We start from the raw sequence: 72089 nt of genomic DNA on the forward strand, positions 1-72089 counted from the left end.
GTATATATTTCCTATACAATGAGGCATAGAGACTACACCAAAATGTCAAACGATGAAGGAAGTTTCATTACTTTCAATATAATTATCATCGATATAATTATCTTATATAATATATATAATATTATGATAATTATATATTTCGATATAATTATCATCATATATTTAATAATAGTAATGAAAATTAATATATTTACTTTTAAACATGTAAACTCTCAGCAAAATAACAAAAATAGCCAGATTTGAAAGTTTTCTTCCCTTGCTTAACTGTTGTGAAGCAATCCCTTGGCATTCGAATGACGTATATCCGGAATAGTTCCTAAAGCAGCCGTATGATAAAACTATATTTAACCTTGGGGATGATCCGGATATGGAAGGTCTAACCCCTAACCATTCGATCGTCCCATTGTGATTCTGACCGAACACTTGATTGACACAAAATGCCTCCAGAGCAGAAGTTACAGAGAAAAACAGCCATAACTTTTTAAAATTTATCATTTCATATTTACAATATTCATTATTTAGAATAACATAGTTTATATCGTAATAAAATGAATAGATTGACTCTGATATAATAAACCTAAAAAATATTATGAAAATCAGTCACTTAATTTATAATTTATAAAATTGATATGAATATTGACAGATAGAAATTATGTTGCTACGAGTAACGAGACCAAATTTTTCCTTATTTAGTTACTCAGGTAACAAAGTAAGAAATATTAAAGAAATAATTTATGTTATATTCTTATATCAAAATAAGCTAAAAATACCATTTTTTATGAAAGTTATTTAAATTGCCGGTAGTTAAAAACTTATCTGATTTGAGTAACAAAATTTATTAACACTAGCAGAACAAAAATGCTTTGTAAAATAATATTTTATTATATATATAGCCCATTGAACGCGTGTCCGTCCGCGTAACGGTATGCCAAAAACGGGCATTAGAGGGGCCCCTATCGTGTCATATTTCAAACATTTTAATTAACAATATAAATTATTATTATTCATTTGGCCAATAAATTATTATTTGGTCAATATAACAATCTATCTATATAACCCATTGAATGAGTCCGTCCGTCAACGTGCCTCATAGGAATTTGTAATGCTTCTAGAACGCTCACTAGGGGGCGTCCCGGGCTACTAGTACTTTATATTCGAATAGTCGAAAGGAGCTGAAAAGTTAATCCTATATATAACACTTTGATCTAAAATGAGACTTGTGTAATGAAACTTTTCTTTTAATGTATTTCATACTAATATTTGTATCGTGAATATAATTAAATAATTATTGTGTGTATAGCCTAATAGAAATTGTATAAAGTTCAACGAAGCAATTTCTAAAATTACAACAGAGACAACTCGCACGCTCCATTACCTCGTGTTTCTTGCAAGTGTTCTTATCACTGTGTCGCAATCAGAAACAAAGACGATCGCTTGTTATCTCGTAAAACACAGGACTAACCTAGACCAAAACGTTGATAACAATAGTTAAAATGTTTCTAGATGGAAATATGATATTTATACTTTTACGAAAATTGTGATATATATTTTTTTCGTTTTATCAAACCACATTATCTACAATTCACTAGTCGATCGCAATCGATTTGTTGGCCCTTCCTGATTTTTAACGTGAATGGCGAACCTTTTTGAGTCCGCATGCCACATATTGATATTATACGTCATACATCGATAGTACACACATATATTTATAGAATCTTTATAACGATTATGCGCACCGAAGTTTTAAACTTCAAATAATTATTGTTAAAGAAATGAAACAATATATTTTAATTAAAATAAATTTTAAAAGTTGATTGAGAAAAAGATCGTATAAAACTAAACGAAACGAAATCGTATAAAACGTTGCATGCCAGACAATTTTTTTGGACGTGCCATAGATTTTCCATCTACAATCTATAATAAAAATTACATCCCATTTACATTTTACAAATTTTAATATTATTTGCCTTATTAGTAACAACTGAGAGAGCCGAAATGAACCTGGACAAATGCAAGCTGTATCAAAGTAAACTGCTGTCCTGAAACAAAAAATTTTTCCGCCTGAAATATCTAACTTTTCAAAGCAATTCATGCATGGTAATTAAATTATATACAGTATTAATAACTTTTATCGGGTTGTAATAATTTTATTTTTATGCACTATACATACATTAATCTGTTTTTAAAGAGACGTAGCAAAAGTCGTCGGTTTTTTAAAAAAAGAAATGCGAAGCGAAAGTTTTCTGGTTTTTATGAGGAGACGTGTAAATTCGGAATCGGTGGATTTCTTGGATAGACATTATGCCTGTAACTTTACAGAAGAATGAATTGCATACAGCCTGGAACCTTGTAGCAGTAGTGATATTTATGCCGATATCATTACAACTCTGTTGTCAGATTCTCAGCTAACAGATAAGCAAGTGGGATGTGAAAATGCCAGGCTTTAACAGCAAAAATTGTACATTGTTTACATCACTCACAGACAGACTATTTTACAAGATAGAAAAACAAAATGTTCCCTTCAAACCATAACACTGAATCGGTAAGAAAGTTGTCCCACTTACATTTTATTTATAACCATAATAAAATTTTGGATGATTTTATACGAATATTGTTAATAAATTGGAAATCGAAGTATATACTATATTTATTAATTTTTAACTTTCATTGTTTAACACTGAAATAGTTTTATTTAAAAAAATCATTTTCAACTTTTGCTTTCTTTTGATTGTTTATCCATTTCTATCAGTAAGATATCATTTTCTCTTTAATGATAATTTTCTTCCTTTTGTTTCTGTTATCAATACAGTTTCCAGCAATAGAAACTGATGACTTATTTATGGAGTTGTAAAAGACTTGTAAAATTTTAAAAATACTGTATATTCAGCTTATGAAAGCTTCGAGTTATATTGTAAAGTATTATTAAATATTAAAATTTTATTCTTATCGATTCATTATAATTATTACAATTAATATATATTATTGACATTGTTTATAAAATCGTACTGCCGTTTTCGTTATCAGCTTAGAGGTATGAAGGAGTACATGTCAAGAGTTGATATTTGGCACAGAGTATTAGGTGCCCAAATCATTTGCGCATAAAAAAATCCAGACTTGTAGGTAGTCAGGGGACCGAGAACCGAGTCAAAATAAAATACAAAATGGCGACCCTCTTCTACAAACAGGCAAAACAAGCACCTCACCCCACCGAAGTCAGGTGGGGAGAGTACCACCCACAGTCATTCTAAGAAGTGAACTCTGACCTTCGGACTGAACACGTAGTATCTTCTATGTTAAATAAAATTTGTAATCTAATTTTGTAAATTTGGGAGTGCTTCAAATATGACGTTAAAACGGTTTTATGTCGTTACAAGTGGGTTTTTTTTAACATTATCTAGTATAGTAAAATCGTGGGACCGATAAAAATTTGACGTGTAGGGTAGAGGGCGCCACCGCGTGACCTTCGCCCTTTAACCTCACTTTACTCCAAAATTCTAACGAGGAGCGACGTCTTTTTACTTCATTTAGTTAACCTTTCGATTCGACAGCCGTGTCGATCTTGGATTTATATTATATCTCGACACTTTAGACTTTGGATTAAAGAAAAGAGGGCTATCCGTACTTAGCATCGGACTTAGCCCTATTGGAAGCGGAAATAAGGGAATAAAAAAAGAGAAGTTAGGCAGAAGAAACAAAGAAAGATAGGAAAGTGTGAAAATAGCAACCATGAGGTCCCCAAGGGACCCCACGGGCGTCTGCATCGCCATTTATTCAATTAAAACAAGATACAATAGAATACAAATATGCACAGAATTAACAGTATATACAAAACGGGAGTACTTTTCCCGAAAAGAGATTGGTTCAATTTGAACACAATACGATATTATAAGAATACAGAGTAATATAAGTACATCGATCTAGTCGGTAATCAGTTTTGTTGTTATTTAGAATAATGCCAGTTGCATTTTACAATAATATTAAGATTTACAGTATTGAGATGGCTAGAGTATAGTGCTCGTCGTACTGTGATAATGAAGGCAGTTAAAAGGCATCGGTTATTCCACTGTGTCTAGTAGACATTTGGAAGGTAACACATGATATAAAGAATAAACTGGATGTTATATACATGCAGTGGCGTAGCGTAGTGGGGGCGGCAGGGGCAACCCGCCCCGGGCGGCACTTATAGGGGGCGGAAAAATTTCACAATAAATAATAATATCTTGTAAAAATACCTAAATAAGAGGGCGGCGAAATTTTCCTCCGCCCCGGGCGGCTGACACCCACGCTACGCCACTGTATACATGGTATTTACAACTTTTAAAGTACTCGACTTGACTAGTGGTATCTAGTGGTATTTGCACCATACATAAAAATTTTAGTTTCAAAGTGGCCAGTAAAAGACATTGCTGTTTGCACTTTACAATAATTAAGATTAAATTTATAAATTACAGAGTCAAAATGACTATAGTGCTAGTTGCATATAGAGAAGTGGTAACATATTTTGACAGAGAGTTCATCGATGATTTAACAGCATCCCACATTGGTAAATCATTCTGTGTCAACTGTTTGAGCTTTCAAAGTCGAAAAGTCACTCCGAAAAGCAGTGCAGGCAGTGACAAATTTCGAGAAAAGATTGAAGCTTTCTTTATGTGCACAAAGATAGTCCAGGTTCGGCGGCCAAGTCTGACCACGAAAGGTGCAGTATTCTTTCAGGTCCTTCCTAACGGGTTCGTACGTCAGGCAGTCGAATATGATGTGGAATGTGTCTCCGTAAGATGAGTCGTCGCAACTGCAATGTGCGTTACTTCTCTTTCCTATCCTATGTAGGTATGATGGTAGGTTACCGTGGCCTGTAAAGCACTGTGTTAAGGAAAATGTTGGGTTTAGGTAGTTATACTTCTGTCTCGACGCTATTGTAAATATCGCGTAGCCGATACAAATTAAGTAAATTATCAGTTTCTTAGTTAATTTTTACCGGCAGAACAAAAGACGCAGAACACGTGGTCGAGGTCAACGTGGACATCACGGACAAGGTAGTACGTGCCACGTACAGATTTTAGCCACGCCACTAAAGACGTTATATTAGGGTTGTCGTTACATCTAATGACGTTATAATCGGGTTAAACTGTATATTGTTTGTGAAAAATAAAAAAATAATTTCGGACGATACAATAGCCACGATTATTTTTTTCAAAAACGGGAAATTTTCGTTACGCATCGACAAAAATTCAACGCTGGCCGTCACGCAACGAAAGAAATTTCGACATTGGATAGGGTATACCTGGATATGTTAATTTCACCGAAAATTCATCGTGGCCGGCGAAGTTTGAACGATCGCGCTCAAAACCAGCGATACCATAGAAGATTGAGACCCGCTTGAGCGTCAAAGTGATCCCGCTTCGTAGTGAGTCTCCGAGACATAGTCTTGTCCCAAATACGGCTTTGTCGTCTTACTTGTTTTGTATAACTTTGAGGTACTTTTAATAAATTTATGGAAAAATACATTTTACAAAAGCTTCTAAATTTCTATTAATAAAATCATTCATTAACAAACTTTTTTAATACAAAAAAACAAAAAATAATAATTTTAATGCTTTTAAATAACTTTTTATTTAAAAACATAATAATAATTAATCGTCATATTAAATAACTTTTTGTCACTTGTTCGGAAGTGTGGCCTTACATTTTCTAAAAAAAGACTCAACAGTTTCTTTTTCTAAATTTAATTATATTCAGAAAGATCTTGATTTATATTGGAATTAAGTTTTGCATTAATTTTATATGCGTTTTATATATACTCGGCTTTTCCTCTAAATCCTAACTGCAGTGATTCTAGCGAGTAAAAGTGGATCTAGACAGAAAATTCTGTATTATACCGTTCATATTACAGTATCTAATAACCACAGATTACAGCTAATGACCTTGGTTATGTAGGTTGGGTCCTGCTCCTTCCAATGGGGCGCAACACTTCACGCTCCCCTGCACAAATGTGAGATTTGCCTGTCCAAAAACCATAAGAATAAATGAGTAAAATCTCAATAAATAAATAAAATCAGATTTTTCTCTATTCATAACAAACTAATTTGTATTACTTTCATGTCATATTTTCTACACAAAAAACTAAATTTTGGAAACCTTTTCTGAAGAATAAGAACTTACGGCTCGCTAGATCCATTTATCTGGGCCTGAGTATTATTAAAATACTGTACATAGTTTGAAATGTTTAGATTTATATTACGTTAAACCATTCACTGTAAAGACTTAATGATATCATTAAGTCTTTACAGTAAATGGTAACGTACTGTACAGTACCAACGAACCAACGTAAAACAGTCTATTCGAGTAATTTTCTGATGATAGATTAACATAAAGTTACGAATAAAACTCTCATTGACATTTTTTTTTTTTTTTAATTTTAAGAAATACCTTTAATCTAATTCTCAATCTTTGTGAAATGCCTTTCCCCAAATTCGTAAATAACATTTTCTTGTTTATAAAAATAAAAAATTTAGTATTAATATATACCGCAATTTTTCTCATTCATATACTGATTCATATGCTGATATACTGAATGTGACTATATATGAAGAAATATCCTTGAGTTTTAATTTTCTGTCATATATACAACTGATAAATGTAAAGGTATTTTAATGTTAAAGGTCATCATTAGAAAGATTTATTTATTGAGTGAATAATAAGGAAACTGCTGTTATTGATATATCAATACATTGCTATTTGGTCAACACATATGTATATATCATTGTATAAATTCTAAAAGACCGACTAGCAAGCTATAAAACAATAATAATGAATAATAAATAAAAAATATAACCTATTAATTAACTATAATATCTCTATGTTTATTAAAATATAATGATGCTGAATCTAGAACTTTGTCCGAAGGAAGTCATGTGGTTCGAGCTAGATAAAAATGGCTAAGACTATAATAATAACTTAATTTCTATAAACAACCGAATTTATTTATTATTTACTTCGAGGAATTATGTATATTTTAAGGAAAAATACCGCGACCAATAATAAATTAAACATTTATGACTAAAGGCTGAACTCAATTATGAAAGTTTAAATATAGTTTGAAAATTAAAAGCAGTTGTTTCTTTCGCCATTGTTTAGATCATGTTTTCAGATATCGATTGCTATTATAAGAGTTGAAGTAAAGTTTTAATAATTATATTTATCATTCAGAGTTTCAATTTACATATATTATCAGTTTTAATATAATAGAATAAATGTATTGTAATTATTATTTATTCTAGAATAAATTTACAATTATATACAGTATATTCATAGGGAGACAAACGGAGAACTTGCCGATTAGAAAATGCCACAAATTATAATAATCTTACACCCTCGACTTTGAGACTCTTTACTGTCTTTTTGTATTGATGCAATACTGTATTTTATAATCTTGTGAAAAACCCCAAAAACTAAATATTTAAATAAAAATTTATTGATGTAATTATTCGCCTTTAAGTTTTGTTCTTTCCTGGAAAGTTTTCTGCATATACACACTTATAGGTGAATTCATATAGCATAATAATATGATAATAGGCTTATCTTCTAAGTAACGACGAATATATTTAACTATATATATCAAAATTGTTTAATCATTCAAATATACAACGATACAAATATTATTATTTTTCAAGTATTTAAAAGCATTTTATACAAAGAACATTTAAAAAAAATTCTTGTAAACATGTATGATCAATCATATTTTAAACTAAAAAATATTACAATTTATCTATTACGTATTTTTGCTTATAGTACAAGGTTTTTCGCCTTATGTAGAGGGAAAAAATAATGAAAATAGTCAAAATACATTAAATGAACAAACAATATATAAAATTCAAATAATTAAGCAAATACAATATACAGAATTCCAATTTATATAAAAAGATACTTCAATTGCCGGATATCGTTCGACTTTTATTTTATTCCATTACGTTTTAAAGAAAGATTCACGACAATTAGGAAAACTTTCTCAAATTCTAAATAAGTAAAAAGCCCAATATAGAGACGAAAGTAAAGTCTTATGATTGCTTGCTTATATGCAAGGAGGATCGCATCAATGTTTACATAAGATAATTTTAAGATTTTTTGAACATATTTAAAGATAAAGCTTTTAAAACAAATGTTTAAATTATACCTTCGTTAAGAGATTGTTAATAAAAAAAAATCTTAATTTAAATTTGGTAATAATTTCAGCTTTTTAATTTATAATATTCTATTTTTATTTCTCGCATTCTTTGTTGTTTAATCTTATTAAATAGCTATAGAATGCATTGTATTCAGTTTATCCTCATATTGTAATAAGCATAGAAAACAGTAAATACTATATACAATATGGTATTTATAAGAAAATAAAGTAACTACGTAATTCATGCAATTCCCATTGATTAAATTCAGCTAATGGAAACCTTACGATCTCTAGATGAGGAGGAAAATGTGATTATATTTCGAGTTCATCGAATTATTAACGATTTTAATGATTTTCGATCGATTAGGTAACTAATAGTAGCCTATTACTAGAAACTTTTGAATTGTACAATTTGTATATTAATTTAGTCGTCCCAATGTGTGTATTTTATTTTAAAAAATGTAAAGCTTCAAATACATTTACTACGTGTATAACCAAATTTACATTCCATCACGTGACTATTAGTGTTATCATGAGTTTCGTTTGACGATATTGAATATGTTAAATTTGAATTCATTACACGTTTTACTTTGTACATTTAAAATTATTTTGTTTACTGAAGTTTGAGTAACTATTGACAAAAACATTGGCGATCGCACGTAGTCTACATTGTTGCTGTAATGTAGCGATATTTATGGTTTAGTATTTTGCTAAATATGTTTTAAATTCAAGGTTAGTAATGTTATCACTTTCTTTACCTTTAACAAGTGATTATCATGTTCTACGAACGACCAAACAGGTATCGCTATCTTTCTTCTACATTAAGTTATTTCAGGTCGATAACTTTAGATAAGCCATTAGTAGAATTAATCGTAATAACTGCTTTAAAATTACATTGAATTTAGTCAATAATATTGTTCGTAAAAATGAAAAATCTAGCAATAAATTGCACAATTTCCCTGGCTTCACCAAGAAAGTTTGCAACAAACTATTTTGTCGGATTCCATTCTCTAAAAGTTGTTGCTCCAGGCTCTACTCCTTTGTAGAAAAATTTCTTAGGGAGAAATCTAAAGTTACTAGATGCATATTTTTATTTACTTGATTTTTTTTTAATATTTATTTTGACTCGTAATTAGAAAATAAATTTCTGAGAAATGCCCTAATTATATGTATCGCTTCAATTTTTTTACACGTATTCTTTGGAACGTGTCTATCACATAAAAACAGAATTGGGTGTTTTAACTTTCCTTTCGCTAAATTTAAGGGAAAGTTAGCACAACGCGTTTAATTGCTTCGATAGGAAAAAGAAAAGATGAAAAAAAAAAGAATATGTAATATTTGAATACTCTCTATGCTATTATAAAATCAATATATTTAAACCCATAAATTTTATAACAAAAATGATTCAAACTATTGTACTGTATGGTTTAGATTATTAGTCCCTAACAAAAATCCAAACTTTGTAATATGATAAATGGTGAATTACACTCGCGCATTATAGCTTCATGGAGCCCAAGCGAATTTGAATTAGGAGGACCCATGTACGGTACAACGTTAACTTCAGACATTTTTCTTTGGTAGAATGTTTTAGGGAAAATATTTTCTTATAAAAAATTGGTTTTGGGCCCCTGCTGGTGCGGGTCCCAAATTAATTTTTATAATAACGCACCAATGAATATGAAAGTATATATGGTAATCATGGTGATAAATAGCGAATAAGAAATAACAGTATCGCGTAGACAATCACAATACCATTATTGATCATGTATTATTTCTTAACATCTATTGCAAATAATTTAAAAGATATTCACGTAATTCTATATAAATAAATATTAATAATAAATTCTATAATTATCTGAGAAATATATTTGAAATTAATTAAATATCACGAATCAACTAGATCATAACGAAATATTTCGTTTAAACAGATACTAAATAACAAGTAAATGGAAAGTTTTAAAAGCTTTCTAGAATCACTTACAAGTGTTTCTCCACCTTGACCTTTGACCCCTATAATATTAGCTCGACGAAAAGTTTAAAATTAAACATTAAATCTTCCACCGTTTATATATATATATTATAAAATGGATTTTTAATTATAATAATTATACTATATTTCTTATGAACTACATACATACATACTTATACATTCATTTTTAAAAATAAAACATGTAATAAATTAATTTTTACTTTACAAATGAAAAAAAAAAAATGTACTATGAACTTAATTTAAAATACTGTATGTTGTCTAAAAAAAAAATTAGATTCAAAATTTCCTTATGAAACTTACTTTTATATTTTATTTAAACATATTTTAATATTTTACATACATTTCTCTAATAATTTCCTTGTTATAGTTTAACCATATTTACTATAATTTTAATATTTTATTCTGACTGTGGCCCCTAAAGCAGGGATGGGCAACTTTAATCTATGTAAGGGCTACGTTTTAAATCTTTGAACTGGCGCGGGCCGCATAAAAGAGAAAAATGAAAACAAAAAAAAAAAAAAATGATGGTAAACCACAATTATTTATTCATAGGCTATATGATTATAAATTAACATATTAGTCACTGCTAATTTTAAATTAGTTTTTATGTGAATCTGTTAGCCGATTTCTTGTTGTGCTTTTTACCAAATTCATTGCGGAAAAAATTGTTCAATACATAAGTTGTACAAAATAACGATAGAATTTTTGTTGCATACTTTTTTAAGGTAAGAAGTTATTATATTTATTAATATTTTGTCAGACGCGGGCCGCGGGTTGCACACCTCTGCCCTAGAATTTGCTCTTACTCCTCAAAAGTTGATTTTTGCCCCGTGGCTTCCTTTAAACGTTCATTGGTCCCAAGAGTGTCATAGATTAATTAAGAAAGAGACCCCGGCTGAGAAACACTAATTTACAAGATTCAAAGTAATGCTCTATTTTCTGTTTGAAAAGTTTAAACTGTATCATCGATGTCGAGTTAGAAGCCCAAATTTAAATATTTAAAACGTGTTTTTGGAGTGGTTTGACTTTTGATAGTCATAATAAACAGTAAAAAATCATTTTGTTTATTAAATCTCTTCATATTAGAGGAATACTTTAATATTTTTAAACAAAACGAGATACGCTGATCAATTAGTTGGTCTTTTGTTTAAAGATTTAAAGTATTTCTCTAATTTTAAGAGATTTTAATAAACAAAATATTAAATAAAATCGATGCAAGTTATAAAGAATTTAAAAAAAAAAAATTAGAATTACGACCATCATATCACAGCACAGGAAATAAAAGTTGGGAAGTGAGAATAATTAAACTCTCAATTCCTCTAATTAAGTTATTATTATTTTTTCATATCAGTTAATATACGTTATCTTATTATTGCATTATGATATATGTTAGCCTCTTTACGACGGTGGATAATTGTTATAAATTAATTTTAAAAAAATAACAACTTTCTATGCTGTATATACTAGGGGTGGCCAACAAGTCGATCGCCAAGCCAATTTTGGTCGATCGCTAGCGATGTCTTGACATGCAGTTATGACTCGACTCACAAGCAGTGGGTGCACTTCGTACTGAAACAGTGTATAAACATAGTATGTATTTCACACTTCCCCCTCCCCACTTAGACTATGCCTATGACAACAAGTCGATCGCGACACATTTTTACGATAAAAAGTAGATCTTATGTGCACAAAAGTTGGCCACCCCTGGTATATACAATAGGCCTATATGTTCAAATTGTCTGATTTCTTAAACTAATCATTTACTACTGGAATATATTCATATCTCGTTATTCACACGTATTGTACGGTTGTTTGAAACAAAACACATTTTAAATACAATCGAACCCCATTTATACGTTTTCCAAGGAAACTGAGAAAAATACTGTGTCTTATAAGTGAGAAAAACTGACACGAGAATTTTGAAGTTGCTTTCAGAATGAACATATTCGTCACAAAAGTATGGCGCGGCACAAATTAACACTACAACTGAATTTGTATGTGTAATTCTTAACAAAGAAGTTTTAATTTACTATATTATAATACATTGAAAATATAAAAGGAAAAAAGTGTAAAATTAAGTCATATACTATTAAAAACTTTTGGTCTAGTTTTGTTTGTTTCTTGTTTTTTATTTATTTTGATGGACTTGTCACATATCAGTTATCTCTTTACGTCGAAACTCCAGTCACTTGAAAGAATGAAGAATTATTCAAAAGGCTCATACTATGACGTTTTCACTATCCCCAACAGAGGATAGTGAAAACGAATCAGAAACCGGAAAGTGATTTTTATTCACTTAGCGAAATTGCTTCTTATTCATTTAAAAAACTCCGGTAAATTTAAATAATAGTTTTTAATTTTATGCAATTGTTTTTTTTAAATTTACAGTATATTTCTTGTCGATTTTCCGAAACCGTGTTTTATAATTTTTATAATTATTCATCTTATTCAGTTGTTACCAACTGAATAAGATGAATAAACGCCAAGTGTTTTAATAGTAACACAGTCTTGTGTTTGAGAATTATAGTATAGTATATTTGTTAATTTTGGAGTAGATATCAACTGTCCTTCGAGACTTTTTAATTTACTTGTAGGGGGCTGTCCTACGTCCGCATTTTTCTTGAAATTTTTACTCTCCCTCCCCCTCTTGTCCCAGTTTGTCCAAGTTTTTGTAATTCTCTCCCCTCTTCGTACGTTCAACAAAACTCGATCTCTTTTAAAACCTTTATCACTTTACGAATGATAGATACCATAAGTAGAAACAAAACATACAAGAAATTTTGAAATAAATATAATAAAATGAATAAACTGTATAACATTTACTAGCGAGTGTCTAACTTTTTATCGTGTTCAATTTGTCGCGCGGTGTCCATTAAATCCTATAATATTTATTTATATTTTCGTATTTTTTCTTATTTGTTATAATATTGTTTTCAAATGTAATATTTAATTAATTTTTAATTATTATTTTATTTTTATTATATTATTACTTTATGATTATTCCTCGTATATTAGGCGATTCTGATTGGCTTTTGTTTCAGTGACTTGTGAAAACAGTCTGGCTATAAGTTGCCTGGAAATGTTCTGCTCTCTTTGGCAATGATCTTGGAAATCGAATGTAAACAATCGCTATAAATTCGCTCGTTTTAATCGTGTTATAAGCTATAAATTTCTAATTAAATGTTGTTTGACAGTGTTTAGGTGAGCAAACATGTTTTCGAAACCGTCTAGCAATAAATATTATTCCAGGAAACTCCATTTTCCTATAGTAAGTCTGTGGCAGATCTTGCTGTTACTTGGCTGTAAAGTTGTTGTTTATACTTCTTTCACGCTTAACTTGGTAATTTTTACTACGACTGAATCAATTTCAACGAATGAGCGTTTAATCAGAACCGTCCGTTCAGCGAAGAACCAACGTTTTTCAGGGTCACATCACCAGAGTCAGAACGTATACAAACGTTAACAATGGCTATTTTCGTCATTTTAAAGCTGTAATTTAACTAGTTTTCATGTTATTTGACTTGAAGATGTCTTATCAAAAGCTTCCCGTCGAAAAATTTACCGAGAAACTCATTACTTCCGAATGTTGCGTAATCGCAGGAAAAATTAAACCAAAAGTATTTTAATTTCGCGGCGATTTTATCATGAAACGTTTCTAACAAATCAGCTATTTGTTTAAATAACGTGAATAAATATAAAAATTAGCTAGATTAGAGCTGAAAAATGACGAAAATAGCGATTATCTAACATTGGTTTACATTTTTACGTTGATTTACGTGGAGGAAGAGTTCTTATCGCAGTCAATTTTCCACCAAATAATTCTGAGAAGATGCTTACTCGTTCAAACAGAATCAAACAACTAGAAGTTAGCTAATTAGAATCTAAACATTGTGAAATTACATATAAATAAAAGAATGATAGCTAAGCGGCACGATTGTCGCGAAGCTATCACTTTTTTTTAATAATCTAATAATCTAAATTAATCTTCTAAAAATAAATTTCAATTATAATCTGAATTTATTATCTATTTATTTCCCATCGTTGCACAATAAAACAAACCTGAAAAGACAGTCTGAGCTAAATTCCAAATAATTATAAATGAAATCGCTGCGTTTAATTGCGTCACGACGTTTTTTGTCGTGCGAAACTCAATGCGACAAAAAATAAATCATGATAATATGAATTGTGAAAATTGTAAAATTTTTGCTAATTGCATTTTTATGACATTCAGGAATTGACATGGATGCATTTTTTAAGTATTATTATGTAAAATTTTTATATTATGATGAGAACAATTTACAGAATCGACATGTAAATGGCCAAATTTTTGATGGTCCACCCATTATTTTTTTGATTGCTTCATTTCATACGTAGAAAACATTTCTGTCTAAACTATCAGCAAAGAATTTTGATGTTTTCTATAATATTTCGAGCGATATCAATTTTTGATATTAGGTGATCGAGTTAAGCTTAACACACGGCTACATCACATGAAAAATTAAAAATAAAATTAATATGTAAAGGTTTAACAAAACTATCTGTTAAATCTTGAAGACAACATTCTTATGAGTAAAATGAAATAAGAACTTTGTCAATTAGTCGATTCACAACCCAGAAAAAAGCATTTGTTAATAGAGTCATAAAACAAAAATACATTATATTACACATTAAATACAATATAAATCAAAACCAAACAATATAAAAGTTCTTCGAAGGAAATTGTTTTCGAAGAACTGCTTTTCTTTGATGTGCTTTGTTAGTTAAAGGAGTTCCAAATCTCTACAAGAAAAAAATTTTAAGTTTTAAGAACTTTGCGTGAGGAATATTTTTTTTAATTTTTGCATCTAAGTATGTTGATAAACAAACATTTTCGAAAATTAAATACATAAAATCAAAATATTCAACGCCACTGTCCAACAAATATCTAAACTTTCTAAAGGACATTCTAATATTGGCTACCACAAAATTTATTCCTAATTTTGATGACATTCTTTCAAAACGACAGTTGCAAATTTCATGTTGGTCTGTCTTTTGTTATTCAGAACGAAAAAGATCTTAATCTTTGATTATATTTTTCTCCAGACTTGTCTTTTGCATCTTACGAGGCTCTTCTCAGAAAAAGGTTGGAGATTCCTGTTATAGATATTTTAACGTCTACTTTTGGTTGAATTAACTTCAATCCCTCACCGGTAACAGCTTCCCTTTCTACTGGAGCAACGGAATAATGGCATTTGAATAGAAAAGCACTTAAGCTCTCCAACGATTTCCATTCGGCCCACGAACGGTTTTTAAATTTCTAAATAAAGCCAAATTAATTATTTTATCACTAATTAATCCAAATTTACTCATAATTAAGTAACCAGCAAATATGTATTCATAAACATAATCATTTAATTTTAATAATTAAATACTTTCAGCTTTTTTACTCCACAATAAATAATTGGTTCCTAATTAAACAAACTTAAGTATCCTTAATCACGGTAGTTTGAATTCACGATCATAATCAACGATATTTCTAATAGACATCTCTATATGCTTTTCATGCGACATTTTGAAAGTATAAATCGCACAAATTCATCGACTCTACTACTTTTTAAATTAGTGTATTTACAATGACCAAACGTAAAAAAAAGTACAAAATACCACCAAACCATTCTATTTTTTTTTATTTTTATTTTTTTTTTTTAATATTCAAATTTGAGAATGGATGACTTTGACACAGGCGAAGGAATACCTTAGTGCTGAATTGGCTCTGACATCATATGTTAAGCAATGGTGAATTGCTTTGCATATTGAGCTTTGGAATATACCTAATTGATAACATCAGTTTTTATGATACTTATTTAAAATAAAAGCAGTTTGACTATTTAATAACTTTATAAATTAAATCGAACTAATAAACCCATCACTAATTAATAAATTTTAAAAAATTTTGTGATAACATTCGTTGCTATATTTTATTTAATGTCAAATGTTCATTTTCACATTTTTTTTTATGTTAAAAAAACTTGAAAAATACTGTATGCATCTATGAAAGATACGCATTAAAATGTAATAATATCGACGAATAAGTAACGTTACATACCAGTGTCAAGTTAGCCTCAACTTTGTGTTTTTAAATTTTTTAAAAAATGAATCGTTGCTTATTAGTCACTTTAAAATCATTTGTTAGTGAATAGTTGCAAATACTTTTAAGATAATCATTTAACTACTTTTCTACTTCATTAATTGTTTGAATAGTGGGAGCCTAGGAGAAGATTTATCGTTGGTTTTTTTTCCAGAATGTATTGTAGAATATGCAATTTGGCTTAAAAGTAGGTTTGTATGAGAATTTTTTAAAGGATAAAATTTTAAAAATACGTTTTTTTGTAACATAGTTTATTCATTTTTATAATATGAGCAGTGTGTACTATAGAGTAATATAATACAGTGGATTAAGGAGAAACTGAATGACTATAAAACAAATATGCTATATTTACGAGTTTTTGTATTCTATTTTTTAATTTAATTTTCAAATGGGAGCGAAAATCCTTCAAATATCTTGTGTATCTTGTAACCATTGCAGTCAAGATTCATGGGCCCCAGATATGGCCTAAATTTTAATTTTGATTTCCTAGTACAGTAATGAGTTTATAAAAGATTAGTTTGGGGCACCCTGTTTGTGGGGGCTCCAGGCAATTGCCCTTTTTACCCATAGATCACTGCGCCATTGCCTAATGCGCCAGTGATCTTGAAGCCATAAAATAACTGAAAAATATTGCTTAATTAACAAAAAAATGTCAATATCTGAGTATATTTATCTATTGGACACCGGTCAACTATTGGTGGATTTATCTTATATACATAAATCATATTATGCAAGAAAACTGTAAATAAAGATTATGGTAATTTAAAATTTAAAAAAATCCAGCAATGAGTTGGATCCTTTATTAAAAATATAACATTTATATTGTTAATGAAAACAAATCTAAATGTATGTGACGCCGTATGTTAAGAGATTTTGTTATAAAAACTTTTTATATTATTAATTATTATGAAACGTCAAAAAGCTTAATTTTAAAGGTAGGGATCGACCCCTCTCATACATAATACTTGACCCACTTCTATCTCCCACCCCTTGACCTTTAACCATCAAAATTTAATAGCATCAATGCCCCTTACATACAAGTTATTTTGCCAAATTTTGTTTCTTAATCTTTTGCCCCCTCCTGAGATATTAAACGAAATAGACGTCAACTCACACACATACATATTTCGATTAACAGTTTTTTGGCTTTTTGGGGTTTGGAGGTATTAAAATCAAAACATGACGATTTCAAAAACCCGGAGAGACAAATATAACACGATTACAATATTATAACAGCTGGGAATATAACCCATGTTACGTTAAAGCAGTCAGAAAAGTAAAAATTTTAGATGATTACACCCCGTGTTATATTTATAACAGCCAGGAAATTAAAACACAGTATTTACACTTTTGTTACATGTTTATCGTTTGATAATTAACGAATAATCATTCTCTCTTACAGCAAAAAAAGCAACTTGTAAAATTGGTTGCAGGTAACGAATAATCGTCCACCACTGCATCTGATCTGCAGTGGGATTGACCCAAGGTTCTACAATATATTCTAGGACCTTGGGATTGACCAACCAGGCAACTGGGCAACGGTCAACGTTGCTACTGCTAACTGGGCGCCGGACATCCCTGCGACAAAATAAGAGAGATAAATAATAGACGAAATAAAAATTTTTTGTTTTCTTTACAAAACTCACCATTCTGTTTTTATTAATTTACTACCCGATAAATTTAAATATTTTTTAAGAAACGAGTAAAACGAGTTAAAATAACGATTTTGTTATTAATTAACAAACATATACAGTATATACATATTACATATATTTATTTATTTATTTTTAGAAGTAAATAGAAAAGTCTCGAAGGACGGTTGATATCTACCCCCCAAATGAACAAATATACATAAAAACAAAAACAACAATTACACAAAATTAAAAACACATTATACATTAAATACAATATACATCAAAATAAAAAAGTATAAAAGTTCTTCGAAGAAATTATTTTGATGTGCTTTGTTAACTGCTTCTGACAAAATAATTAACGATGCTAGCATATGTTGTTCCAGAACATAACATGAAGATGCTTATCAAAGCCACAAGATTTCTTAAAAAATTTTGAAGGTTTAGATAGAATTCGAATCTGAATTCTATTTAAATACTTTCAGATACTGTTAAGATAATTTTTTTTTTTTTTTGATTATTTTCGCCTTGAGGACACTAAGAAAGCCTATTTTAGTCATATCCATTATGCGTTTGAATTAGGCGGCCAAAGTGACGAAAGCCAGAATCGACATATCCTGCAAAAATATTTGAATTCCTGATCGGGACTCAAACCCGGCTTCCTGCAGCGGCAGGCTGATGCCTTTTTACCGCCTTGGTCATTCGGCCGCAGCTGAGGTATCTAATTGAGTAGCCATTCGTTCTCCTTTTTAAACCGATATAAACTGATAACAAGAAACATAGCTTACTCATTAATTACATATAAAAAATTTGTAAAACAGTTATGTCGGCTTTCTATGTCACTGCTAATCGATACTGTGAATTGAAGATATATGCCGATTTCAAACATTTTAAAATGGTGTTTTTTAATTAATACTTTTACTTTGAAATAATAGATCAGTTATCTTTCATCAAACTGACATTTCCTGACAGGAAAATTTATGATAAAACGAGAATTTTATTTGTAAACAATAATTTTCGATCATATCGAAAGAAAATTCCATATAATAAAGAAAAATGTCGTTTTAATTAATACATTTTGAGATCTTAAAAAAAAAATTACGTATGTCATATAATAACTATAAATTAATTTTATATTATTATCGCATATAATTTATAATGATCAAAATTCAGCATTAATTCGAGTAATTTATGTAATTAATTATTATTATTATTATTAATTTTAATTTAGAAAAAAAAATGAAATTTTAACAGAGGGCGGTTTTTGTTATGTAGAGTTTCGCAATATTTCTTCAAAAGTTGTTGGTCACTTGGTCAGTGGTTAAAAGTGAAAAATTAAACATAGATATATACGAAAATCACAATGATAAAACTTATATTCTAATTTTAGTAATAATGTCATGATAAAAGTTTAGTTAAAACATTATTTCCGCCATGAAATGGCAATGAGATTGGATTGGTAAGTTTTACTTTATTTTTCCTTTTCATTAATGATGAATATACACATATTGTCCTGTTTATCACTACCTAAATTATAATTTTTACTCATAAAACAGGCTAAATATATTTACATTATTATGAAATACTTCTCTATTGCTTTCTTCACATTGATGTAAACAAATACCACTTATATGGTTGATCCTAAATGTTTAAACAATAAAATTTATATAAAAGAAAGCAATATTAAATGAAACTACAGATTTTGATTGCCGTATTTGATAATTGCACAATTGACATTTAATTTTCTTCTGGAAAAGTACTGCAGACGTAAAGTAATTTAATTGGTAAAGAATTTGAAACTTTTGTCCATGCTGTATTCATTTATTTACGTTGGTAAGTGTCTATTCAACTTTGCAAGTAATCCTGTTAGCAATAATGTTGTTGTTATTGTATTTAATTTTCTTATAAAATTTTTTAAGAGTTAATAGAAGACATATTTTTGACCTTACCATTCAGTCTACTATTAAATTTTTAAAAATCTTATATTTAAATGAAATAATAAAAAATTTTGAAATTTTAAATTTTTTTGTATTGTTTTGGTTTAGTTTTAAATTACTTTTGTTTGTGATTGAAATAAACTTTAACTGCTGTAACATAAACATGCATTTCTTATTTGCTTGTACGAGTAACGTATTTCCAAGTATTATAAACTGAGATTATTATTCTGCTGAAATGTTTACAGATGAGTTTTTTAAAATTCATTGTAAAGTATGAAAAATTTTTCAGTAATACTTTATCAGAGAGTTTTTATTTAATTAATTGTCTTCTTTTATTATATACAATGCTCTATATTTATTCTAAAGCATTCTATGTAATAAAAGAAGTACAGTTAAAAATTACACACCTTAACAAACTTCAGCAAAAATTTTTACTGATTGAAAACATATTCATAGTAATAACTTTTATTGGAGTTTGATGTATGTTTTTAATTGACTTATTTTTCTAGTTGCAGTTATTTTTGAAAATAATTTTAAAACATTTTAAAAACAATGATATTGATAGATACACTGAAGAATTTAAACAATTTCATTTATCTCTGATTACAAATTGTAATAAAAATTCTGATCTGTAAAGTCAGAAAAATGATAATTTTTATTTTTATTTTTGATGTACTTGTAGCCTTTGCCTATCAATGTTTTAAATGAAATTTGGGAAAGTTGAACGATATAATTGTCTTAGAAAGTAGAGATTTAAGATAAAATTTAAGATATCTTAATGAATTCTTTTAGTGTAGCATTCTAAAATAAAAATATTTATTATAAATGAACCTTACTTGTTTTTTAAAACACTATTTTTTATAAGTAATATTGTATTTATTCTGATAATTGATTAGAAAGGACAATAAGTAATAATAATCATACTTGTCATGAATGTGGATTGCATTAGATGTCGTTAAATCTCTGACCAGCTAATTACTGCATTACAGGAGGTCCTTGTTAGTTCAAAATTCAAGGGATGAAATAATCAAAACTTTGAATTAATGAGTTTCTAATTTATCCAAGATTTACATATTTCTGTATAATATGCCAAATGCTATGTAACTGATGTAATGTATTAAGCAACATGGAATATGGCTACACATACAGAATGTTATTTTCGTTAATTAATAATAATAATAATATGAATAAACTGCAGGTAAACAGCACTTGTCAGGTGAGAACTTCACAAGTTGCCAGATAGGTTTTATAAAAAGTAAAGCAGAATTCCTGGAAATGTAGCCCAAATTATTTTTAAAGTGGCTCAAAAAGTAGTAAGTTGCCCAAATCTGGTATCCATCTCATTCTGCTCCTTGTAGCTCAATCTTGCAATCCTGAAAACTAGTTATATTTTATGATATAAGAGATAAAAGAATAGTCCATGTGTAAGGTGACACCTGAAAATGAGTTACTGTAAAAGCAAAGCCAAATTAACTACATTAGTTATTCTTGATCTATTGTTCTCTTATAGAGCTAGTGGAAGGAACGGCGAAACTAGATTGAGGCGCCTCTAGCGGCGACGCCGGGTAACAGAATCGGGGCTACAAAGGCAGCACCAGTGTTGTTTCACCTAGTACTTTTGTACTAATCTAATATCTTTTTACTTGTTCCAGTACCAAGATACCCAACACCATTTTCCTAGTACTATTTATGAAATCCTAATATCTTTCCTTTCAATTTAGTATCTTTCAAAACATTCATTTTAATTCTATATTTCTATATTTTTCTACTTTGGCAGTAAATAGATGTTTTTATTGCTTCCTCATTCAAGTGCAGCAGTTGAACGTATTTTTTTGCAATTAAATTTAATAAAAATTAAACTACAAAATCGAGTTCTTAAAAGCAACAATGATAAAATGTTACACTTGGAAACCATCATCTGCTTCAACCATACAAAAACATTCTAGTGAGGAAGATTCTGATGACGACGATCTTACCAGTGATTTTTCAATGTGATAATTTTAAAGTTCAGTACTTCGTGTTCATTACTTTTGTTTCATCATTTTGTTCATTTGATTGTTGTTGAGGAATAATAGCATTCTCGCAACATATGAATTTATCCTGTATGAATTTTGTATGTTACATGTAAAACTATTTATATTTTAATAGATAGAAATTTGATAAATTCTAAATTTATATATTATTTATAAGTATATATTTAATAATATATAATATATACATACATTCTGCAGTTTAAGGTCAAAGTAATGCCTGCATTAGTCAATACAGTCACTTCTCGACTTACGACGGGGTTCGGTTCCGCAAATTCGGACGTAAGTCGAAATGGTCGTAAGTCAAGAAGTGACTGTACTTCAACAAAACAGTTAGCCATCTTACACAAGCACACGCGAAGGGTAACTAACTACACAACAAAACTAAAGATGACGCAATCAATCGCCAAAAGCGTGCAAGATATATATGTATATGATATATATTCCACAAAACCTATAAAAAATTGATACATTTTAAAAATTTTTTAATGAAATTTTTCGTCATAAGTGCGAATGGTCGTAACTCGAGAAGTGACTGTAGATCATTGGGACTGAGCAGTATTAATATTCTTATATTTATTATACTCTTAATTTTGTACAATTTAAAGGGTGGTGTGGAAGAAGTAAACTATATATCTATTTCATGGTAAATAATGAAATTTGTAACTAACCATATATATAAAGGAACTTCAATAAGGACCATAGCAATAGCTAATAGTATTGTATTAATAGGGAAATTCTTATCCTCATTTCCTCAAAATACTAATTTTGCTTCTTACTCCTTTCTTCCACAGATCTCGTAAATTCAAATATCACATCATATGCCAATTAATATCTGTCAGATTAACAAAATAACATAAAAAAAGAAAATTACTAAACTTTACATTAGAGAACTAAATTTAAAATAGAGCCAACTAAGGTTAACAGGAGATTGGAGATTGGTTAGAATGCAACACATCATTATGTAATTAACCTCAGGAATTAAATTGCAGTCAGCCATTTCTCTTTCGTCCCAGGGTAGGCCTATTATTCATGCGGGAACGAATAAAACTTTGTACTTGGCGGCTCAGTAATATAGGTAACACTACAACCGACCACACAACAGTTATTTTTTGAAGTTTTGTTGGCAGAAAGCTGTTTTTCATTATCACAGGCAGAAAACAAGCACCGCGTCTCAGTACGTATCTAACCCAAAGACGCTCGTGTTTTCCCGAAAAAGTTTCCTTTGCCTGCGTACAGGTGGCGCTCAACGCAGTTCCACTAGCTCTATACAGTAGTGTGGAAATAGTTTGATCTAAACGAACAAGTTAACATATTCTTGTCCCAAATTCAGACAGAATTTTCAAATTGAATTTTGAAGTAGCTGTGTTTTGATCTAACCAAATTCCTTAACATGTAAATTTCTATATTCCCAGCTGGGACAAAACTACAGTTACAAACTAATGGGATTTCGAACTATCCAAGTTCAAATTAACAGGGATTTCTTGTATTAGTATTAATCATCTAAAGCAGTGTTTTTCAATGTTTTTCTCATTGTGGACTGGTAAAATTATGGATAATTTTGTGGACCAGTAATTATTTGCATCTATGAATATGCTTATTTAGGTTTATACATGCATATCTAGAGTTGCTGTATATAACAAAGTACATACAATAACTCTAGATTACTATTTAAATGACAGTTCATTATGGGAAATATTTCTACTCTGCATCAGTATGGTTAAATATTTTGCTGCAGACCTGTGGTTGAAAAACCCTGATCTAGCAAAATCTTGGGGTCATGAGATTTTAATGCAAAATATTGAAAATAATTTGTGAGAGTTTGAAAATGGCATGCTTTGTGTTGTAGGTTTTGTGAATTGCACTTTGTGTCACTTCTGGTGCAGCGAGACGATTCAGCAACACTGATTGTAGTGTGAACTAGTGTAGTGTTGTTGCTTTTCAGTGTATTCAGTTGTCTCTGTTCCATTGTAACACAAGAGTGAACTGTGGTAGTACACCATTATTGTTTTTGCAAATTTGTATATATCTTCAATATATATGTATATTTTCATTGTATTTCATATGTATATTGCGAAATATTTATATATCTTTATTTTATTTAATTTTTCTTATTTTTTTGGGGAGGTCGCAAAAAAAATTACAATCATAAATGGGGTCGTGAATAAAAAAAGTTTAAGAAGCCCTGATCTAAGGTATCAATAGAACTTTTCAAAGTCTGATACATATACAGTATTTCCAGAGGTATATGAAAGGTCTTTAGAGGATACAAGATATTTTTAAAAATTTTTATTACATTTTTCCACTTCTATATTTAGTATTTAGAATATAAAAGTACAAGTTATTTTACAATTAACCTTTCAATAACTAAAAGTTTTAAGAAAGAAATAAACAAAGCATATCTTTTGGCATATATTGACTGACCTCAGGTGGGAGTTTCATTTGGTTGTTAGTGTTTCTATTTTTACCATGTGGTTTAAAATGTTTGTATTGAATTTTAATGCAAATGACATTTTGACTAGTTTAGTGATTGTAAGGGCTGTCCATAAATTATGTAAGGGCGATTTTGGCCATTCTAGACCCCACCCACCCACCCCTGTGTAAGAAACCGTAATATTTTCTTTGATTCCCCTCTCCCCTTCCCTATCTTACGTAATATTTAGGCATAATTTTATAGAAAGATTTTAACAAAAATAAATTTTTTTAATGAAACCCTAAAAACTTAGGTCTAAAATATATAATTATTAATTACTTAATTAATATGTACTATTATTTATAAAAGAATATGTGAACAAATTTAAAAATATAAAAATTTAATGAATTCGAATGAACAATTTATTTTAAGAACTTTATTTTTTAATTATTAACAATCTTTTTATTATCATCATTAATCAACATCATAATATTCATTTTTATATTAATTTTAATTTTCACAAAAAGACGCAAAAAACTTCGACAGATCGACTAGCTAGTGCACGTGTAAACAGAAACTTCATACAAAATAAAACAAGAGAAAATAGAAACACATTCTCTTGCCATATTGGTTACATCTTGGCTAAGGCCAAGAAAATAAACTACATGCTGCTAAAATGTGCTAGGTGCACCGGGGAACTAAATCATAAAGCTTATAAAACTGTATATAATGGGGCAATACAACCAATGCTACTTTACGCGGCCTCTAGCTGAGATCATGTAACTAGTGAAAATTCAGTAGCAAGTAAATTACTCTCTCTTCAAAGACAGTTTGCCATCAGAATTTCAAAGTACTGCAGAACTGTTTCTACTAATGCCTCTCTGTTTCTAGCAGAGCTCCTTCCTTTGCCACTATGTATTGTAGAAAAGGTTCTGAACTACTATATCAGAACTACAAACATCAAAGCTCAACAACAGTCTACTCTTATCTATGGCTGTTCAAATGCTACCATATTGCAATTACCCTATCTCTGATCATCACCCTGTAATCACATCTGTAATTCTGATCATCAAGGTTATCCCCAGGGTACATTCCTCCATAGATAACCATGCAGACATTAATATCTACACAGATGGGTCCAAAAGCCCCCTTCATGTCCACTCAAGTATCTGTAGCTTCCTCCAAACTGACATATTTTGCCCAAAATACGTTAGAAGATACTTTCACATCAAGCTGAAGAAGATGCTGTCTACCAAGCTGTTCAATGGGTCACTTCACTACCAAACAAAACTCTGTCTATTAACATTTACAGTGATTCTTAGTCTGTCCTAAAATTTCTAATAAATACCAATTTTAATAGCAATAAAATCACATATATCCAACAACATATTAAAAGTCTTGTAAATAAGATAACTTTTATGTTTGTTCGTGGCCATACTGGCATCCTAGGAAATGAAAAAGCTGACTTGAGGCTAAGTCAGCTGCAAAGGACACTGACTTGGACTACACTCGCAACCCGCTCTCACGCAGCAGCCTTAAAAATTATATTTATGACAACGCTATGCAAAAGTGGAATCAACAATAGTTGAGCAGTAAAACTGGTAGAATAAGATTATTTTCCTAGCGTTGAATGCAGGTTCTCGTCACCACTTAGAGGTTTAACGTTTGCTACTGCTCAACTACTTACTGAGCATGTATAACCGGACAGAAACTGCCTCTTGCTTTTGCTCTACAGAAAACCTAGACACCATCGACCATATGATCTATCATTGTCCAATTAATGATCAAGATAGACTTATTCTGAAATTAGAAATCTTTAGGCTTGGTTTCAGGTGGCCATGTCCACTCGATAAGCTTGTTCGGTAGCCACTGTTTGATACTTTTTACAATTATGTTAAAAAAATGTGGAAGATAAGATTATTTATAATTTATAATTTCTAGTTTTACATTTTAGTTTTTACTAAAAATTGAATACTAATTTTATGTTTACTTTGTATCATGTATTTTGGTTTATATATTCTTAGTGTTATATACCCATAGGAATGGTGCATTTATTCAAATAAAAAAAAAAGTGAGAAACCCCTACATGGCCTTTCTCCCAAGATAAAAAAATGTGTAGAGAGTGAGTCTGCTAGACTCACTCTCTACACATTTTTTATCACAGCGTTATTATTCTATCACATCACGTCTGATGGCGTCAGTACAACGAGCGTTCTTAATAGAAACCGCCAAATTAAAGCCAAATTCAAAACTCCACCACTCAACAAGATAAAAAAATAAAAACAATATATTACGTAAGACGAGATCTATTATCCCTCTACTCCTGAATAAGAAATCGTAAGAAATCCTTGACCCCCACCCACTCCAAAATACCTTACGTAATTTATGGACGGCCCGTAAGAAACCTGTTTTATATCAGTGTAGAAACTTGCACAGGATTTTGGAAGAGTTTACTAGTTATTGGGAACAGTCATTGTGGTTGCAGTTGCTGTGCAGCTGCAACCACAATGTGACCATGGCTTATCATATCATCATTTAATATCATTTATATATATATAATTAGATCTGATTTTATCTTATAAATAAGAGTGATTCTGTTCACATTGATATGATTTTATTCTAAAAATTTGTGATTGAAATTTTAATTTTTATTCAGAGTTTAATATATGTATCTAATAATTTTTAATGTCTTTCTGATCATAATTTTCATAACATTTCTTAATTTCTTGTTAATAAGTTTTCAACAACTATACATTATAAGAGTTTGCATTTTTACGAAAACTTACAAAATAATTTTAATAAATTAGTAAATTATTATAATTTTTAAAATAATAATTTACATTTATTTATCTTCTGTAGCAGAAAACACAATCGTGTATCTCCTCAACGATTATCTCCTATATTGACCACTTCAGTAGAGCCAGAGGACAATAGTAATCGATGTTGTGGAGGAAGATGGTGGTTTGTTCATGACATATGTGGTATTATATGTGCTGTGGTAACATGGTTTTTAGTTTTATATGCTGAATATGTAGTTGTATTTGTCATTCTTTTGCCTGGCCCATATCCATATTACAGTGCTGTAAATCTGGTGATATTTCAAGCATTAGCCTTCCTTGCAGTTTCTTCCCATATTCGAACTATGTTAACTGATCCTGTAAGTTAAACAATGCTACTAGTTAAAATTAAGTTAATTTTATAATATAATTAGTTTGTCATTATTAATTTTGATATTGGAATAAAAGTTAATTGAAAATATCTAGTTATTTTAATTTTTCATATTAGATATTATTACTATTTATAATAATCATTTTGTTTATAAATGATGTTGATAGATATAAAATAATATAATTAATTAAAAGGTTTTTATGTATGAAACCACAAATATTTAACTTTTCTATACTGTTAACATTATTCAAATTGAAATGATATAAATTTCAATTTAAATTTGGATGAATATTTTACAATTGCCTTATTTTTTTTAGGGAGCTGTTCCAAGAGGAACAGCTACAAAAGAAATGATTCAACAGTTAGGATTGAGAGAAGGTCAAGTTGTATATAAATGTCCAAAATGTTGTAGTATCAAACCAGAAAGAGCTCATCATTGTAGTGTTTGTCAACGTTGTGTTAGAAAAATGGATCATCATTGTCCTTGGGTGAACAATTGTGTTGGAGAAAATAATCAAAAATATTTTGTTTTATTTACAGTAAGAATATATTACAAATTTGATTTATTATATGAAAAAATTTGGTACTTTAAACTAAATTGAATTTTCAGTAACTTAAAATAATAAAAGTTAAATGATTTGTTAATATAACAAGAACCATCTTGGTTAAAGGGCCTTTCTGATAGGCAAAAAGAATATTATAGATGGATAGCATCATTTAGAATTAAGACGACTAGGGAATCAGCGGAACTTAGGGATCTTAGAGAAAAGTTATGACGCACAAGTAGATGTATAAGTCTCAACAGAGTTACATTGGGTCATGTTGAGGTATTCACATAGGCACCTCGCATATGTTTTGCATTTCATAAGAACAAAGACTTTGGCCCTGTCTGCTCTGACCAATGTAACTCTGTTGAGACTTATCCCTCTACTCGTGCGTCCTAACTTTTCTCTGAGATCTCTAAAAGTCTCAACAGAGTTACATTGGTACAGACAAGGTGTTACATTAGAGCAGACAAGGCCAAAGTCTTGGTTCTTATGAAATGCAAAACATATGAGAGATGCCTATGTAAATATCTGAACATGACCCAATGCACAGAAGTAGAGGAAAACTAGATGGATAAGTTACATTCTAGAGTTAAATGTTTTACCAATATAAAGCTCACCAGCAAACTAGATATGAAAGACATTGTCATGGATGCTCCTGATGTCCCATGGATAAAATTACATTATGAATTTTATCATCAGAAATTGCATTTTAGTGCATTACATACCTCATTACTTACTAGCCGTACATTTAATTTGTTATTAGCATTTAAGAAAGTAATCCATTTGCTGTCATTGAAATGATTGTTTAATGTCACATAATAATAATTTAAAAAAATTAAATACAATGTACATTCCTTCATAATTTTAATATCTTTAATGTGTATTTTTTGCTAATCATATAACATTAAGATTAGTGAAATCTGCACTATCCTACCTTGTTGACTTGACTAACTTACTGAAAATATTTAATCTAGACAAAGACACTAATGGTTAAGCCAACTGAAAATTTTTTACTTTTGCAGAAATGTTTTTGGCTTTTTTGAAGCCATCATCAGCTATTTAAATAAAATAGTACAAATATTTATGTAAAAAAGTTACATAAATGTTTTTATTGTTTTGCTACATGTGCATGAAATATATATAGTTATGAAAAAGAATGTCAGTAGGTTATGAAATGGTAATATACTTGTATATAAAAATTCACTTTTTCTTGGTTGTTTCAAATAGATTAAAAATTTAAGATATATCTATTTATTTTTTTTAAAATTAATTTGTTATAAAAGAATCTGTACTTCAGATAGGCTTTTCACATTAAACTCTGACAAATTCTCAAGATAAATACATATACAGTATCTATTATTTTGAAATTTAAATCTGATAGTGACTATTTCTTCAAAACTATTGTGCTGGGATTAGTATACTACAAATACATGACATTGGAATTGGTTGGACCATTTATTGTCTGAAGTAAGAATGGTTGAATCTCTTTCTAACAGTTGATCAATTTGCTGTTAGAATAATATGAAATTATTGGAATTTAAAGTCTGCTAAATTAGAGGTTGTATTGTGGACACATTTCATCTCCTCTCTTAGTGACAAGTGACATCAATACAAGGGATGAAAGTCATCTTTCAGAGAAAAGGTGATTCTGATAACATTTGCTCCATTTTGCTTACTGTATAATCATAACTACAATTAACTGCTGATAAAATGAAATGGAGAGAAAATCAGAATATTTGAGATGACCCCTTTTAAACTGTACTGACATTTTCATCCATATATAACTGACATCTTCATGTTTAATTCCACAGAATAGAACAGTAAAGTTAAAATAAATACTGCTGGCCCATACCAGACATGCACAGTTCTCTACATGTTCTTAAAGATGCTCTGTTCATTTTAAAAATGCTTAATTTATCTTTACTGTTCTATTTGATGGAATTAAACCAGAAGATATCTTTCTTGCGTAGACACAATGCAGTGACAGTTGATTTAAAACACTGGGCAAATTTTCATCCTCTATTCGGTTGGAAAGCTTTTTACACTGCGCATTTTGGGCCGATGCCCCTCTTCAGCCAACTAAACAACAAAAGATGTTTTTTATACAAGAAAAGAGTACAAACAGATACTTAAATTAAACAATACAACAGCATACAAGGGAGATACGACACGAATATAAACACGACACTCCATAAGACGTACTTTAAAATTGTCTGTATGTGTTACAAATACACGTGTACAAACAGCACAGCATTTGTTGGGGGTTGTTACCTCCTGAGTGTTAAGATCTTGTATACTGGAATTAATGATAAATATACAATTATATAATCAACTAAAAAGGTGAGTTTTTTCTTCAAAGTTCAAAGTAACATTACCCATTAAAAAATGGACCACACCTTGCTCGAAAAAGTTTAGACAGAATACGAGTAGTCCAACAGCATGAATCTTCATAAAATTTTTGTAAAATTTTTCAATATCAATCCATCTAAATACATCAAATTATTCTCTACAGATCATATTTACAAAAAATATATCTGAAATTCGTCTACGGACATGGTATCTGGGAGTTCCCTTGCGTAGTGACTAGAGTTGTTTCCGTATACAAATCTCACACGCTGCCATTTCAACTGCGTAATTTGGTTTTTAATTTGCATACATTTGGCTAAGTACCAATAGGACAGGTATTACTTCTAAGGAATTTTTCATTCCAACAAAATTATTCTGGAACATAACATTTTTTAGGGCCTATTAATATACAACAGGTGCCATTGCCAATTTTTTATTTCATTTTTAGATTTTAATATCTATCACTATGCAAATGACATAATATCGAATTTTGAAACAGGTTTTTTTTAAATATATTTTATAACATTTTTATCCAATTTTTGTTCATTTTTATACTTAAATTAGTATTTATACAATTCTTATTTTTGTTTTTATTTTTAATGATTTCTACACTTTCTTTGAATTTCCTGTTATATGTCTTCTTTTCTCTTTGTAGAATACTTATTTTATTATCATCGATTTTACAATTGTTTAATACACAATGATCATGAAATACAGAATTTAGCTTGTTGTACTTTAAATCTGCTATATGTTCTTTTACTCTTATTTTAAGTTTGCGTTTCGTTTCTCCTATATAGAAGTTAGAGTTTTCACAAGTACATGGTATCTTATAAACTGTTTTTTATATCATCTTTCTCCATCTTCTGTTTCTTTTTTCTTTGTTTAGCTTTAAGTCTGGAGAACAAATTTTCGTATTTAGGGGCAAACTTTATATCATTTTTCCTCATCTCTATATCGACTTCCTCATACAGATTCCTGAGGTATGGGATATTGAAAAATTTTACAAAAATTTTATAAAGATTTATGCTGTTGTACTCGTATTCTGTCTAAACTTTTTCGAGTGAGGTGTGGTCCATTTTTTAATGGGTAATGTTACTTTGAACTTTTAAGAAAAAAACTCATCTTTTTAGTTGATTATATAATTGTATATTTATCATTAATTCCAGTATACAAGATCTTAACACTCAGGAGGTAACAACCCCCAACAAATGCTGTGCTGTTTGTACACATGTATTTGTAACACGTACAGACAATTTTAAAGTACATCTTGTGGAGTGTCGTGTTTATATTCGTGTCGTATACCTCCCTTGTATGCTGTTGTATTGTTTAATTTAAGTATCTGTTTGTACTCTTTTCTTATGTAAAAAACATCTTTTGTTGTTTAGTCGGCTGAAGAGGGGCATCGGCCCAAAACGCACAATGTAAAAAGCGTTCCAACCGAATAGAGGATGAAAATTTGCTCAGTGTTTTAAATCAACTGTCATTTCATTGTGTCTATGCAAGAAAGAAAACATAAAACACGGTTTTCTCAAGATGAAACAGAAGATATCTGTTATATATGGATGAAAATGTTAGTTTACAGTAAAATTTTTACATTTTGCTGTATTTTGGTGTTGATGAATGTTACTTTTGAATCATATTTTCAATGGCCACTGTGGAGGTAAAGGATATGGTGATGTGGGTTATGCAAATGCTTTATTCTAACAATTATTTACAAGGTATAAGCCAATGTGCAATATACACTATTATGATTATTGAATGAAATTATGGTACTTAAAATTAAAAAATCTTATCTATAATTGTAATGGTTGAAAATTGATATTTATTAGTAGGAATATTAAATAATTAACAAAATATAAAAATACAATTAATTGAGTATAGTAACAAATTATTTTATTTATTTCAGTTTTATATTGCTGTGATATCATCTCATGCCTTTTTCTTAGCAATTAGCCATTTTGTGATATGCATTAATAGTGATTGGAAACGTAAGTTTTTGTTTCTTTAAAAAATGAAATATTTTTCAATATAAATTTGTAATCCCTTCTATCCAACATGTAATAATCAAAATTTTAAAATTGATAATTGAAATTGAAATTAAAATTAATTTTAATTATAATATCAATGATATATTATCACAATATTTACATATTTATTAAATAATATAATTGAAATATCACACAAAATTATATCTTAAATTCTGTTGCTGGGATTAAACACAGTGCAGTCATAACTCTAGGGTTACCAGCACAAAATAGTAAAGTCCAAAATAATTTTTGATTTGAAGCATTTTGCAGCTTGTTGCGAGCAATCTTAGATTCATCTAAAGCATACTAGACAATCTGCATATTGTCTGCAAAGAATAAAATAACATGTGGTTTGTCTAGAAGTTTTTAGGTAATGCGCAGAATATACAGACTTATATTGACAGAAGTTATCACATTCTAATATATTTTCCCCGACCATTGAACATCAGATATTTCACTGTTTATTTCTAAATCAATCATTCTGCTTGTTGCTTGACTACGGTTAACCTTTTCTTTGCTTTTTCAGTATTAATCACATTTGGATTTTACGTAATTGGAACTAAGGAAAGAGTTGTTAATATATATTTTATGCCTGAAACATCTACTTCTGGTAACTGAAACAATGAATAAAATAGACTTAGCTTCATGCAAAGGCAATAAATTGTTGCTAGTGAGGTTTTAACCAACATGCAATTGTTTTTAAATAAAACAAAATAGATTTATTTTTAATGTTAATGATTTAGTGTGTATTAACAGTTGTGCAGTAGTTTGAATTTCTAACAATTTGATTAGTGTTTCTGTTTTTTAATGTTAATATAAGTAATTGGAACTAACTGAAAGTCGAGACCCCAAGGGGAAGTGGAAATGTATTGCGTTATGATGACTAAAATGAAGTTGAAAAAACTACAAAACTACAATTAGGAAGATACAGTACATGCAATGTATCTCTCTGACCATCCATCCATCCATCACTGGCACTAAAATTGGTTTTTACTCCAAGTACCTCAGCGATTTCTATTGCTTTTTGTTTCAGTATTGGCCCTGAAACAGGAGAATTTGAAGTACAGATTTGCTTTAGCCAACATAGGCCTACCAGAGCATCTTTGACATCTTTGTATGGTGACTTTCTCTGATGTTTTTGAGACAGCCGTGACAAAGACCTAAGAAAAAGTTTTCTTAATTTCCTGTTTTTTCTTCAGAATTCCCACAAATGTTGTTCTTGGAAGGTTTTCTTGTTTTGAAAATTCGGCTTGTGAAGTTTTATTATATTCAAATTCAGATAAAAGTTCATATTTTTTCCTTTGGCATAAGTGTTGTTAGGTTTCAGATACTTATTTCTAACAGAAATGTGAAATGCTTGCTGCAAATAGCACATCAATGAAAGGTGAGAAAATGCAAAATTGGATTCTGTTGTGTCATTAAGCTGTGTGGTGTGAACTCATTTTTTTCAGGAGGGGAGTCAACTTATCAAATGTTTAAACGAGTATGGGACAGAAAAAGTATGTCGATTTATCCAGTGGTGATGGGTTAGACAGTGTTGAGTAAACCAGAGTTTTTTAACATTAATGCCTATGTAAATTGTTAGGACCACAGAAAACTGACTACTTAACTGACAGTGTCTAGTTACACCTATGATGACTTATGCAGACTTGACTGTATTTTTCTTTTGATCACTATATTAATTTAAGCTGTGAGCTGGGAAAAACCTAAAATTAGAAATTATTTGGTGTTTCTCTACCTTGTGCTGGTGATCCTGTATTTGCCTAGCCATTTTTAGATTGCTATTACAACTTTTGACTATAATATATATTTGTGTTAAAATATATATTGACTCTTAAATTTAAAGGTATCTGCATATCTATGAAAGTCATGTATGATAGATGGAATAAAATTTATAAATTTTATTTGTTGTTTTTTTTTTGGATATTTTCACAGTAATAAAGTTTATACTTGTAATACTTAGATGTTCACTGAAGTTAAAAAGTTTATTTATAGTTTGATAATTCCAAAAATGATTATTATTTCTTATTGTCTCAATATATAACCAGTCAAAACATTTTAATTCACATTATCACATCCATAGATGCTGTAATTACTAACTAATCAACAAATTTATTTTACTCAGATGCATTTTGGAAATCACAATATTTCTTTCCTCAGTGGGTTTTCTTTCATACAAGCTAAACAAGGCACAAGCACTTTTTGATACACTAGTAAATATACAATCATATCCACTAAAAACCATTAACTATTTACCTTTAAAATTTTTAGTATTCAAATTATTTTAACTATTTTCATGTTAAACTCATTTTTACCTATTTAAATAAACAAACATATTTTTAAGATTTTAAAAACTAAACTATTATAACATCAATTATTGTAATACCTGTATTCCTTTGTTAATAATACTTTGTTATATGCAGTCCTTGCTATTATTATTACATTCATTCATTTATTCATCTTCACATCATTTGTCAACACTCCAATGACTAGATATCTTCCCTTCTGCCCCTATCAGCCCAAAACCAATTCCATGATTTGTGTTAATTTACTCCATTACTTTCATTCATTTGTAATAATGATTTTTTTTATTTCTAACTATCTGTGTTCAAACAACTTACTCTTCATCATATTTCAGGTTCTTAACTCAAGATTGAACTCTTAGTTAACGGCATTAACATTTATCGAATTTCCATCTAAAAAACTGTTAAGAACCTGAAGCAGAGCCCAGAAAGGGATCGAAAATGTTTGTTTTTTTTTTTTTTTTTGATGTTATTACACCGTATATTAGTTCCGAGAGTGTAATTTTTTAAGTTACTGTGGTGTGGTGAGTGGTTATTTAATAATGACATACTCAAACATCAAGAACACTAAGATAGCAAAATATTTGCATGCACAAAAAAATATATAAGGACCTATGAATAATAATTCCAAATTTTCTGAATGTCTCATGGAGCCACTAGTACATGTAATATTTTTGAATAAATTTGAAATTATAAATCTAAAGTTTCATTACAAAGTATTAGAAAATATGAGGGTTATTATTAAAATTTTCTGATTTAATATTTGATGAAATTTTCAAATTTGATCAATAATTTAAAATTATAAATCAATACCAATTGTTGAAACTTCATTGACAGATAATTCTATATTATTTTATTGTTATGCTAAGTGTAGTGGTGCTTCATACTTCAAACATCTCTAACTTTGAATGCTTCAAAATTCAAACTGCACACAGTGGGAAAAATGCACTCTAAGTCATGTAGTCAAATTATTAGTGCCAGGATGCTAACTGTTGCCCTGAGAGTGAATCACCACCATCTGTGGAGTTTTGTAGGGGCAAAGTGCAATTTTGCAATGCAATATTTGCAAAACAGCTTAAATATGCCAAAAATGATCTATATAGTTGTAATCAGTGCAAAAAATTGCAAGAAGTAATTTCCTTAGGTTTTTGACTGAGGTATAGTGCATAGTCTAAAGTCTAACTTAGATGTTCACAAAGTAAAAGGATTTTGCTCTGCTTAAATAAGGGCTACCAGTGCACTGTCCTTGCACTGCTCTAAGTGTAAGCACAATCTGTTGTGCCTAAGTTGTCTTTTGTTATGCTTGTATGTTTAAATGAATTTTTTGCTTTATTTTTAGTGTTTGGCTATATATATTGTGTGTTGTTCATCAATGTTAAACAATTTTCTTCTTCAAATTTTTGTCAACAGCTTTTAGTCTGTGTATGTTTTGTATCTTTTAATTCCTGTACATAACTTTTTAAACCACATTTGACATGTTCAAAGTATGGGTGCATCTTTCCCATACACATTACAATTGTTTTTTCTTTTTATTGTTTGTATGGTGTTATATCCTTTCCAAAACTCTTAAAGCATATTGCCCAATATGCTTTTTATCTGAAGACTTGATTTTATTCAAACAAAATGTGAAGTAATATGTTTAAAATAAGCTTTTAAATAAAGAATACAATTTCATACCAGCAATAACATGTTATATTTCACAACTGTTATAATTAAATCGTAAATTTATATTAAGTAATGACAACTGTTAAAAATATGCAAAAACTTTCTGTTCAATCAAATATAATCTTTACCTATTAACTGTGATATCTGAGAAGTGTATAGAAGCAACAGTCTAAGAGAAAAGGTTGTAATATGAACAATTGAGAAGAAAAAGAAACTTATTGAAAGCATGAAAGCAATATACACATGGCAGATCTGGCAGCTATGTTTAAGATGATGAAGTTGATGTGTGTGTGTGACCAGTAAATGCAATTTTTGTGTTTTACACAGTATTTATGTATTTTAATTATTGTTTTCGTGTTTTACTTTATTATTGGAGCATTTAATTGTGTTATTTTTACCTTAAATTGTGTATTTGCTATTGTAAGTTTATCAAAGTAAGTATTGTTTAGGGTCTGGGATTGAAAAAAAAAACACTTTTTGTTATTTGTAATGGGAAAAATTAATTCATGCTCTGAACAGTACAGAGTTTGAATGGCATCTTGGAATGAATTTAATTTGAAGTACAAGGCACCACTGTATATGTATAATAAATTAATAAAAATATTACAAATATCATTCAACAAAATCAAAAATCCCGCTTGTAGATCAAAAAAAGTGAAAGGAAAACAAATGTTTTCAATTGCCTTGAGCAATCATCTTCATACTGAAAAAATGAATTTGGAAATGGCACAAGAAATGGAATGTTATAATTTAAAATATAAAAATAATGATGGGGAATCGATCGTCATGTGGCTTTACTGGGATGTAAAAATAAAAACTTATTCCAAGCAGGTGATAACATGTTGTTTTTGCTATGTTGTTTCTGCTGTCCTTGTAAATTCCTAACATTTTAAAGTACTTAGGCTGTGATGGTTCCCAACTTTAGGTTGTGGAGGTAAATTTGTGCACGACTTAATTACCATAGTTATTATATTATATTTTGTTAGTACCTTGAAATGTTTGGAATTTAGAAGACCAGAAGAAGCATACACAGCAATTAACTACAAGGACAATCAATAATACATTATCACCAGCTTGGAGGGCATTACTTGAAATTTATTATTATTTTTAATCCCATTAAAACCACATGACTGTCTACTGCCTATCAGATTTTCTTTTCATATTTTAAATTATAATAATTCATTTCTTGCTCTGTTTCCAAATCTGATCTTTTAACCTGAAGATTGTTTCTCAAGATAATTGAAAACATTCATTTTCCTTTCATATTTTTTGATCTGAGCTAGATTTTTGGTTTTATGTCTGATATTTATACTTCTCATTCTTTACAGTGTGTTCATTAAATATTACAAACTTTTGTTTTAAAAGAATAAATATTTCTATTGATTGATTTTTGTTTTTAAAGAATTTCAAACATTGGAATAGTTTATTGAAAATATTCAATATGTTCCAGAAAGTTTATTGAAGATATGATCTCTAAAATAATTTTGCAATTTAACTTCTATAAAAATAATTATTCATAATTAAGTTTTTTTAATATTAAAAATTTTTTCTTGTTATTAATTCATATTGTCTTCAAAGATATTACATATTTTAAAATAGTATCTTTACAGATTTTTTTTGTATTTTTCTATTTTTAGAACATTCAAATCATTCTCCTCCAGCCACCATTATATTGTTGTTGCTGCTCATATTTGAATCACTACTTTTTGCCATCTTTACTATGGTGATGTTTGGCACTCAAATTCAAGCCATTTGGAATGATGAGACGGTAAGTAATGTTTCTTTGTTGTTAATCCATAAAATTTTACCATGACTTGTAAACTTGTATTGGTTTTTGTATGAAAGTTTCTCAAGAGATGGTTTCATTGTGACAAAACAATTGCCTGAAGAGGGATGTGGTCTTCCCTCTGAAGTATATTTCAATAAAAGATATTTTTAGAGGTTGAAAGTGATCTTGTTTTTTTAAATGATGGATATAACAAGAGAGAGACGACAAAATTGTTAATAGTCTCTAGTTGGTTTTATTAGCCAAAAAGAATAGTATACATCTGTTTCCATAATAATTATTCTAACATACTACCAGTGTAATTAATTAAACAATTAAATTATATGATTTTTGCAAAAAAGTTTTTTGTTGAATCAGAAAAACAAATTATTTTTCTGTCTAATATGAAATATAAAATGGATCCTGTTATTTTAATGTATTATAGATTTAACATAAAAAGAATACATTATGTAATTATGGGATTTTACAGGGTGTTTCAATGGGTACTGACAACTTATTCCTAGAATCTCTTGAAGCATTGACTATGATGCTTAGTCTCAGGTTTTCATCTTGCGATGAAAACCTGAGACTCAGTATCATAGTGAATACTTCAAGCATAGTACTAGTTTGACCACTGACTCATTAGTTTGAAAATTGAGCAGTACAGATATCCCTTGATTAACACAATTAGTTAATCCCTCGATGCTACCCTGTATATCAAAATTGCATTAGTCAAATACAGTGGTACCTCAGTATTCAATTGAACAATCCTGAACCTCTAGAACAAATTTTCAGTTAATAATAAATACAGTCAAACCTGTCTATAACGGAAACTGTATATAGCGAAAACCTGTCATTAACAGAAAATTTCTTCGGTCCCTTGAATCTTTGCAAAAAGTAATGTAAATTAACCTGTATATAGTGAAACCTGTCCAACGTGTAAAAGGAAAGGAAAATCAGTCCATATAACAGAAAAATTGATATCTTTATCCAATTTAATACAAATTTAATAAGGAGTTTACAAGTCCAGTATGTATAAATCATAAAGTCAAAAATATACATACCCAATACAGAATAGCAAAATATGACTACTGCATTACAGTAATTTTATTGGGATTTGAACAAAGTTTTTGAGTATTTTTATTAACAGCTGTTTTTACTTAATATAAATATGTTACGTAATTATAAGTTGCAAAATTTAACACGTTATTCCTGATGTGAGATTGTATTCTTTGTTTTGATGCTTATTGTAAACTTTTTACATCACATTTTTTTTGAATAAAATCAAGTCGAAATGTCTGCAGATAAAATGCACATCACATATTATGCACATGCTTTTTAAGTTTCGTAAAGGATATCACGCTATACAAACAGTAAAAAAATACTCATACTGTGTATGGGCAAGATGCTTCTAAACTCTGAATGTGTGAAATGTGATTTTAAAGTTTTGTTCAGGAAATTTTGAACTAAAAGATACAAAATGTATGGGCCCCCAAAAGCTGTTGAAGAGAAATTGCAGGAAGAAATTGTTAAAGATTAATGAATAACAACTCGTGAATTTACAACAAATCTTAGTGTGCCACAGACATGTATTGTTGAAACATTACATCCACTTGAAATGGTTGTAAAACATGATGATGATTGTGTTCTGCATGCAGTTAGTTTTTTTTTTACTTATGAATTGAGTATAATTTTGTTGGACAAAGGTAGGCAGCTTTATGGTTTCATTTTATTTTTAATTTGGTTACTCATTTTTATCTTAGAGAACATTTTTAAAGATGAATGAAAAAATTAAAGTTAAAATAAAAATATTTGTTATTAACCGAAAATTTTTTCTAGCAGGTGGTGATTGTTCAATTGAGTACCAACGTACCACTGTATTTGATTAATGCAATTTTGATATACATGGTAACATTGAGAAATTTATTAATCGCATTAATCAATTATATAGCAGAAATCTGTCTACTACAGGAGAGTTGTTAGGTCCTTTGAGATTCTATTTTATAGACAGGCTTGACTGTATTTTTATTTTAATTTTGTTATTTGTAAGAAAAGTTTTCTATGATAAAAATGTGTAACTAATTTTAAAATAAAATGAAATCTTAGAGCTGCCTACCTTTGTCAGACAAAATTATACTTGATCAAATTTGTTTATTTTTTTCACTTAATGCATGGTAAACACACTTATCATGTCTATGACACACTAAGATTCATTACAAGTTCATGAATTGTTGTTCATTAATTTTTAACAACTTTTTCCTGAAATTTCTTTGTTAACAGCTTTTGGGCACCCCATGTTTTGTATCTTTACTTCAAAATATCCTGAATATAACTTTCAAAACCATATTTGACATGTCTGACATTTAGGAGCATCTTCCCCATATACTACAAGTATTTCTTACTGTTTGTATAGTGTTATAGCCTTTACAAAACTTAAAAAGCATACATAATATGTCTGATATGCATTTTATCTGACATTTCAATTTGATTTTATGCAAATAAAATGTGAAGTAAAGTTTTAAAGTAAGTTTCTAAACAAAGATTACAATATTACAATAGCAGTAATGTTTTAAATTTCACAGCTATTGTAACTACACATCTATATTGGAAATCACCCTTAGCATGAAAATAGCAAATTCACCAACACCTTGCTGAGAAAAACATATCTATGTTAATTAAAACTTCTGCTGTGTATGTAAAGGGATTGCCGCAATTAATTTAGGTGTTATCTAAAACCGCATTAAGCAAGAAATACTTATTTCATTGAAGAAAAGAGTATTTTTTATGAAAAGTTAGTATTGTAAAATGTTAAGTGGAATAGTGCTTTCAAGAATTGTCATAACCCATCTCAGGCCACCATGATTGCTTTGATAAAAAAATTTGAAAGAACTGGCAGTGTTCTGATGATGTGGCATGGATGGCCATGAAACAGAAAATGTCATGGATGCCTGAAAATAGTGAAGTTACCCATGATATCTTGCAGTAAGAGTCTGGAACTTCCATGAGAAAACTTGCTCAGGAACTAGGGGTTAATCTAGCTTCAGCATAGCACATTTTAATATGTGATTTAGAGATATTTTCTTTCAAGATTCAAGTTCATTAGCCTTTGAGCACAGCAGCTATATTTCAGCATTGTTTTTGATTGACATTTGATGGAGACCCTTTCATTTGTGATATTTTCTGGGGTATGTATAGTTCTTGCTGCAGCTGGAGGCTTCTTTGTTTAAAGGATGCTTACGCACCTGGAAAGTCAGAGATTTTCGTTAGTGTTTGGAGAAGAACATGAGAGGTCAGGGAATTCGTTGAAAATTGTCGAAAAGTCAGGGAATTTGTCTGCTTAGCTGCTTTGTTGATTTTGTTTGCTGAATATGGCTGACCAAGTGTAGCCATCTGCAGGCGGCAAAAAATAATGCTGCAACCTTTATTACAAGTATTCCAGAATCTGTTTTTCTATCAAAACATTTTGTATTAGAAGACACCACTAGATGTACAATTCTGTCTTTTATAAAAATTTTTGTGTCTTTCTTACGTGCTTAACTGCTTTCCTTGTCTGATATCATCAAAAGCATCTGAAAACACTGAATATTTTTCTGAAACACGTAGTGCCAAACCTTTTGCAATTGCATATAATGAATTAATTTTAATTTTATGCATGTAATAAGTCTTACTTATTGTTCTAGTGTATTGTAGGAATATATTTTAAAATCACTCAAAATCAGAACTTTAAATCACATCAAATTGTATAATTTTTTTTAAAATTTTGTTTTAATGTTTTGACAATTAATTAATACAAATGTTTACCTTTACTGACAGTTGCAGGCCAGTTTTAAAACTAACATTAATTGATTATGTGAAGAATTATTATAAAATGCAACACTGAGGAGAGCATTGCAAAACTTCGATGGGTGAAACAATCTCTAATATATTAATAATATACTGCCAGATCAATCAGCATTTTAAATTTTAAACATTTTGAGATTTTAAAAATGCTTTATATGAATTTGAGAGAAAAATTTGCAATACTTTGTATCATAGATTACATTTTTCCGAAATATGTTAATCCTTTCCAAACTCCACCCAATTGTCATTCACACCCTCAATTCAAGGTAAAGTGTTAATGAATTGATTTTAAAAAATGAGAACAAAGTGCGAAAAAAGATAAATATTTGTAATTTATTAGTATTATTTATCATTTTTTATTTTAATAATTTTTATTGCATATCAAAACATAATTTTCAATTTCTTCCAGTATATTAAAATTTTATAAAATTTATTAAGGTATAAATTTATACTTTTGTAACAGACTACAGAATTCAGTTAATGATCCAAAAAATAAATAAATGACTTTTTTCACCGTTTTGAAACTATATAATTTCACTGTGGATTAATAACAGGATAAACTATTTTTATATAATAGTGTTTAATTTTTTATTTTAATAATTTGGCAATTATAAAAAAATGAAATTGTTTATTAGAATAAAAAATAACTAATTAAAAATTTATTTGCAAACTTAAAAGTTGAAACAGTAATTTATTAGAATATTCACTTCAAAATAGCTAAATAGATCAGTAAAAATCATAATTTAATTGTTTTTCACACTTATAATTTTTTATGTTGTGTAGTAATGTTTTAAACAGTTACCTGACATTTACAGTAAAAGATATAAAATGCTCACATTGACTTGTGGTCCATACGAGTACGATTTTCCTTGAAAGTACTGTACTGTTTGCTCATTTCTCTCTCTCTCTCTCTCCTTGCACTTTGATACTTAGTTTAATAATAATTTAAATAGAAATAAAGTTGGGTAACAAATATCATCAATTTTTTACATGGGGAAAAAATGCTTTATTTGGAATTTTCAAATTTAACTTTTTGTTAAAATTATGTTGCTGTTTAAACAAAGTTGCTCGTTTTGTTGACAGATTGTTTCAAAATTACGTTTCTAAGTCAAGAAAATTGATTTTTCTATACTATGCTTAAGAGAGATTTTTTAAAACACAGTAAGTACTATTTGTATATCAGAGAAAACTGTTTGTTGATTTTATGACCTTGTGTTTACTAGATTTACATACAAATAATGATGATAAATGATGATAAAATAAAAAAACTCCTGTTTTGTTTGTAAATTGTTTATTTTTTCATTACATTAAAGTTGTGGATCCTATCAAACATTTTTCTACAGGATCTTTTTGGCACAGTCTTCGAAATGTATCAACTGTGCAAAAAGTGGGATAAATGTATTCAATGTTCACAGTAAGTAAAATGCTGTTTTATTGTGTCAGGGAATTTGGACAAAGTTGGTCAGGAAAAGTCAGGGAATTCAAAACAAAAATTTGAATAGGAACCCTGTTTTTAGTGCAGAACCAGTTTCCTCAAAGATCTTAATCTATGTCATAATGGTATTTTGGCACTGGATTATTTTAATGGATGTTGAACTAGTGATGAAATAATCATTGAGTAGCCATGATACAATCATTATTTTTATAATATGCCTTAATGATGAATGCACATTGCACACTTGTCCAACTGATTTATGATTACTAAATGATTGTGATTGTGACAACTTAGTGAGCAAGCTAGCACCACCTCATGAGTGCCTAGGAAAATTGACTTTGAATATCTCCTATTTCTTTGCCTCCTCATCCTGTATTACAGACTATTCTATATTAGTTCCACTTGGACGAATGGTGTAATGAAATGCTAATTGGATAAAAGAACTTCTTACAGACACATAGGAAAGTTTCATCAAATTTTGTATGTTATAAAAATGTTTCTGCAATTGTAGGAATTTATGTGTGTGTATTTTCAAGAGTATTCATCATTTATACATTATATTTTATAAACTATGTTAAATTGATAATTAAATGTGCCATTGTACAGTACATTCTTTTATCTGCATACATGATGTATTTATATCAAAATATTTCTCTTCTAGGGCATTGAACAGTTGAAGAAAGAAGCTGTTAAATGGCAGAAGCATTCACCTTGGAGAAGCTTAAGAGCTGTATTTGGTCGATTTTCTCTTACTTGGTTTTCACCATTCACTACTCCTCAGACTTACAGAAGGAAGTTTGAGGGATTTCTCTATGCTGTTTAGAACATAGAAACAAGTATATTATGTTTCATCCTAAGGATAAATCAGGGCTATTTTTCTAGTGAAATGTGTGAGTTTTGTTTACTGAAAAAATTAATTTTTATAATTTCACATTTCTTTTGATATAGAATAGCTCAATTAAGTAATTTATTTCTTAAATAGCATTCAATGCAAAATATAGTTATAAAATGCTAACAAAAATATGAAAAAATATATTTGTAAAAACTGTTTTTCATTACCTGCTTTGTAATTTTTAGAATATTACATTTAATGTGTACAAAAATTAATGTTAAATAATAGTTTTAATCAATGAAAATTGTTAATTTACTCTGTCTTGTATATAGAAATGATGTTATGTTATGTAACAAACCACAAACTTAAAATAGACAAGTCTATTTGACATTCCATTAAAAATAACATATTTTTACTTGATAATTCATTATTATAATATATTGAATTTGCATTTTTTTGTTATTTTTTTTTATAAGAATTATTAAAATAAATAGTTATTTTTCAGAAGAGAACATAGTAAATACTAAAAATGACAAGCTGATATGATAATGAGTAAGTTTTAACAAATTTGTAATAAAAAATTTTTGAATTTTAACTACATTAAGAAAAATTTATAAGTAGATAATTACTTATTATCTACTTACCAATTACAAAATATTTATGAAGTGCTTCTTCCTGGAAACTTTTATTGAAATTTTGAAATAATTTGTGCCTTAAAGAGTTACTGCTGAATTATTTTGTTTTTGTTTTTATATTTGCAGCAGAATTACAGTATTCAACAATATAAAATGTATTTTTGTTATATACTAGGAATAGAAATATCCTAACTGTTTTAAATTATAGTTTGTGATATATGTGAAGATATTAAAAATTTTATCTATTTGAAATTATGCTTGATAAATGAATATAATATAATATATATATACATACATACATACAATATATAAATGTGAACTCCTGATTAAAAGAAATGTATATATCATTACATATATTTTTCCGTGAAATATTAGAAATTATTATTGTTGATAGGTTAGAATGCTATAATGACTTTCAGGAAAATCAACAGATGACTGAAGAAATGAAAAGTATCAAATATACTTAACTCTCTGTTCCAAAATTTATTAAACATATCAGGAAAAATAATATATATATATATAAATTTAATTATAACAAGTAAGGAACAAAATGATATACCATATTTGTTTGCATGTAAGGTAATGTTTACAATATATTCAGCTATATATTTGGAATTATATTTTAGTGTTTTAGTGAATTTTATATAATATCATCTGATGTGATAATCATACCATCATATAAAAATGTACAGAAACATTAGAAGATTAAATAGTTTATTTTTACAACTATATAAGAACAAAAAATTATAGAATATTAATAAAAAAAAGCCATTGAATACTCAAATAATAATATATAAAATAGTCTAATGTATATAAAAATAAACAAAGTTTCCTAAAGTTATATATGACATATTCATTGTATACCATTACTGAATGTTTTAAATGTGACAGATAAGATGTTATCTTGCTAACTTCTTTTTGTTACTTGATGAAAATGCAAATTTTTATCATAGGAAAAGATTAATCCAAGGGCATTTTACATCATGATGATGATCTGTTATTTCAAATTCAAAATGATAGGGAGTAATCTTGAATGTGATTATTATAATATACAAAATGAGAAGCCCTTACAAAAAGAGTCCAGTAAATCATTCTTATTTAGTATTCAATTAAAATTACCACAATCATATGAATTGTGAAAATTTCCAGATTGGAATCATCAATTAACTTAGCTTTGTGTATATTGTATATGCATAACAGTTTCAATTAAACTAATTAAAGTTAATAATAAACACACTAATAGTATAGAGATAAATTTTAATAAATGTCACCATTTGTTATATTTGTCAGTTGAAAACATTTAAAAAATTACCGTTATATTCAAGGAAAACATCACAAGATAATGATCTCCATGAAATGCAAAATAGATATATATACACTGGTGTGCAAAACTTAAGCAACAATTTGTTTTTTTTCCATAATTCTTCAAGAAATCACCTGGGAGCAATGTTCCCTCTAAGCTGTGTGGCTGCGCGGTCACACACTGCTCAAATTATTGCCGCGCACGAGAATTTGTGCTGCGCAGGCGAGCATGCACACTGATTTGAATTGTTGTTTACTTATTTCTCACTCTGTCTGCAACATGATTATTGCTACGTATATTTCGATTAAATGCATTAAATCATTGATAAAAGATAATATTTTGTATTGAGTATATTTTAAAATGAATTTTAATCTCTACTTTATAATTAATTATTTTAATTTTTATAGGAAAAAATAAGATTTCATAAATGTGTGCTCAGAAAAATTTTTTGCTCAGAAGCTGCTCAGCAAAAATTTTTTTTGCTCAGAGAAGTATATGTTCTGCTCATCTACAAAAAAAATTAGAGGGAACATTGCCTGGGAGACATGAAATTCAGAATACAGAGGCAGTATTTTGTACTTAATGGATGAAGAAAGCATACTAGTGCAAAAATGAATAGAATGCATACAGTATGGAATCAAAGCCTTCTTGTTATTGTAGTCTTGCAAAATGCATGTAGTCTTGTACCTGCTGACTGCTTGCATTTTGCATGTCTTCACATTGCCTGTGATGTCTTCTTTCTGCATATGAATCACCTTTCTACCAAAATGGGTGTTCATTGTACTGATCGCAACAAGCCCTTTTCTACAATTTCATGGCTGTCTGCTTAAAAATTAGATCATTATTTAAGTTTTGCACACCAGTGTACTTGGACAATTGGTATTTAGATTAATCAGAATAAGATATGAATAACAATAATTCAAATTTTTATACTATACTGAAATATAAAATACATTATTAATATGTAGTAGAGTCCCAATTATCTAAGGTAATGTAAATTTGAGAGTATCTCAGATAGTCAAAAAATTTGGACAACAGAATTTGGTAAATTATTAAATAAATCTTATTTAGATATAACCTAAAAACAGTATATTATATACATTATTATATCTATTTATTGAATATAATGATTTTTGATAATATAATAAAAACTTTTTACTGTAATTTTATTTACAACTGTATTTATTGAAGCAAATGTAGACAAATACAATTAAAATTTCTTTAAATTTTTCTAAACATTTAGAACCTATCAAATACAATGCTTCATTGGCCAAGATTTACAAAATGAATGGAATTGTGTTTTCTGAGAAAGTATTCTATCATAGTGTATATTGGATAATGTAGAACTGTGGTTAAACAGACTTTAATTAATTGGGCTCTGCTGAAATTTGTTTTTATAAAGATATATAATAAATTTAAAAAATTTTGCTATAAATAGACAAAATTATATGGCAAGGTTTTTTTAGCTTATGATCTTATATAACACATGAATTATTAGTCAAATGTGAGAATTAAATGTGTAAAAATTCTAGAAATTTCATATATAGTATTGAAAACATTTTTTTAAATTACTAAAATTATGTAGATGCAACTGGCACAATGCAATTTGTTATAATTTATGATATAATGCAAAGAAAAGTTTTATATGAAAAGTTTTAAAAGTCTTTACAAAAACTTAAGAAAATGGTAAAGAGAGAATAATTTAGTTTGTTAGATTTTTTTCCTTTCTAGTATGATTTTACATATGTATAAAAGTTATTTGAAATACGAATTATAGTTTGTACATTGTCTATAATTTTGATAGAGAAGCAGCTTGGAAATTTTTATATTTAAATATAATTTTTTATATTTAGTTATATATTTAAATATAATTTAAATATTATAACTTATATTAAGTTTAACTTCATATAATTATATACATACATATATAAGAAGAGTGTTTATATATATATATATAAAATTAAATCTACTTCCATTAATATTTTTGTGAATAAGAATGTATAATTCAAAACATAATAATTTTATCTTCTGATGTACTGTACATCAATATAATGATGTTCAAAGCCAATTAAGATCATTTAATAACTTTTAGAATTGTATGCTTTGCTTTAATCAGTTTTAAAAATATCAAAATTCTGTATTTTTAATTCAATTTCAATATTCATCAAACTAACTGTAATTTAATGGGGGGATTATAGTAAGTGTTTGAAACTAATTTTTAAAATTTCAATTTATTAATAGAAGTGAAGTAAACAAAAAGTAAATTAATATCTTTATTATTTTTCACTTAATCTTCCCTGCAATAATTACAATTTAGTACATAGAATTAGTCATTAAAAGATGCTTTTTAAATTACCATTAGTATTAAATTCCCAATTTATTTTACTTTAATTAATTAACTTATCCTTAGTTTGCATTATATTTGAGATCAAATAAAAATCTAAATTGGCTTATAAACCATTATTTAGATCAGGGATGGGCAACCTTTTTCTACGTAAGGGCCGCATTTCAAAACTTTTGAACTGATGTGGGCCGCACACAGAGAAAAGAGGGGGGAACTGTCGGTAAATCACAATTCTTTATTCATATATAATTATAAATTAGCATAGGTATACTTAATATAGCTTCTGGCACTGATCTAAACGTAATATATCGGAAATATTTGGTTAAATATTAGTCACCGCTAGTTTTAAATTAATTTTGATGTGTCTGTTAGCCGGTTTCTTGTTTTAATTTTTACTAAATTCATTGCGAAAAAACTATTCACAAATATAAGTTGTAGAAAATAACGTTTGAATTTTTGTTGAATATATCATTATCTGGGAAATTGATATATTTATTCATATTTTATGCCATGCGGGCCGCAAAAAATATTACTGCAGGCCGCATGCGGCCCGAGGGCTACAGGTTGTCCATCCCTGATTTAGATTTTGATTATTAAAGTAGTACTTATTAATTGCTAAAAATAACTTGTAAAATTGTTATGTAAATCAATTTTTAGTCTTTTCTAAGAATATTGAGTTTTATGGTTCATTGTTTTTGAGGATTCTTTCTTTTTTGATTCATAGAACTTGAACTCAGATAAAGGCTGACACACACTGACCACTATAATATATAGTACTATATATATAGCAAACTCTAGGTAGCATTAAACAAATGAAGCCCTGCACACCGCATATAGTGTGTAGAGTGCTATACTAGCTATATAGCTGCTATTTATAATGCTATAATTTCTGTGCAGGGCTTTTTGTAGCATTATAACACTATAATTTATATTATAGCAGCCAGTGTGCATCAGTCTTGACAAAATTCCATGTATTAAGTCTCTTTGATTACAATACATCTGACAATTAAATTATTTTATTTCTAATAGCCTTATATTCACATTATATTAAAAATATATTTAAAATAATCAGAATTGTTTGTCAGTAACTTTCATTTTCGATTAGAACTATTCTTGATATATATAAATATTTACATTAAGTGTGTTTGAGTATTCTTAATAATTCTTATATTGATCTGAAGATATTTACTTTACTGTAAAATTTTATGTTTAGGTTCCTACTCTATAAAAGATTTCTTTCTTTCTACATCTCAATCACTGTATTAAAACTAAACTAGAATTTAAATGATTTCTTTATCTCACATTTATTTCTTGAACATATTTTTATTATATTCTCTTATTGTTTTTAAATGAGTATACTGGTCTCAATATTTTCTTTTATATAGTAGATCTCTATTGTACACTTTTTAAGTGGTAAATCAGTTATCTCCAGTACATAAATGTTTTTATGACTGATTTAACAAATTATAAGAAAAAATTTACAGATATCATATTTAAGTGCCTTTTTTAAAATTATCTTAATGTAGTATTTTATAATTTAGAAATGGAATCTCAATTTATCACACTGGATCTATGGAAATAAGAGTTCCTATAATTCAATTTAAGATGGTTCACTAAAAGACAGTTTTCTAGGAATCAGTAAGGTTACAAAAATGGGAATCTACTTACTAATTAATCTAATATTGATGTTCTGATCAAGAGATTTTTTTTTATATCTACTTAAGGTACGTAATATTGATGAAATTCCCAAATTATTGCATTCAGTTAGTTACATAATGACGCAAACAATGGTATAAAGCTTTTTCGTTTGCCTTGCATTTCTCAAAATTAATTAATTACATATATATATATTCTTACATGCATGCAAATATGGTAACAGCAAATCTTTATATAATATGAAAAGTTTTAAAAAAATGGATTTTATATTTTGTAAATTTATTTATACATCATTCATTTTTTATGACTGAAAAATTTTATAGAAATTTTGTCAATTTAATTTTTTTGGTTTTGTTACCGAATCATTGATGCATTGTAGTTTCAAATTAATCAGAAAAACAAAAGAAAAATGTTAAAATCTAGTATACGTGTTGCTGGATTTAGTTTATATCAAGAAATAAATATATCGATGAATTAAAGATGTATTACTAATATTGTAAAGAATAGAAATTCATTAAAAAAATTATAATTTTAACTGTCGTATTCTGAGACATTAAATTAATGAGATCTAGTATAAGCATTATATCCACAATATAACGAAACATACTTTTTTAATTTCATAAAACAGCATTTTTCACTTTTAATGACATTTCGACATCAGAATAACGTGTCTCAAAGGTATCAATATAGTAAAAGACATGTTTTATTGTGTGCATTTTCTATGTAATAAAAAGTCATGTTTATAAGCATGATAAGTATCCATTTTAAAAATGTATACAAATGTGAAAATTTAAAGCTTATATTCTTCTAAATAAATTCTATTTTCTTCTAAGAAATGTTGAATGAAATGCTGTAAGTGTGTTTCAAAATGAAAGGAATATTTATTTAGTTAACATTAAACCTTTTGAAATTATTGATTTTTGGTTACTTGGTATATCTAATGTATTGTGTTTAAAATTGTAAAATGTATAAGTTATTCATTTTTATATATTTTTAATTATATTTCAAAATGATAAAATGTAAAAAAAAATCAAAACTAGCATTTTTGTTTTGTATAAAAATGTATTTAAATAAACTTTGATTTCTGTATTATGTATTAAATATTTATATCCTTACACTAAAATGTAATTCTGAAATTTTATCAATCCAAAGTATTTTTGATATTTTCTATTTTTAGAAATAATTTTAATATATTTAAAAATATTTTAAAAAATTTTATTGGTCATGATTTTCAAGATTTGCATGGGAGTCTCATTGCAGTGCATTTACACACACATCGTGATTAAATTCTACTTTTGATTATGCTTATTCAGTTTTTGGGATAGGGAGAACTGCAAGATTCTAGGACATGATTCAAAGCAAGTTAAAATCATTTAAAAAGATTATTACTTTTTATAAACTTTGATTCTAATTCTAATAATTCTATTTAATATATTATCGTAATAGGCAGTCGCCTGTTACAAGGGGGTAAATAACATTTAACAGAAGATAGAAATCAGACATACATTTACAAAGGAACAAGCCTCTTTACAATTTATGAAATAGCTTATGATGTTTGAGACTTTACATTCAGAAGTCTTCTAACGCCATTATAGAAATAAAAAATTTTGTCAATGGTAGCCTGATTAAACTTATATAGCTTTCATCACTTTGACATTTTGATCTCCAGTGGTTTCTGAGTCTTGATCTTTATCCAAGTCATACTCGTAAAATAAATGAATTTTTGATATCAGGTTTTTGCAGTTTGGGCAAATGGAATGGGCATATTCTATATATTTACCTTCTAAAATTAGTCCTCTTTGATTAAGTGTGATCTGGGTGAAAAATTTTTTAACTTGAAAAGTTAGGTTCGAAAAAATATAGTTATTAATAAACGGATAGTTGAAGAGGTAGTCATAATAAAACTTGTTGCTTCTATTACGAACATCATCAGTGTCTTGAACTATAGAATATTCTATAACTCTATGAAATAATTTGTTGATTATTATTTCTGAGATAGTTGAAAACTAGTTCAATGGAAAAACTGTATTCATTAAGTATATAAGACAGTTGAGTAATCCAATTCCAATTTGTATTTAACTTCTTAGATCTATTATGTAATGACAATACAAGCTTTGTAGACAAGTCCTCTGTATTAATTATTTCTTGTATCCATTTAATGCAGGCTTTAAACAAGATCGTGTTTATCTTATATCTGTTAAATTCCAAGCGAAGAACGCTCCCTGGCGTGTTGAGTTCTAATTGATATAGCTTACGAATGAATATATTTTGAAGTTTTTCTAGATTATTAAATTTATTAAGACTCCAAATAGGAGCAGCATACAGCAAGGCATTTAGCACTATGGAATTGAACAGTTTGAAATGAGTTGTTATTTCTTATCTTTGCTTTAGAAAATAAAATTATCAAATTATTCAAAATATTTCTAGATTTAGCAACAATGTATTTATAGTGTCTCTCGAATGACAAATTAAAAGTCCATATGAGGCCTAAAAATTTCTTTTTGTTGACAATATTTATTTTTTCGTCATTAATGTAGAAAGACATGACTTTTTTAGACAGTCTGCTCCCATTTCTAAAAATCATGACCTCAGATTTATTGGGATTAATTTTAACCTTTAGCTTATTTAAGTATTCAGTTATTTGTAGAATTTTACGTCTAAGAGCAACTGCAGATGGAGCAATAATGACTGTCATCTGCGTAGGATAATGAATGAATACAAGTGTTGTCAATGTAAATTCCGTCGTCTTCATCCGTAAAACAGTTGTTCAGGTCAAGTAGATAGAAGTTAAATAGATATGGGGATAAACTTTAGTGTGACTGACAGTTCTATTTTATATTTAACCCAGGAAAATCTTCTCAAAAGTTGGGGGTTGTCTTATATGCCGGAAAATATGGTAATTAAAAACTATAGACTAGAATTTTCTTTTAACAAGGAACAAGCTTTATTTAATATTGCATTCACAATTTTTAAAAAATAAAAAAAAGATAAAATGTAATAGTAAAATGCATTTAATTATATTGGCATATTAAAACCTAAAATATGACAAAAGTAATTGTTAAATTTCCATTAACAACAATATAATAGTAAAAAGTAAAATTGTTTTTATATATAATTTTGGATAAATTAAATTTGTGTATTAATCATCTCTTTTGTAGTACTCCTAAACCTAAATTTACATGATATTCAAAATGTACAACTTTAGTTTAATATAGTTGGAAAAATGCCATAAAATTTTGTTTTACACATTAGAATTTCAGTATAACACAGTATTTTAAAATATTCTTTAATATTTTTAAAAAAATTAAGTACAGGTTATAGGTTATATATGTAATGCATTCTATCAAATTATAGTTGTATCATCAATTGTCATTTCCCATACATTTTTTATTTATTTAAAGAAAGTTTCACTGTATGGAAAGTTTTTGGGCAATGACAATATTGTTTTATGCCCCAGCATTTCACAGAGGATGCCCTTGTTAAATTATGTAATACTCTACAGCAAGGAAAGAAGAGTTTGACGTCTTTGTTAATATTTCTAAATGTCAAAGATGCATTTAGACAATATGTGGTGGTCCTCAATTTTAAAACTTATTTTGTGGTACTTTGGTAATTCTGATCTTTTCTAATTGCTCAATGATTTCGTAAAAGACTGAAGAGCTGAGCTTAAATTGGGCTTTGTTAAAAAACCTGCTCCCTAAATAAGGGCTGTCCCCAAGGCTCAATATCTGGACCCCTACCCTGGAATGTTGTTATAAATGACTTGTTAATTAAATTATCAGACTGTTGCTGATTTTATAACTGATGATCAGAGATATCATTGGCAAGTCATCAATAATCATTTTTAATTTTCTTAAACCCAGACACTTTTGGTCTTTGGCCTGTACGCACAATGCAAAACCGGACAGTTGGCAACACTTAAACAAAACATCATATTGGGGGGATAGCTGTTGGATCTTGGTAGGGTAGAAATATATGATGGTCATATCTGCAGTTTATCATGAGATGGTTGTAACCTGAAATACACCTATATTTTCATTGATAAATTAATGTTTAAGTCTATTCTTACTATCATAAAATTACAATTCTGTCACTGCTACTTTGAACTTGCATGTTTTCAAAGGATGGAATTCTCCATTTTGTAATTTGTCACAATTTTACTCTATATATACTAAAGCTCAGTATCAGTAAATTTTTAAAAATTAAACAGAAATAAAAAAAACAGGCTTTGATAATAGATTTTGAGACGTGATCATTGTCTTTAGTAAACTAATTAGAAAAAATTGGGATTGAAGAATTTAATATCAGAAATGATGTTATATTTTCAATGAAAAAGAAAAGGAGAAGTGTTTCTCTTCAAGAGTAGAGTAAAATTTTGTTTTCATTTATTTTATGTTGATGATTGATTAATTAAAAAATAGAACCTGTCCTTCCATTTCATATAAATGTTAGTCTTGACTTACACAATTTTGATTTCACATGGAATTAATCTACCTTGTAGGTTGATTCCATGCAAATTGAGAGTTAGGCATATTTTTAAAAACTTAAAAATATCTCAGACATCCTCTCAATCTTTTGATGTAGTTGAGAGCAATTGCAGAATTGGAACAAGTTAATGTCAATTGAGATCATAAATGTTTATTTCTATCGTTTCTGAATTACGGAGAAATCAAGTTGAAATATACGGTAGATTAGTGCAAAGTCATCTAAGAAGGATTCATATCCAGAAATCCCTCTCAGATAGAAAAATTTACAACAATAAAAATACTCATAAAATGATTGAAAATAGCACACACATATTCTGCTGATATGCATTGACAACTTGCATTTGCACAATGATTTGTTTTCATATTGCACAACATTGATTCAGTTTATGTTACGTTTCAATAAAGGAAGCGAAAAACCCTTTAAATGTCTCAAAACTTTTATTTGATGAACTGTCGTCATATTCAAAATTGATTCCAATTACCAGTAATTGTAAGAAATTTAATTAAAGGAGTGACTTCTTGGTAAGCATTGTTACCTTTATAATAACCGATTATTCCACCACATACAGTTATGTTGTTGATCGTAAGTAAATACGTTCTTTATGTTACCATGTTATATTTTACAGACATATCAAGAGTTGCTATCAAGCACTTGAATTTTACATTGAAAGTGAACAAAATTTGGAATTTGATGCAAGAATCAGAGCCATTGTAATACCTCTGGGCAATAAATTTATTGTACTGAATAACATTGGCTATTTCTATTTTTTATTGTTATTTAACATATAATCTTTTATTTGCACATTCTTAATACATATATTATTCCAGTGTAGACAGAACTTGAAAATTTGATGCTTTTTAGTCCCTCTCGTATTATAGAGTGCATTGTGTCAAGAATAATCATGATTCAAAGAATTCATTAGAGACTTCTATGCTTAACCTAATATGGTGACCTATCCACACATTACAGGGCATCATCAATTCAGAGAACTTATTTAGCATGGAGTTATTTATGTAATAATGAAATATAAAATTAGTGAAACATTTCCAAAGACTCTATATTCTATCTTTTAAAAATAATACTTGATTTGCTGTAGTAGGAAGAAAATTGGAATCTATTACTCCCATAATATTAGAGAGTAGGACTAGATGGAAATAATTGTTTAATGGTTTGGGAAGGGATTACATTCAATGAAAGAATGAATTGCCAAAAATCAATGGTATTTTATCAAACTCTGGTATTGAAAATTTTAAACAGGAATTAAATAAGATTAACTTATTGAATTCAACTCTGTTTACAATATATTCTGCAAGTCAGAAATTTTAGACTAGAACATGTATTCATCCAAATGATCATTTTTTAAGAACATTTAAATAAATCAACATATAAACAATCAAAAATTTAAATGATCAACATTTATTTCTTGATACAGATCCTATAAGAATTATTTATAAATCATAAAAGAGAGTAAACAGATTGTTTTTCCTTAAACAGTCTGAAAGTTCTGTTAAAGATATCAGGTGTAATACAGAAAAAATATATATATATATTTATAATCTTTAAAGCATTAGCCATTCATTTTTATATACTTTTACCGAAATAAAAATAAAATCTTATGTATATGATGATAAATGTAACTCTTAAAGTAACATTTATCTTTTTTTTTTGTCATATTATTATGTACAGTACAGTATTTATATACAAAGATAAATATTCACTTCAGAATTTTATCAATTTAAGTAAATTATTTATCTTAACTTTTCTAATATTGCAGAACTTTTAAATTAATTTTAATAATCCCTGTTACATCATTTTGTTACATCATTAAAAAACCTTCCTGGTTCTATCTTCTAGGAATTGTCAAAGGATAATTTATTACTTAAATTAATTCTTTACATGAATTATCTTTTGTTTCTAGCCCTGATGTTGCAATGGTGCATTGTGTGTAGCAATATTTAACATTTTTCTTATTTACATTCATATATATTGATTATTTCAATATTTCAGAGTTAATGGAATTTTTAAAGTACTAGTTGGAGATTTGATTTTATATATCTTATATGTTTTAAATAGTTGTTCCTATTATAAATCATAAGATTTTAAAATACTTTTTAAATCTATATTTTACTATTCAATACAAAAGTATGCATTTTGATTCACATTTTAAAATTGATTTCTGATGAAACATGTTTTTCAGGTAGCATAGAAAAATGCCTTTTATACAAGTTTGTCAGCTATTCATAAAATTATGAAAACTTTATTGTGTACATATTATTAATGAGAATGGCCTTTTTTGTGAAAAGTTTCGAATAAATAAGAATATATAGCCCAAAGAGCTTTTGTATGTTATAGTAAATATTCTGTAAAAACTATATAAACTACATAATTATGTAAAATATTACAAAACGTATAAGAAATATGAATCACTCAAGGTTTTGCTTAAATTTTTTTTTAATTAGTGTTGTTTTAAATACAAATATAAAGGAAAAATGTCATTGATATGTGCTAACAATAGGAATAAAAATTTCAGTATTTTAAGTAATATCTGGATGTTATTTTATTGTATATATGTTATCCACATTGTTTTGAATTTTTATTAATATAGTTGTATATCATTCTACTAAGAAATCTTTTATCACGAACTTTTCCTGAAATCGAAATCAAGTAATCAAGTAAGCAAGTACAGTGAGCTGAAGAGGTCAGGTGCACCTTTTGCTGTATACTTTGTTAATGTCCTTGACACAATGCAGCAAAGGACGACTGAATGTTGTCTCCATTTTTCAGTAGAACAAAACTATATTCAGTCAGATTAAATTTCTAACTTGTGTCATGATAAATTTAACAAAGAAATGTAACTTCATCATGTTTGCATTAACAGTGGTAAGTTCATATATATATATTCCTTTATCATCATTGATAGTGCTGTCGTTATATTAGTTTTAACAACGACATTTAAGGAAGATAACCTTGAGTTATAAAGGCTATTTAGTGCTGGTAGATTTAAAAAATATATGTATATTTAAATATTTGTAAGATTTCTGAATTTCGAAAGAGATTTTTGAGTTCTATAGGCTATACGTTAACATAAATATTAATTTAACTACTAAATTATTCTACATAAAGTATTTTTACTTGAATGTAGATTACAGTACATATTGTAATAGTATTTTATATTTAAAATTGATATAAATATTAATTTAGATATTGGAATAATAAAGTAAAACGAGCTGATTTATTGACTAAATGGAAATTATTAGACTTAAAATAGATTTTTTTACTTGGAATTTAGAACTGGTTGAACCACATGTTGCTACCTATAATAATCGTACTTTTAACAGATTGGTTTATTTTTTATTTAAATGAATTATAGGAAGTTATGGAATTATTTAAATGAATTATAGGAAGTTATAAGAATTAATGTTTAGCGAAAGTTATTTAATAGCATTACATTGTTTAATTTTAGGTTTTAATTCTGTTATCATCTGTTGCAAGTCAGAGACGTTGGGCTGGAACATATCCGACTGAACCACCATTAGAGACTGGAGTCAATAAACAGTGCAATTGTGATAAATCTGATTTCGAAGAAGGTAAACAGTTTAACCCTGATTACGCGAAAGGAGATATCGGGCGAGATGAAGACGACAAAGAAGGAGAAGATAAAATTCGTTGGGAGCCACCAGAAATCGGCGATGTTAGAAGAGATAATGAAAGAAAAGACCCAAATTCAAGAATTGATGTCGAGAGGAGAATCGAAGTAACAAGTAGTGAAAGAGGTCCCGTGCTTACTATGATTCAAAAGCCTCCCGAAGAACGTAGACCTAATGATAGAAGCGATAGTAGAAACATAAGAAAGGATGCATATCCTAGTACGGGTACTAGAAGAGATGATAATCCAGTGCATGCGAGTAGAGAAACTTTTTCACAATCACGCCCGAAAGGAACTGCGCCGAGAGACCAGAGTAGTGGTGTACAGGGTCACGATATAAGGGAAGATTCTTTCAGAAATTATCAGCCTAAGAGAGTAGATGAAGTTCCAAAAAGTGGAAGAGATTCAACAGCTATCCGAGGAACCAGGCTGACAACAAGTAGGCCTACAGAGAGAAATATAAGGACAAATCCAGAAATTAGAGAAGATTATATTCCCAAATCTGACAGAAATGATGATAAAATTTTAGTGGATAATCAGAACTTTACGAAAGATTCGAGATTTGAAAATGGAAGAAGTAACATCAAGCCACCAATCCAAAGCGAAGAAGGGAGAAAGGAAGCTACTTCACGTAATTCCAGAACTAATCCTACCAATTACCACCCTAGTGGAGGTTCGAATACGAATAACAGAGCAACTGTGAGACCTATATCAACTAACAGAAGTTATGGCGTTACACAGTTTGAAGATAATATCCGAAAGGAAGATAGATCGGCAATTGGATCATCTCGTAGAAATGAAGACGAATCAAAAATTCCGAAAAACCAAAATAATCCTCCTAGAATCCATGCAAGACCCTATCCAGTCACAGCTAGAACATTCCCCCAAAGTCGATTTCCTCAACGAGATTCTCCAAGAATAATTTCAGGAACGAAAATCGAAGATAGGAAGATTGTCTCAGAAGATAGAAACACAAACAGAAAAGTCGGTTTTCTTCCGGACTCGAGTCACGAAACAATCGTATTCCCTAAAGATGATGATGACGACGACGACGACGATGATGAATATGAAGAAACCAAATACAGCCAAAGTAATAGAGGATCGTTTAGGAATAATCAGAGAGATAGAACTCGAAGCAAGAGGGAATTGATCTTCATGAAGATGTGGAGTTTATTCCCGGTTTCGAGCCCTCTAACAACAGAAGAAAAGAAGTGCTGAAGCATTACGATGAAGTCGATGAGAGGGATGTAGAAGTCTTCTCTCTAAAAGCCATCCAGATAAAAAAGTCAAGCTAGAAGTTTTAAAAGTTTTGCCTAAAGAACAAAAAATGAAGATGAAATAAAACAATTGCTGATTATTTTATATCATTTTCATTAAAAATTATTAATCGGAACATTATTTTAAGTCACTTTAAAGGAAAACCGAAATTCTTTTATTTTTATAATTTACGTGTAACTTGATTGTTCAGTGAGGTTTCTTTGTAGAGAAAGATTAATAAAAGGTTTTATCTTATTTGGAATTTCTAGAAGCTTAAATTGGTAGGGAAATTTAAAGTAATTTAACCGCAAATCGAAAAAAAAGTACGAAGAAACGTGACGTATTTTTGAATAGAAATAAGCTCTATGACGTATTTGACATTTATCAATAGGACGTTAATATAGGTCTAAAAATAATTGAAAATAATCGGATATTATTTTTTTTCCTTGTAAAAACCATTAACTATAAATTTTCATTTCCTGTTATTTTCTAAGGTTTTGAATTTCGTCATCAGAATTGTCTCGAATGAGTGAACGCAATGAATGTTGTGGATGTATCTTAATCATTCGAAAAATTATGATTCATGTATATTCAACTTTAAGGAATTTTTAACTTTAAAAAAAACATACCAAAATAATTATTAATCATTTTTATGTTTTTGTTTTTATTAATTGGTATAGTTGCATATTTTTGTAACAGATGTCGCTATGTGTATTTAAGAATTAAAGTTTGAATAATAGCGGAACAGCACGCACGCTGAGATTTCGCCATCTGTTGTCGAATTTTTGAAACAGTTGTCTTTCAAAAATAAATTTTTTCTTTTTTTTTCTGTCAGGTAGTTTCGATGATGACATGCTTAGAATGTCGTTACATCCGGTATTATACCGGACATCACATTATTTGACACAAAACAAAATTAAATACGCTATAGATACGGCTAGTTCAAACACCCACAACATACAAAATACGCACAATTAAAAAGAAATTAGAGAATGCCCGAACTCAACCACGAAATAGAGCGCCTGCGGGGAATGGTAAAGATACTTATTGTGCCAATAGTCCTTTTTTTTGCACAGGTGTCATACCGCATACACCACATAAGTTTTGAAGTATTAAACCATAGCAGCCCATACATCATACTACAAAAAGCAGCCGTACTAAGCACGTCATAAAGGCGAGAAATTCTTAATACATACATAATCTCAGTTTTTGGTTCCATATAGCACCGGTATTAACAGAGTAGCATGTACTCCAAACTCCAAATAATAATAACGAAGCCTTAAACAATAATTAAAAAGACTTTGAATTATAATACAGAGCCAATAAATTACACACAATTTTCTGTTAAAGTTAATATATTAGTTGGAATTATTAAACTCATTTAATAAAAGATGGCAGTATAAAAATTATAATTTTAGTCACGTTTGGTCAAGTTCTTGTGAGACACGACAATATTTATAAACCTTTTATAAATTCTCCGAAAATATATTATATAATTAATTAAAACGTGACGAAATTTATGAAAAATATTCAATAAAATAATAATAAAAATATTTCGCCTATCTTCTAGCAATGACGTCAGATAAATGGCGAACTTGTTTTCTGTTAACTTTTGACGTCACTGCCATATTAAAATGCGTAGCCGAAAATATCCGAATTCTTTAAAACAATTACGGATAATAACGATAGTAAAATTACGTAATAATTGATACCATCTTTTGAGAAAATCGGTATTTATTTTACATTTTAAGCGCCATCTTCTATTAATCCATCGTCAGTGATGATAAACAGATAGTGATGTCGATCCGATTCGGAGCCTTAAACTTTTTATGAAAAAAAAAGGTTAATGAAATTAAATTAATGAAAAAAAGGGCATTACTAAATATTTTTATTGAATTTTTTATATACGGTAATGTTTTCTCTGTAGATTACAAATAAAAGACAAAAAATGAAATATTCTTTGACAATTAAGTTTCATGACAGCGAAGTAAATTTTGTAACGTAAGCAGTGACTTCGGATCAATTGATTAATAATCGCTAATTAAACCGATATATTATCAATATCTAATGTTAATTTCAACTTCTTACAGAGAAGGAAGAAATAATAAACTAGACAACGTCTCGTCTTTACAGAATTATTCGTATTATAACATGAAACAACAACAACGTTATGTGATTCTTTAACTCGAGGTCGGCAATGAACTGTTAGGAAAAAAAGGCGCGGTCATTAAAATTAAATAATAATAGCAAAGAAATGCAGTAGCAAATTTTGACAAAAATTTTACAAAATATTTGTCTTATACGAGGGAATATACTACGTTTTGTTTTTTACTTTACAATACATCAAAGCTCTGCTGGTTTGTGGCACGTTAGGGGTTCAAGCGATGGGAAAATTTCTTAACTTTAAATGTTTACTTCGATAAATTTATTTTAAAAAATAATTTCTTTCTTATATTTATTTAAAATGTAAAGAACGACTAAAACTAATTTGAAATTTATCTTTTAACATCTTGATTTTTAATATATTCCAAATTTTGTGACTCGGTTTCCTTTCTATCTTTTTACTTTTCTATTCCACTTATTCCTTTTTTTATGCGTAAATTCCGAAATTTTGAAGTTTCCACAATTGTTATGAGACGGAATTAATTAATAAAAGGGATTAATTAATTAATTACTTTTACAAAATCGAAAAGGATTTGCTAATGACTGTTAAAACTTGAAAAAATATACTGATGACAAAAATATTTGATGATGAAAAACTTTATTGAAAACAGAAATTTATTTACAACGAATGTAAATTAAAGACTCGACAGAGGAATCTACGAAGACTTCAGGAGCATTCTACAAATCTCGGCATCATTTTCGTCTGAAAAGAAGGATTCCGATCTTAGCAACAATCAAAAAACGGTTTTAATTGAAGAGAAACGTAAATTTCTTACCTATTTAAAGTAGTAAGCGCCACGGTAATATGGATAATATGAAGAGGGAGCGTAGTAAGTAGAGGGAGCGTAATAAGCATAAGATGGATAATAAGAATATGGTGCGTATGGAAGATGAGTTTCGTAAGCGTACAGAGGATTGTAGACTTTGCCAGTTGTAGAACTAGCCAATTGTCCAGTTGTAAAATCGTAGTAGTTTCCAACTACATCCTTTACTCCTCCGACTGCGGCAGCTACGGCCACGAAAGCGGCAACCAAGGCGACAATGTACTAAAGTAGAGGGTAGAAAAATGATTAGAAGACGAAGAGTGAGACAAAGATCGTAGAAGAAGATGGTAAAAAATATATACTCACCAACTTGTTCATGTTGGACGATTTGCTTCTCGGACGGTTTCCAATCAGCTGATGTTCGGATGGAACTCGATGGGATATTTATACAAAATTTTCAGGGTCGACTTTGAATTAGGGCGTGGACTATGTCGTGACGTTTAAGTAATTGGAGAGTTTGAACTCCGTGGAGGTGCAAGGTCGACGAGTTACTCACCTGACTTTCCATTAACTGGCCTAGATGTTGGAAGTGAGTAGATTCTTTGTATGACTCTTCTACACTTAACAAAGAATTTAACTTATAAAAAATAAATGAAAGTTTAAGGACCTTGCAAGGTCGCCAAACTTTCAACTCTTTTTCTAAGTTTGATGCCCTTGTAAATTAATTGTGAAATTTATTAAATTTGAAGAAGAATGTGACGTTTAGAGAAAATGTATATATATAATTTCTAAGCTAAAATATATAATTTATTTTCAATTAGTAATAAAAAGTGGATTTTTCTCAAAATTTTTAATAATTGTATAATTGAGTTAGATATATTTAAAGAATTACAAAATGAATTCAAATTAATAAAATTTTCGAATTAATTCGAATGACTATTTATTTTAATTCTTTAGCATCAAATGTATTATTTTATTCTTGGATCATTCTTTATACTTTATACACTCTGATGTACTGATATGAAGAAAAGTTATACAAATGAAAACCGTAACAAAAATTGTCATCTGTTCTTTAAGGACGTTTAAATGTAATTTTAAAGGGGCCTAAGAGAATAAAAAAAATCCCGAATTGCACATTGCTTCGTACTTATTTCTGGTTGCGACCCGAAAATAAAGATTTTGAAAGTCTGCGGTTTGTTTGGTGTGATTGCAATGCAATTATAAAACATTTATTGATTTATGGGGAATTTTTGCAAATATTTATACACGTTGTTGTATTTCTTCTGTTTTAACGAAAGTAAAGATACTTTAAATACTTGCGATTTCATTCACGTGCATAGTAGGCTCGATAGGCGCGAGGCTCGATCGTATTTACCAAGGTCTATATAAGAAGGTCAGGACACGCGTACTGGAGCCGCCATTTTGGGACTTTTTGAGTCGCATGTTTAAAACAAATTTGTACGAGCAGTCAGTTTCATACGACATTAATTTAACTAAAATTGCATAAATTAGTTTAATTAATGTCGTATAAAACTGACTACTTGTACAAGTTTGTTTTAAATATGAGATTCAAAATGTCCCAAAATGGCGGCTCCAGTACGCGTGTCCTGACCTTCTTATATAGACCTTGACATACTCGCCATCTCTTATTCAATTTTTACAATTAAATATAAATTATTTATTATATTTGTTTTGAACAACTTTTATTATTTTTCGATTTTATTTTAAAAATCATCTATGCCTATAAAAATATTTTTTTTTTTTTAGAAAATTATTATACAGTATATAACATTATGTAAATAATTGCAAATAACTATATTTTGAACAACAGATGGCGATATATGAATTTTATATCGCCATCTATTATTCAAAATATAATTATTTTGTTAATTTTATATAACTTTTATATTTTCTTTCTGTTTTAAGACGATAGTTTATCATTATCTTAGTCTATAATTATAATTTAAAATTTTTTGAATATTTTATATCATATAATTTGAATAATGCTATGACCTGTGACGTCATAACATTTTGGGAACTCGTTTCGTTTGACGTCACTGGTAACGCTAACGTCACAGGCCTAATATTTTTACTATTTTATATAACTTAGAAAAAATTTAACTTTATTTCAACAATGTTCGACGTATAATATGATTTAAAACTATTTGATTTAATATATAAATTTTCATATTTAGTGTTCTATATATTTAAAATTCTTACTTTATTTATATATTATTATTTTTATCACTGTTGCAATGTAATTGTGAAAGAATTTATAGTGCTAAAAAAATTCTGTGCAAACAGAAACAAAAATGTAAACATTTTTCAGGTTTTAAAACGTTTAAGGTTGTGGATTTATTAACTGTTAAGATGGTGGATACATCAATATATTTTATAAGAAATAATGAATTGCTTTATTTTTAATATTTATTATTATATGTTCAAGATAAAGTTACATTATAGTAGAATACATTGCACTTTTTTTAAAATATTTGTTAATTATTTTAACATCGTCAAGTAATGGAAGGTAAAGAAAGAAATTTGCCTAAAAACTAGATCTGGAGCTTATGGTCTTACGTTACGAGGCACCTCGTTCTAGACTCAAAAAAACATTTATACATATTGCTTATTATTATTTGGTATTGGCAAAAGGGTCTCTTGTACCGGTACGTTGAGCTGCAGGAACACAACTTTAAATCGACTGTGATGGCGGGTTATTAGTCCCGGCTCAAAAATTTTCAGAGGTTGCTTAACTCTGATATGTCTGTTACATTTGGCTATTTACAATCAATGAAAAAATTTTCTTTGTACCTGCAGAACAGAGAGTTGAAATTGAAAAAGTAATAGTGTCGATTAAGTGTACAATAAGTTTTTATATCAGTATAAAAATTCGTATTTAATTATTTTATAATATAGTTTTAACCGAATATTAACAAAAATTTATTAAATATTGTTTCAAATATCGTGATATATCTATTAAACGCTTGCAGTTGGCTTTTCTGCAGTACACCAGTGAATGAAAGTTTGTGGTATGTCAAGGCGCTGATGGAAAATACAAATAACTTTACCATATTTTATACTGAATTTTAATTAAATAAAAAAAAGTCGCAATTTTATATACAATATTGGAATAATTTTATATATATTTTCAATTCCTTCTTTTTGTATCTGTTAATCCTTAAATATTTGGAATGATAAAATATTTAAATTGTAATAAATATTATTTTCTATAAGATTTTAAGATATACTTTAATCAATTTTTCCGCAATATTAAATGACCACGATTTAAATTTTGATTAATATAAGCGGAAAATCGTAAATACTAACGTGGAAACAACACAAAATATTTGATGAATTTTATTTTATTGAACGTGATAATTTATTTACAGCGAACGTAAATTAAAGACTCTACGGAAGAATCTACGAAGACTGAAGGTGAATTCAGAAGCATTCAATCTCGGCATCATTTTCGTCTGAAAAGAAGGATTCCGATCTTAGCAACAATCAAAAAACGGTTTTAATTGAAGAGAAACGTAAATTTCTTACCTATTTAAAGTAGTAAGCGCCACGGTAATATGGATAATATGAAGAGGGAGCGTAGTAAGTAGAGGGACCGTAATAAGCATATGATGGATAATAAGAATATGGTGCGTATGGAAGATGAGTTTCGTAAGCGTAGAGAGGGTTGTAGACTTTGCCAGTTGTAGAACTAGCCAATTGTCCAGTTGTAAAATCGTAGTAGTTTCCAACTACATCCTTTACTCCTCCGACTGCGGCAGCTACGGCCACGAAAGCGGCAACCAAGGCGACAATGTACTAAAGTAGAGGGTAGAAAAATGATTAGAAGAGGAAGAGTGAGACAAAGATCGTAGAAGAAGATGGAAAAATATATACTCACCAACTTGTTCATGTTGGACGATTTGCTTCTCGGACGGTTTCCAATCAGCTGATGTTCGGATGGAACTCGATGGGATATTTATACAAAATTTTCAGGGTCGACTTTGAATTAGGGCGTGGACTATGTCGTGACGTTTAAGTAATTGGAGAGTTTGAACTCCGTGGAGGTGCAAGGTCGACGAGTTACTCACCTGACTTTCCATTAACTGGCCTAGATGTTGGAAGTGAGTAGATTCTTTGTATGACTCTTCTACACTTAACAAAGAATTTAACTTATAAAAAATAAATGAAAGTTTAAGGACTCTATTTTTTTTTTTTTGTTTTGTATTTTAAGCCTCCTGGGCAACTTTTGAATCCATTACTTTTTATAATTATAAATTTGCATATTTTCCATTTAACAAAAAAACATAATTTCTGTCAAAATTTTTAAAGGAATATTTAATGATAATCAATATTACTGTTTGGAAATTTACTTATATTGTTAAACAATAGAAAAAAATTAGTCGTATGCATTTTATATTTAGAAAACGTAACATAATTATGTTTATAAATTAAGAAATCGAAGTCTGTATAGCTTAAAAATATCATAAAAAACGCTAAAATTAATTAATTTAATTAAATAGGCTTTATATTTAAAGATATTTTTTATTATTCGTTTTTTAATAATTATTTTAAACAAATGTTTGCCAAACGTTTTCTTTAATAATAATTCTATTTTAAAATGAATATGAAGTGTGTAAGGAAATTAACCCCTTTATACCTGAATATATATATATATAATATATATATTTAAATTTTTCTTAGTAGTATGTAAATGGCTGCCCGCTTATAAAACTTTTCACACTTTAGTTGGAACTTTCGTTCATAAATAAATAAAGATATTTTCATTTTGATTGGTGTTTTCTGATTTAACGTGTAAGTTTATGAGTCAAATTTTAGAATGTTAAATATTTTTTCAGCCGACTTATTTACTGCAAAAGCTAATGTTAATTTTTGCTGACTTAACAGTCCAATTAAGTCGAATTGCTGACATGTTTTTTTATATAGAAATCTGTTAAAATTGCTTCGTTCAAAATGATAGCATCGACTGTTCTTGTCAATTTATGAAATAATTACTGTTAATTCATATACAGTATAATATACCGTGAGGTTAAAAAAATCAGTTTTTTTTCCAGTTTAGAAGAAGTCAACTCAAAAACTAATCATTCTAGAAAAGTCTAATCTAAAGAAAAAGAAAAGACCAAGATCGGCGACATCGCCAATTGAACGAATCGAAAAACTCAATCAACCGTATTAAATGATATACGCAATAAGAATTTAGAAGTATTGTACATTGAGCAAAATTTGAAAAATGAAGACGATGTTGTGAATGGTATTTAATTTCAAAAATTGAACTACTCCTACGTAGTAACTACGATAAGTGCAATGCAACATAATGTTGCATTGCACGTATCATAGTCATCCATATGGCAAAATAAACCTGATAGTACCAAAATGTCCCTTTTAATTATTATTTTTTAAATATTATTTATATTTTCTTAAGAAATTTGTGTTTTTGTTTGAATGTATATAACTTACAAGTAAATAAACTTAGAGTAATTTGTATTGACGTCATTTGTGAGCAAATAAAGTATTAAAAGAACAAAACATTTTCAAAATTTATGAATAAAATTAACAGATCTGGAAGTAGAAGAGTAATTATAAAACAAATAAAAAATAAACAAGTTAAAAATTAATATATTTGACTACATTAGTAATGGATGTTGGATTCATAAATGGATAATAGCTACATTCAAGCCAGATAGAGAGAAGACCAGCCGAGCCATTTGGCACTGATCTCAGACACAAAGAAGTTCCAAAATTTAGTTTTATTTTATAAAAATTATGTTAAGAAAGTGATATACAGTAAATTAAAGTATCTTTACCAACGGATTTATCAATTTTTTCCTTGATTTTATCCATATATTTTTTGGCTTTCAGATAAAAGTGTGTTGGCCTAGGACCATTTCATTTCATCCAGTCTATGATTGTAGTTTGGACATTACGAGTCAAAACTATAAACAGGAGTCTTTTACTACGAAAATTATTCATTGAAAATCGTTAATTTATCTCAAATATTGTGCTCTAAAACTATTTTTATTATTATTTAACAACAATTTTTTGTATAGAGCATTTCTTAATGATATTAATTATATTGTAGCATATTCGCCTTCCATAACTTTAGTGTAAATGAATAAATCTGTCGTTAATTAAACATAATATAAGAATTGTTGAAGAAGGTTTATTGAAACAAAGTTTCTAAAAATAGAAGTATTTTTTGAGTATAATACATTGTTGTTACTAAAATAGCAAGGATGATTAAGGGATAACTGAAGGTGGATATCCTTGAAGAAGTTCACTTTCTCTACTTGGTGTAGTCTTGACTTTAAACAAAAAAAAAAAAAAAATAAAATTAAAGACCCAGGAGGGGTAGTTCCTATATATCATTCTAAGTCAATGGCTTATTAGGAAGTGTCCTTGGAATAAAAATCAAGTGTTGATGAACCCATCGATCCATTAGCCTTGAAAAAATAAAAGATGAAGGATGATGTTCCTAGAAGAAAAAGTTATTTTTAGATCACTACTTTAAATATTTTAATATATAAAAAAATGGATGAGGTCAGAGGCATTCTTCTTCAAGTTCAGTATACTAATGATCATATACCTAGCATTAGTATACTTTGGCATCATGAACCTACTTATAAGAGATTTTTGATGCTAAAAATTTGAAAAATATGATAAATGTAACCATAAAATATTTGAATATCGATAATATTTAAAAATGAAAAACTTAAATAAAATTATTAATTACATTATTGCTACAATAGGAATTAATCGTGATAAAACTTGCTTCCTTATCACAACGACTTATTATACAGTACAGTATATATATTTTCTTATAATAGGCCTATTATTATTTTTAATAATATACTATATATATTAAGTAGTTATACTTTTATAGTTATTAACATATTTCTGTTCATTTTAATGGCCAAATTAATATCATCTGAGCATCTGTAAGGGTATTGACGAATGGCGTTTATACAAAATTTTAAAATCTTAATGAGAAAAATAGTTATAATATATAATTAATGCTTATTATTAGTTTTTACCTTTAATTGTTATTTAAATATATTTATCTTAGAGAAATGTTAAGTAATTAGCAGCTTACGTAAGAGAATTAAAAGAATTAAAAGAATTTGCGCGCGTAGTAGTGACGTCAAAAGGTGTACCGTCTACGTCACAGTTGTTAAGATATGGTAATCGAACGTCGTAACCCGAAGAAAACAAGTAACATCACAGTTTCGTATATTCTAAATTTAAAAATTCTTTATTAATTATTTAAAAGTAAAATATATACAAAATATTAATTTCACTAATATATCTAGTTTTTCATTATTTAATGAATTTTTTAATGTACACAGTATATTAATATATACAATATACGTAAAGCAATGCTTAAGCATTGCGTTAATTTAAATAACTGCTTCAGTAGAATTCATGTTATCATGTTATAATTTTGTTGACGATTTATCAAACTTGATCAATAATTTCTGTATTATTTTGTATCAATTAATATTTTATTTTATCCAAACTGAGTATCAGGAAAATCAAATGTTCTTTAATCAAAACATCGATAGAAATTGCAGATAAATTTGAATAAATATCGATAAATAGATAAAAGGATTTGAGAACTAGAACTACGCGTGGATATTCTTTCAAAGATAAATATTCTCTGTACTTCCTCTCTGTCGAATAACAAATTTAGTATTCATTAAACGAAACTGTATGTAAGTCAGAAAGTGTTTTGTCTGCCATGGACGTTTAGAGCAACCGCACAACTACACCTGATTCTTTTTGCAAATATGTAGCTTACAATTCGGCAAGGCCGATGTGATGAATCCGGATTTTTGAAATTTGATCTACGGACCGAAATACTCGAGGTCAAAGTTTGCCATGTAAAATCTATGGGCCGATTGTCGGTTGGAAGCTGGTCGCGCGCTATACGTGCCAATCGAGTTTTCGATTGCTGTCAATTTACACGACAATTTTTTTTTAATTTTTAGATTTAGATAGGTTTTAAACCCTTTTTCAGGCTTTTCCTGGTATAATAAACCTAATATAATTTAAAGAACTTACAAACCAAATTGTAAAGTATGTTTAAAGATTGTTTCGTTATTCAATGCAATACTTAGAGAGGTTGGAAATTTTTAGATAAATTTTCCACCTACTTTTCTCGCAGATTTAATCTAGAATGATATTTCTCAACTAGTAGAACATGATTCAGGTTACGGTCGTAAATCGTATTTCTAGCATCAGACTGTGTTAAAGAAAGACAAGTAAATAAAATAGTAATTAAAGAGTCGAAATAGTGTTAGCCTATTGCCTTATAATTTGTTTTATTTTATTGACTTTGCACACGTTATTTTCAGGATTTAGCTAGTAATAATTATCTTTTGATATAATATAAAACTAATTCTATGTTTAATATTTATATCACAAATCCTTGATATGAGTGCTGCTTCCGCGACTTAAACTTGAAATTTTGATAAAAGTAAACAAAGGAAAAAATAATAGAAATTCTAGAATAGAATAGAATTCTAAATAGACCAAAAACAGAATTAATAAATATGTAAATAAGTTTTTCTTCAGTTAAGATTCAATTTTAAATCTGTTAATGAATCTTAAAACGTTAATTTACGCTTGTTAGTTTCAAGCTCATTTTATAATTTTCTATATAAAGTTTGAAAGACTAAATTCTTTGTTTCGTCTTCATATATAATTATGATATAAATTAAATTTTAAATTTGGCCTCGAGTGAATTAAAGGTCAAGTTTACAGATTAAGCAAAGTTCAAGGATTATAGCGTATAGGTTATTCACTGCGTACGCTTGCTTTGTAATATTGAAAAGATGATTTTATATTAATAAAGATATAATAAATATCTAAATATTTTAATTAATATTTTATAAATTTTTAAAAGGTTATATGTTAATTATAATATTTATAAAAATAACATTTTGCTCAATCAATGTAACTTTAATTTGTAATCACTACGTAAGAATTTTAGAGTTTTAAAATTTAATTATCAATAAAGCAATAAAAATACGAACACAGAAAATAATTCAGATATTTTTATATTATAATGTAATATATTTAAACTATATAGCCTTTTATTTATTTTATATAAAATAAGTTATAACCTTAAATAAAACTCGGTTAAAATTTCCAGCTTAACTTTTTGTCATTTTAATTATAAACTTGTTTAGAAACTCTTCGTTTAGATGATAACTTTACAAAATACACGACCATTGGTAAATTCTGCCATACATTATATACGTTTATATAATTATAAAATGGTTAAAAATAAAATTATAAATGATTTTTATTATTTACAACAATACATTGAATTTTTTAACATAATATTGATATGTTAACTTGATTTTACCTCTACAAGTATGTAATTAAAAAATACTTTCACAGCTTATTGAAATAAATTTTGTATAATTTACCAAGTTAACATTTCTATTAATTTTGTTTATAATTCTGTTATAATATTATTAATTTTTAAATTCAATTTTGTAAATTGAATAGCAAATATCTTCAAACATGTCATTGGCTTTAAAACTTACATCTAATTCTATTCACGCTTGAACAAGATAAAACAGAAATGATATT

The 72089-nt window shown here is 28.5% G+C and overlaps 2 protein-coding genes and 1 long non-coding RNA gene across 3 annotated transcripts; 2 read left to right on the forward strand and 1 right to left on the reverse strand.

Moving 5' to 3' along the window:
* The first annotated feature begins 19197 nt into the window (after window positions 1-19197).
* On the forward strand, window positions 19198-44387 carry LOC136976230 (palmitoyltransferase ZDHHC3). Its single transcript, XM_067271453.1, has 6 exons — window positions 19198-19368; window positions 27149-27446; window positions 27775-27996; window positions 32258-32339; window positions 37984-38114; window positions 44048-44387. Exons 1-6 carry the CDS (start codon window positions 19349-19351, stop codon window positions 44207-44209), a joined length of 915 nt encoding a protein of 304 aa, XP_067127554.1. The 5' UTR covers window positions 19198-19348; the 3' UTR covers window positions 44210-44387.
* A 12842-nt stretch (window positions 44388-57229) lies between these two features.
* On the forward strand, window positions 57230-59802 carry LOC136976231 (uncharacterized). Its single transcript, XM_067271454.1, has 2 exons — window positions 57230-57524; window positions 58108-59802. The coding sequence occupies exons 1-2, from the start codon at window positions 57474-57476 to the stop codon at window positions 59506-59508; spliced, it is 1452 nt and encodes a 483-aa protein (XP_067127555.1). The 5' UTR covers window positions 57230-57473; the 3' UTR covers window positions 59509-59802.
* Window positions 59803-65835: 6033 nt separating this feature from the next.
* LOC136976318 (uncharacterized) lies at window positions 65836-66414 on the reverse strand. Its single transcript, XR_010880913.1, has 3 exons — window positions 66373-66414; window positions 66021-66290; window positions 65836-65947 (listed from the first exon to the last, which is right to left on the reverse strand). It is a non-coding gene; the product is annotated as an uncharacterized lncRNA (long non-coding RNA).
* Window positions 66415-72089: the final 5675 nt, after the last annotated feature.

The sequence above is a fragment of the Centruroides vittatus genome, unplaced genomic scaffold, assembly GCF_030686945.1.
Source record: "Centruroides vittatus isolate TY-2023 unplaced genomic scaffold, ASM3068694v2 contig_4, whole genome shotgun sequence".
Classification (NCBI taxonomy): domain Eukaryota; kingdom Metazoa; phylum Arthropoda; class Arachnida; order Scorpiones; family Buthidae; genus Centruroides; species Centruroides vittatus.

Coding starts and splice junctions, on each gene's coding strand:
- LOC136976230 (XM_067271453.1), top strand. CDS start 19,349: ATGGCAATGAGATTGGATTG. Junction 27,997..32,257: donor AATATTTTGTTTTATTTACA/GTAAGAATATAT, acceptor TATTTATTTCAG/TTTTATATTGCTGTGATATC. Junction 32,340..37,983: donor CATTAATAGTGATTGGAAAC/GTAAGTTTTTGT, acceptor TTCTATTTTTAG/AACATTCAAATCATTCTCCT.
- LOC136976231 (XM_067271454.1), top strand. CDS start 57,474: ATGATAAATTTAACAAAGAAATGTAACTTCATCATGTTTGCATTAACA. Junction 57,525..58,107: donor TCATGTTTGCATTAACAGTG/GTAAGTTCATAT, acceptor GTTTAATTTTAG/GTTTTAATTCTGTTATCATC.